Raw genomic sequence first — 72,089 nt, forward strand, 5'->3', positions numbered from 1 at the left:
AGAGTAACCCTATGTGGATATTCTAAGATGACCTTAGAATATTGACATGGTCAGTGATTAAGTGACTAGCTCTTACATTACGTTTGAAATAAATGATGAATAGAACACGGATGTGAAAGGATTATGTACACATTCTATTACGGTCGTTACGTAGTATACTCAAAGATGTAAACTTACATTTACAACACTTTGTCCAACAATCTCATACCATTAAAAAAGAAAAACAAGTACAAGCACATTTACATACAAAAATATTTTCATATTTTTCGTTATTAAAGAGACAGCTTTGTGTATTGAATTCAACCTCTTAATACGGAATAGATATTTAGTATGCATGAATGAATTCATAACGTGTCTCCACAGCCATGAATGAATCTGAGTTAGAGCCCGTGCTGAATACATGCATCTGTGACTATTGGGTGTGTGTGTGTGTGTGTGTGCGTGTGTTAAGTATTGACTTCTCGATCTTCAAAACTACGGGAAAATTGAGTGAATGTGAAACCAATATCATGCGTTGGAAAGGCTGAATTGTATTTTCGATTAAACCACGAATTAATTTTTTCGTCATTTAAATGCAAATCCTTACCGAATACATTAACAATGTCTCGCAGGCTTTTCCCTTCACATTTTTTGATTAAATAGTAAATGCAATATTGACCACAGACAGTAGAAAAAGTTCCCTGAAGCCTCTTTGTATTAAAGTTCCACTTTTCTGCAAATGTCTCCATAAATCTTTCTAGGCGATCGTCGTAAAATGAGGGCGGATTCCCATATGAACAGAAAAACTGTCCTTTGTTTCCATCAAAATACACCGCTAACCAGTGGGAACCGCTTTTGTCACTCGTGTCTGAATTCACGATGCAACAATTCTTTTCCCGCTTTAATACACGGGGAATCTCATCTAGGGCATAAACTCCCCTGAAATACGCCTTGGTAGCTTGATGACGAGTCAAAGCGTAGGTAATCTGATGGGTATCCATGACAGATAAGGTGATTTGATGTAATAGTCCTCCCCTCTCTTTCTTCACCCTTTGAAATCGTAGACGACGTTTCTGCTTCTATCGATTTGAATCAGTCCCTGAGATTCAGAGTACACGATACAGTTTACGGTGTTGGGTAGAGCTTGGTCAAATCCAGCTTCAAGTCGCACGTTTCCTTCCTTGACTAGATTCAAGTGACATCCGTCGCTTAAGTCAGGGGTGAGATCAAACGCGTACAATGTATATCCTTTAGCATACTCCTCTCTATTTATAGCAATCCCTTTGTCAGTAAATAGACGATTTGTTCCTAGAAACAGAGTATTGTACGCCTCGATGAAGTTTTGACCATTTCCCTCTCCAAAGCTAGGGCGGAGGGGTCTCATTGGTAAGGGTTCACCATCGACAGTAACTGAAATGTAACTTAGATGAAAATTTTTGAAATTAAAGGGATTTTTCATGTAACTCCCATTATAGGCGTCGTTGTCAACAAATCCAATGATAATCCGATTTGGAATTTGACCTAGAAAGAGATTATCTTTGTTCACTGACATATTTCCAGATGAAATTGTAAAAGAGCGTACATCAACTTTGTTGATAGGATACTTCGCAGGTGAAGACTCGATCATCTTGGCGTGTGAGAGCATCACTGATGGATTTACTTTTACTTTTCTAACGTAGAGGGAGGCCTTTTCAATCATAACTTTGTACTTGATCACAGCTTGTGAAGACAGTAAGCAAAAGGCATCCTTATTACGAATGAGTTTAATTTTGATATCCACTCCTGGGAGTAAAAGCCTTTCTTGAAAGAAGATATCTCCATATATCGGGCCAATTAAAGAGACCGGTTTACTCGTGCCGATGAACGTCTGTCTTTTCTTCAGTCCTAAATTAGCATCTCCTCCCGTTGCAAAAGGGTTCCCAACATCCATATGTCCAGCAGTGTCCTTGTAGAAAAGTTGTTGAGTAATCTGAGAAGACAATGCATCGGGTCCGTAGTGAGTTATCACGTCCAAGTACGCTCTGTATGCATTTGTGTTTGATGGCTGTGACACTAAAGTTTCATTCAGTTTCACGTCTACCTGACTAAACAGTGAAGGCAGGAACAGATTGACTGGTCCAACTTGCGCATCGTTCGCTAGATTGGTTCCATCTGGGTTCACTACTTTTGCTTGTACATGGAGCATGGTTTGTGACAAATCCACATATTCTTCAGCAGTACCGGCGATATTAAATTCGATGGGGCCGGAGTCGGTGATGTTGCTTACTGGGTGATATTCCACCCACGGTCCTTTCACGATGCTCATCTGCGTGAATGGTACAGAAAAAATGTCCAATTCTGACTTGCAGCAGGCGTCGCTCTTCTCGTGAAGCAGAGACATGATGATTGCTTATTACACGAAGGATATAGGCGTGGTTTAATCGAAAATATCAAGACGACGTCTTTTCGCACGGGTTCCTTTAACTCGAATGACACGTTTCCGACCTCGTTGCTTCTTTTTAACCAAAATAAATTTACCTCCTCCGCTCTGTACCTTCCTTCTTACACCATTTAGAGCCTTGTGAGCCATTCTCTTGCCTGCTTTTGAAACATTTCTTTTAGCAGCTTTTTTAAACGATTGACCGCTTAATGTGTCTTGCATTATATTCATTCCCGTTGTCATAGCTTCTCGTCCCAACGCCATTGCTCCTTTTTTTAGTAATGGGGTAGCGGAACGAAATAAGCCTTTTACTAAACTTCCCAGTCCATGACCTCGCTGTATCGCAGCTCCTTTATAGACGGGAATACCCATACCACGTTGATATGAATGGAAGGGTCTAGACAAATGATTGACACTTCTTCCAAATGATCTAACATACACCATTCTCAAGATAGATTCGAAGAGCGCTCACGAAAGTGTAGTTTCACTATGACTTTCCCGCGTTCAAATGGAACAACATTACCCGTTTCAGTAGTTAATATAATGTCAATAGTCTCAAAACTGAAAATTTTCAGAGGAACGTAGTGTGGAGAGGCGTAAGTGTTGACAATATTTTCATGCCTCTTATTGGGTACCACCGCGACTGTTCTCAAAAGGGGAACAGCTACATCACCCACATGTTGAAACTGAACAATGTCAGAGTAGACATAAAATGTATGAAAATTCATATGGACATCTACTGGTAACGGACTCATCGTTGTTTCAGTGATTCGGCATTCACGTTCAAAACCCAATATCATAGCCAGATGACATGACATCAATATTTCTAAGTGTTCTCGTATTTCGACTTTACAGCGTCTTGATTTCTTCTTGTAATGAAATTCAACATTTCTTTGAAGTCGGTCTGGCAAAACATCATTTATCGCATCACACAGCTCGTCACCAGTGAAGTAGTATCCAGTTGGTATGTTTACTCGGAACGACAGTGGGACGGCTGTGTCTGTTCCGTCACTCTCGTCGAAAGTAACAATCTCTAACCAATTGTTGTCCTCTCTCACGTTGTACCATGAATTTTGAAACTGTATTTCAGCTAACCCTACCTCGTAGTCTTCATTTAGAGTAAGTGGTCTGTGCAATTTAGTTGAATATCTGCATGTCTTGTTCTCCGGAAAATATTTCATTGAGCTATTACTCGGTAGAGTAATGTAAAATTGCGAACCCATGTCAACCTTCCTTTTTCACTCGCAATAGAGAGAATGAGGGCTGTATGCGAAACTTTTAACTTTTAACGATTTTCAATCCGATCTACCCAACTGTCAAATTCTTTGCCATACCCCTTCCACCGAACTAGGTATTGTTTCTTTCCTTTTCTCTTTCGGGTCTTTAACACTTTTTGAACGGAATATAATTCATACTTTGCTTTAGACACTTTTTCAATTTCGTCTTGGTAGAATGTGCCGTCTAACTCAATTCCATTGTAATCTTTTAGTTTGTACACTGGAATCCGCCTTGACTTTCGAGCGCTGACGGTAAATATTTCCTCAGACCAGTTTGCTTCATATCCTTTTTCGAATCGCAATTTATTTCTACTTATACGAACTTGATCCCCAATCTTGAATTGGAAAGAGTTTTTCGCTTTGGGAATAACATTTCTTCGTCTGTGACGTTTGTCCCCGTACAGAGCATCCAAGGCTTGTTGCTGATTTTCAATGTTTACTTCCAGCGGTTTCATCCGAATGCTAGTGTGAAATGTAGAATTGTACCCCTTGACCAGTTGTTGTAAAATGTTTATGTACTTGAATGAATTAGAAAAAGTGAAATACCGCCACATTCGTGCTTTTAAGGTTCTGTTAAACCTTTCCACAATACATGCCTTTGTTTCATTTTCCGTAGTGAAGAAATGGATATCTCGATTCTTAAGGAATTTTTTGACTTCTTTATTCATAAATTCACTTCCCTTGTCTGTATGTAACATCTCGGGAACGCGATCGCCACTGGTAATTTTCTGAAAAGCTTGAACAATATTCTTCCCCGTTTTATCTTTGAGTGGGACGACCCAGGCGAACTTTGACAGCACATCTATACAAGTTAACAAGTATCTGTATCCATTGTTATATTTTTTCAAGTTCTGAACATCGACTAAATCAGCCTCCCAAATTTCGTCGACCCCTCTCACCTCAACTTTGTTTCGCACAAACCTCTTTCTCGCAGGCGCATGCAGTGTGTACGTGTCTTGCTTTTCTAACCACCTTTTGATAGTTTCAAGAGGTACATTCTCAATTCCTCGTTCTCTAACCGCTCTCCACAAGTTAGTTGCTCCACAAAAACTTCCCTGGTTTGACGCCGTGTAATAGATTTTACGTAATAAGTTGTCTAACGACGCCATGCTCCTGTCTTCTCTCTCCTCTGACAAAACTCATCAATGAACAGCAAGTCACTCACCCCATTCATTTAAAAGACACTGAATATAAAAAGATGAAGAAAGCAAGTGTTTGTACATTAATGCTATGTGTTTATTGATCACCTAGTCTACATAAAAAAGTCAAGTTGTCGGAAATATACGTATAAATGTTTTACACATGCAATTAAGTTGCTATTCTGTTTACATCCACAGTATACAATTGACAGAACCCATCTAATATAACGTGCATTATCAGGTGCAATTTACTACGTTTGGGGGGTTTACAGGGCCATGGTATATCATATCGTCGCAGTTCATTCGTGAACAAGAGTAACAGTTCATCTTTACATCGTTCCTCCAGGTTAGAAAGCATATACATTTTCAAGAAATAACAAACGGCTGTCATTCCACGTTCCAGTACATTCTTTCGTGTCTCATTTCCAATACAGTTTGAAAGTATAATCTTGACGAAATCTTCGAATGAGTCGTCTGGTTCTAGCTCGACAATTTCCACGTTTTCAAATTCTTCCAATGCCATGATGCGTTGACTAGTGGAAAATATTCTTGACATATCCACATTTAAACAGGATTTTGTAGTAGTCTGTCGAATGATGATTGACAAGACATCCCTCCATGAAGTATCTAAAGCGATGATGTCTTCATGACGCTGTCTGACGGGTCGCTCTCCTCCCCCATAGCACGGTACACGACGCGCACAGCGGCGTCCAGTCCTTCGAGGTGACGAGCCAGTTTTTCCCGTCTCTCTTTCAGATCCTCCACTGTCTCGTTCCTGAGCAGATATTTCATGTACTCCGTAAACATGCATGGATCCATCAGTTTTGGATTCATCCACATCACCCTGGCTGCATGAGGATAATACTTGGCTACCTTCTGAGGGTCCAAGTACGTAGCCGCTTGTCGAACTTTCAGTTGTGGGTCGTCCGACACTAACTGGTCGATGTAGCTCGATGGGGTTTTGTTCAGTTCCTTGAACAATTCCACCAACGTAAGGTACTCTATCAGCATGAGTAGGTCTGCTTTCTCCGCAGTTTTTTGAAACTCCTTGCAACATTCACTATCAGGATCAACGTCAGACTGAGACATGATATACCTCTTATGACTAAACCAACCTTTTGCAAAGTGATAACAAGTATGGTCGACTGCGAGAATTTATACATCCTCCTGACATACACCTTCATGCAGCGTTCTATGTCATGACGTCACTTTCATGCCCCAACTCGTTCACCCTCTATTCACTATACACCTTTCTTTTTTTCTTTATTGTTTTCTCTTCTCAAAACAACCTATGACGTCATTTATGCAAATGAATAAAGCGCCTGACGTCATTATGAATATTTAAATGAGTGACGTCATTCATTTTCCAGTTCTCCTATCACGTTATTTATTTGATTAATTTTTTAATTTGATTTTATATCTTATTCATACTCATAATTTCATATTTATATATCCCATATTCATATTTCATAACTCATCGATCTATCATATTCATATTCATATTCATATTTCATATTCTATTGTCCTAAACAATAGAATTAAGTTATGGCACCCGAGACATCATAATACTACTATCATGGACACCCAAAATGCACGCACAAAAAAGACCTGCACACATACGTCGTCGTGGGGACAGTCGCTCGTCCTTGGTGCTGCAAAATCTTGATTTTTCGGCTAAAGAGCAAAACTTTTCACGTTGCAACGAATGTATTATATCTTTTCGTTCTCTGCGTTCTTTCTCTGCCTCCGACAGTGTGGCTGACTTTAATTCTATTCTTCCCTTTCTATATCCACTATGACAGGTAATCATTGCAGATTAAATGTCTGGAGCTGTGAAAGGAGAGACACACACGACGAGAAATCGGATTTTCGTATCCAGACCAGACACATCTCAGACAATAGTCAGTTATGGACGATACATGTAACAAACTATTGTCCATCAAAGCTTCATCCCCAGTAAGCATCGAATGGACGCCATCAAAATAGGAAGCTCTTGGAAAGGAGGTAAAATCCAGACTCTTTTTATAATCAGATGAAAGTGGCTCTTTCTGTTTGATAACGATTTCGATTATCACTTCCTCTGAAGGACAGTCGTCCCCGCGTGTTTGATTCAGTTCTCATCTCAAGAAATGATGAAATGCGCTCTATCCCTATGTACAGAGCACAGAAACAGCAGAGCGGACGTCAAATCACAATATGCGATGATACACAAACTCGTTCACATAGATTAGATAGATAGATAGATAGATAGATAGATAGATAGATAGATAGATAGATAGATAGAAAATGTTCGCATTTCGAATTCTCAAATAGTGTGGCTATTCTTATTTCTTACTGATATACAACACTAATGTCGTTTTACCAGAACTGCAAATCAATTTGTCTATCAGCCATAAATTGTCATCAGATAACTTATAAGCATCCTATTAATCTATATTAGTAGCGATGCCCAATTTATTTCAAATATTCATCGATCTACCAGTAATCATTTCGTGCAGTCATTGAACTTCAAGCAGTATGCTGCATAGCAAGTCAGGGCTTCCGTAAATTGAAAAGTATGTCTGCCGAATATCAGCAGAACTGAGCGGAATGTCCCTGTTAAAAGGATGGTGTATCGTGATTAAAATTGTGAATGAATAAGTCATCATCCATTCTTAGTTTGGCTATAATATTGGTGCTGGTTCACCAGAGTATACCATTCAACTGTCAGCCGCAGACTAAACAAGGCAGACAGATTATAAACAAAGTCTTTTCAGCCAATTAGGATCCAATGAAACTAGCATCAGACGTAGATCTTCCACGACAACACTATTTATCAGAATTTGTAAGCAATGCATGATGATGATGACCATGATTATTCTGTCATTGTTTAGGGAATGCATTCATCGAAATTAGTTAATGACATTTTATCAATTACGGTTAGGAAGAGACAAGAGAAAAAAAGTGACAAGCATCCGCAATTCACCATTTTATCGTGAGACATCAAGATCTTGCAATTGAATTCATATTCTATCTTTCATTGGAAAAAAATAAAGAGCAAGAGAATCTCGATTTTAAATTCAAATCTTTTACAAATAACCAATGTACGGAAAATGTTGACTACACTCAAGTCTATATAGGTACATTCTCTTTCTCGTTCATTGCGCGTTTTTATTCATCCTTTATTCTTTATTGTAGTAATACACCTGTACTTGTTGTATACACACGATTTTACTATCAAACAAAGCCATTTTTAAGTTCAGATTTACCAACCCTCTTTTTAACCTGAAAAATGATAAATAAAAAGAGCCAGACTAAATCGTGAGGGGGAAAAACAAATTAAAGAGACCCCTTGTATTGAACATTATTCTTATATCCACCAGGGAATCCTAGTTCAGGCAGGTATTCACTGGCTGATTCCAGATGAATATCATGCTGTCCCAAAATTCTTGGTCCAAAATTATTGATCAATTCAACAAACAGAAGGTTGCAAAGATATAAACTTTTCATAGCAGCCCAAATGTTCATTATTTTCTCACCCCTTGCATCACCTCTTTGTACACATCAGGAGAATACTACCTTCATACTCGGAACTCTAGCTCGTTACTTACAACTTGTACAATCTGCAATATCACATAATGCACTCAGAATTGATTTTCGTAACGTGCATACCATAATTATTATCAATGGATGAAGGGCAAGATATCGTCATCATTGACATATCTATAGTCAAAGAGAAAAGGTTTAAGAAAAGCCCCATGAGACTCCAATATCTTCTCCAACACCCTAATAGCTTTTGAAATTCAATGACTTTAGACAACAAAAGCACATTGTAATCACAACTATAAGTGTAACTGGTGTGTAATGTATGAATACACGTTATTATTATTCTGTGGGAGAGGGCGGGGATCTGAAGTGCATCTAGCTAACACGTACGGAGAACGAGGTGTATATGTAACCTTTTCTCTAACCTTGACCACTGGGTCAAGCGAGAGGGTGAGAGTTTGTTTACGTGAGGAAATGACCAGCTGACGTCACAGTGACGTGGACAGACTTGAGAAACTCACGAAAGGAAACAAAATGCCTTAAGTAATGTATGTTTGTGCGCAAAATGTACTCTCTAAAAAAGAAAGAGTGAAAATGTTCACTCTTGAACGAGTGAATAACAGAAAAGAGTGAGTTTCGAGTGAAATTGGAGTGATTTTGGAGTGAAAATGTTCATTTTCACTCATTTTGGAGTGACCTCAGGGATCACTCCAAGATTTTCGAGTGATCCCTGAGGTCACTCCAAAATGAGTGAAAATAGAGGTTTTCACTCAAAATTCACTCCAATTTCACTCAAAACTCACTCTTTTCTGTAATTCACTCCTTCAAGAGTGAACATTTTCACTCTTTCTTTTTTTAGAGAGTAATGTTGATAAGTGCTTTGTTAGCAAGTCTACAATGTTTCTTGGGAAATAAACGTCATGGCTAAGTAATACAAGAGAAAACTAGAACACTCAAGGTTTAAATCTGTACTAAAGGTATAATGTAACGAGACAAATAGCCACAAGCGGGCAGAAAAGGAGAAACAAAAAGATGAAGCATCCTTTGGAAAGGAACCCCTGGATACAGACCGTTTATCCAGATTGCCATTTATTATCCAGTCACCCTTTCCTTTGCTTAAATTTGTCTCTTTCCGATCTCAGTTTTAAAGTTCTTATAGACTGATAGATTCTCATAGACTCACAAACCGACACTGGTAGATCTTACGGATCTGATTCTTACAGACTGACAGACAGACAGACAGACAGACAGACAGACAGACAGACAGACCAAGGAGTTATCAGACAACTGATAACTCCTTGGACACACACACACACACACACACAAAAGCGCGACAGTAGCAAAGAAATCATACACTTCAAGCAAATAAAAGCAAGCTATGTGTATCTCCCTTTGAGCTTAGAGGACGGGAGAGGATGTGGTCATATTGTGACCTATAGCCATGGCCTAGAAAGACATAACAGACAGACATCATGTAGACGATCATTCAACATACATCTTCATCGTGCATTCCAGAATTCCCTGGATAACATGCAGGGAGGTTCCCACTTCCCTGGGATAACTAAATAATGTTTCAATCAGTCATCTCCCTCTCTTTAATGAAACAAGATTTTATATAGAATATGGCTGTAATCATTTTTGAATGATAGCTTCGTTACATAAAAACAAACGAAAATTCTTTTTCATTGATAAACATCCATGATTTACATTTAGTTGGAAATATCTTCCAAAGTCATCAAGGCTCAAAAGCTGGACTCATAAAGTTTCTTGTAAAGGCTTATTTTATACTTTTAATAATTGGCTTTGACTGTATGTAATTGTATTATACGCAATCTCTTCGGGCCGAGATGTCAGTTTGTTTTTGTTTTTGTTCGTTTTTCTTGGGGGGGGGGGGGGGGGGAAGGGTAGAAAACAAAAAGACCGAGAACGTACTTGTAGTCAGTTATCTTTGTCAAACTAGGCATCAGTCTATTTGTTCACTCAATTCCCGACACTTTAGCCACCTTTGGAATTGTTCGTGTTGAAAGTCTTGTACAACCTTGTATTCCTTTTTTTTTTCTTTTTTTTTTTTGCGGCGCTGTTTCTTTGCACATTCTCGCAGCCGTCTGATGACGTGCTTTCATTAGCGCCATCATGGGCGTTAAATTCATCAAACAAATCCCTCGGACCTTGGGAAGAATTAGGCAGCCCACGTGTCTTTCGATGGCAGTTTACAAGCAGACGACTGATCCAATTTTTGCTCAGACATTAGAGGGCGCTATTAGGTGAAGGTCATGATGCTAACTCCTGCTGTCCGTGTGTTTAGTTGTGATTCATTGTTAATCTATTGACTTCAAGTGCGTGTACCCTCTACAAGATTTTTCTTTCGATTCAATTTGTGAAAAACAATAAAAACAAATCAGATTCCATTGATTGAATAATTTTCACAATGGTAGTGGTATAGTCAAATCAGAGTCATGCATTTATTAATTTCTGTCAAGCACAAAGGCGTCATCAGAGCTTTACTGTCATTGATTTCTAACACACAAACAAAAAACAGGCAAAAAAAGTGTGAATCAATCACGTTACAAACCCCGGTATGAATATTTACAATCAATAATGAGAAAACTACCAATGGTGTGGCACAGAAAGAAACCAAATCAAAGATGAATCTAAAATAACCCATACTTGACTTCGAAATAAATTAAAAGAGACAGATGCTATAGAATTTGAGTTAATCAATGTAATAAATGCTAAGGGCATCATCCTGACCTTTATCTGACCACTGTGTTAAACTGAAAATCTGTGGATCTATAACCTGATGAATGTCAGAGATTAGTTGGAGTTAAAACAGAAAATGAAAAAGATAGATTCACATCATGCAAGATGACAAATTATCAATTCAAAGTTAAACCCATTTTCTTTTATGTTGAAATATAATACAGCTGAAAATATCATATAAGGTTGTATTGTTCATTCTACGTGGATCGACTGATTATTTAATGATTGGGCTCGCCAATCAGTTTGAAAATAAGCCAGGCATTATCAAAAACAGTGACTTGTCATTTCTGCCTGGGAGGCTATGTATTATATGCCTATTATTAACTTTTCTGCAGTTTTCTTCTTCAAAAACTCGTAAGCTCATCCCAATGAATGAATGAATGATAGGTAAGTTATTATACTGAATATTGCCGCGGAGTATTGTGCCATTAATCGTATTTCATGAGTGAGAAAGACAAACCTGGTTTCATTTGTTGAAAGGCGTAATTACTGACATCAAACAAGTAATAACATTTGGGTAAATCATTTCAGGTCAAGAAAATATGAAGCTGTTTTGGATGTGGGTTGTATTGGGCTTGTAACGTTTGCATATCATGTGATTTTCGTATTGATATTTACATACAAACATTTGAATGCAACTAATATGTATTGTGTAGTTAAATTTGTGGCACTCAGTACCTTGGAACTTAGTACTGTCCGTGACCATACTGTAGCGGAACAGACTGAGAGCTCTTAGTGAGTCAACCCCGCTGATGAGATTCTGGTACCTTGACATTCGCTTTCGCGCTTTGTTTCCATTTTTGTTCTGTGTGTGTGTGTGTGGGGGGGGGGGGGTGTCCTAATTCCTGGGAAGATAATAAAACACTGAATATTCCCGTAACGTTAGCAACGTCTCCACCGATTTCCCTCTCCATGGCATTTACCACAATAATTGAATGCGCCTGGAAATGATTCCTAGCAGGCTTTTGGCCGGTAAACTCGTCATACCCATGAAGAATGGAGGATGCAGTGATTAGAACGGACGTACGGTACAGAGAGAATGGTAATCGATTGCAGACTTGAGAAAAAGGCTGTTAGGACTCCTCCCTCCGTATTCGCCAGCAACAGTCGGTTTGTTGATCCTACATTGACAGAAAGTAAATATCATTGTGATAAATTTAAAAAAAAACTTTCAAAATCATGATATGCGATTAATTCAATTAATTTCCTTTCTCTAAAAATATTCTACTCGAAATAATAATAAAAAAAAAAAATCAGTAAGCTTTTGGCTTACGTTAATTTACAATATAGAACCTACCGAACCTCAAACTTTTGAAATCATGGCAGAAAAACTGTTTGCAAATTAGAACTTGTGTCTCCCTATATACACTGCCTTTACTATCCTATTTGATAGATAAAAACATCTATATAGACATGATAGATATGGATAATCTTAGAAGTGTATAAACAGACTGCAAGAAAACCAATGAGCACTTAAAAGTACTGGATTGAAGGCATGGACTAAACTTGTCAGACTTCTTCATCCTTATTTATTGTCTGCAGCGAACCTAAAAGATATGATCACAGCCTTGAAACTCATATGAGCGTCTCCATAATTTACCCAAACCACAGACCATTATGCGATTTCCCGTATGGTCGTCTCGTATAACGAGTCGCCGATCCATGCAAACTATACCAGATTTGCAGGCAAGGGTTTTATTTTGAAATAATCTTGCATCAAACAGCAACGAGTATATGAATGTATTAATAACTAATGCGCTATAATGCTCCATCAATGTACTACATATAGTAGTAGTAGTACTGTAGTAGTAGTAGTTGCAACAGCACTGCACTGTAGTAGTATAGTAGTAATAATGGTAACGATAATGATGATGATAATAATAATGCTAATAGTAACAGCCAGCAAAATCAACAATGGACTGTTCTTATATTGCCCATAACACATTCTTTAAAAAAAGAAGATTGTTCATATCAGGAAGACTATTTCATAGTTTTACTGTTGCCACTGGAAAAGCTCGTGCTCGTGCTTGGATATTCTTCTTCTCATTTTTTTTTTTGTTGCCCAAAACCTTCGTAAGCTGTACATAATGTATTGATAAAGGAATCTTTATTTCAACTCAGTAAATTGTATTCGCAGCCATGCAGTGTAATTCAAGAATCAAGATTTCGGTGATGTGCATGGTCATCTGTTGAAGCATGATATTTTACGATAACTGATGGTGAGAGAGAGAGAAAAAAAATAGTCTTGAAACGTTTTAAAAAAAATAAGAGTCATAATTTGAAAGTGACATGCTCTGAACAACTTTTCATGAGTTTAAATCAAGGTTTTCAGCATTTAAATAATATTGACGAATTTGCAATGACTGGACGATCAATAGTCTGATACAGAAACTCTATCTTGGAATTTCCGATATTCAAAATAGCTAAGAAATGACAAATCAGGAATTAGCTTAACACGTATTCCATCACAGTCATGTTCATGCGTGTTGACGTAGATTATTATTAGTATGGTATAAGTCTCTACATCCCAAATAAACGTGTCGTGATTTAGACAGATTTATGTTCGAGAAGTATTGTAACAATAATTATCGGTTGCACTATTTACAGCACACTAAACATAGATCATGTTTAGTACGCAGTTTACTGTCATCTAGCAAGTCTCTAAGCTTTATCAAGTCATTATTGTTTTGTGTCTATTGTTTTCTTACTTGTTTTGCATCAGTAAAGTTCGGAAATCGCATTCTTTTTGTAGCGAAAACCACGCCCTTCATGCCCAGCAGACGGGCTCCATGGTGTATCAAAGCTCTCGCAGATGGGTCGCGATGTCGGCCAAAAATTAATAAAACAGTCTCTCCTTTTCTTTTCTTTTTTTTTTTTTGTATGGACCTTCAAATATTTTGTAGGGGCCAAAGTTGGCCTCGGGTTGAAAGGGGGAAAAAATGAAAAGCGCGGATGTAGAGGATTCATTCAAAGGTCTATAATGCAGCCTCTTTTTGCCCGTTTTATAATGTAGTTCTTTTTCACAAACACATGGGACATAGATAAAATCAGAGAGGTAAAAACCACCTCCTTGATAAAATCTTGAAGTTTTTCCTCAATTATTGAATGGGCAAAGCACTTCTTCCACGCGCCTGAATCATGACCCGACTCTGACCCATGATATGGGACCTAATTTTTAAAGATGTTACATGAGATTATTATGACTTGCATGCGATATTCATAATTGCCAGAGAAACAGCACACAAGCTGTGCAATGTACATTTTAGCTGCTGCCGTATAATAATCTAAACTTTTGCATCCCTTGCAAAGCTCTTGATGAAAATTAGCCAACTGACCCTATACATAACTATGATTACGTACACTGGTTTGACTCACCCGAACTAACTTTAATAAGAAAATCCTCTGCTTGCTCAGTTTCTTGATCCGATATCTCACGCGCCGGGGTATATACGCGCGCTTCTGGTACACTGTAACCTAACAAGTTCTGTGTTTGATTTTTTTTTAAAGTCATTTTAAGTTCAAGAACAGTTAAGATTCATTTTAAATTATTTATCGGACAGCAAATTAAAACTTTAGGGAATTTCAAAGCTTCATTACTTTTTTCAAAGCGTCGTGATATCAGCCACAATAAACCAGCGAACAAGACAAAGGTTAGTGATGCCCTTACCACGGACTTCCCCAGTGGTTTGCACGTTCAAGATATCAAAGAGTCATTGTCTCTGACTTAGCACTATTGTTATACAAGCCATTAAAATATTTATCTCGCACGATTCAACTTATGAACATGTAAAACAAAATAGGCCAAAACTTCCTTCAAAATCTGTCACATATATTGTCACATTATGTGATTTCTCATTCTGTATTATTATTTTGTTTGATATTGTCATTTTATGTTGATAATATGTGAACATTTAACATTAGGGCCTATGTCACATTCCAATTTTCTTAGCTTTTGACAGGTTTCATACAGAATTGCACTATTTTACGTGTTGTAGTCAACCCTAATCAATACAATCAACTTGATCATGAAGTGTTCGTAGTCCCATATATGATGTTGTAGATTTAAGTCAGTTGAGTTTGAGCCAGGAGTTATCACACACACAAGGGCGGCGCAGCCGTGGGGGCCGTGGGGGCTCGGGCCCCCACACTTTTTGTGCACCATACAAAGGAATACATAAGGTGTCATGACTTTCGGCCCCCACACTTTTTTCAACCCGGAAGTACGTAAGTAGCACTATAAATGGGAAAATGGGAGGGGAGAGAATGAGCTGAGGACCTTTTTTTTTTTTTTTTGCTTGTCAGCAGAAGAAACCCGGAAGTGGACGGGGAGAGATGAGCTGAGGACCTTTTTTTTTTTTTTTTTTTTTTGCTTGTTAGCTCATGAAACCCGGAAGTTGGCCCCCACACTTTTGAAAACAGTGCACCGGCCCTGACACATACCTCTATTAAAATTGGTTTGAGACAAAAACCGCTTTATGATTAAACAGAACACCAAAGAGGAGGAGGTGGAGAGAAATCTCTTTGCAGAACACTCACTACCAACAGGCTGGAAGAAAATGACAGTTGTTCCCTACGTTTTCTGCCACCATGAGTCAATCAAAAAAGAAGCAGCAGAACGACAACGAGAAAACAGAACAGTTGTTGCAAAATGTCCTCTTTTTGCATTTTTCGGTGTACATAAACAATGATAAACTTAAACATGACTGTACCAGGAAAGACAATATTCAAATATAACGAAACGACTGGTAAATAAGCCTAGCAACGACTCATCAAGTAGTTTATGTTGTTGTTCTTGTTTGTCTTTATTTTTTCCCTTCTTTTTCTATAATGGTACTGCTGGTGAACTCGCTTCGATCGGTTGCGAAGAGGCACAAAATTCGAACGGCCGCGAGAGCGCAGGCTTTCTGAAGCAGTAGACAAGTTCAGATGTTTGTTTGGTAAGATTGCCGATTCATGTTCAAGCTCAAATGTTGCTATCCGACACTGGTCTATATCGCCGATATTACGTGATTAAGTCACGTAATTTGTATGAAACATGAATTAACAACGAGCGCTGCAGAGAGATTCCATAGTTGGGCACAGCCACAGTCCCGTGTACTGAGCATTATGTTGTGCCTGTTACTGTTATGCTTATGGTACGGTAAGAAGCAGGTCAGAATTAATTTAATTTACAGTAACGATAAGGCCTAAATAAGCCTAGATCTGCAAGTAGGATTAGAAATCCCAGTTTAGCTTTCTACGAGCTGCTGCAGGGATTACCCATTCAAGGTTCAAGGTGCAAATCTAGACTCTATCCTACTAGTATGGTAGGTGTGCAACCCACCGACCGGGTGCATAACGACCGACCGCGCATTATAATGGCATTGCGCGTACAGAAAGAAAATGTACGCATGGGACTACGCGCAACGGTGTTCGATTCTTCACTGGGCTACGCTACCGAGTAAAATGAGGCGAAAACAAATAAGTATTCCCTCTAAATTAACGAAATTTAGCAAAATCGAATAAGATTTATCGTGTAACTACTACTAGGCCGGCAGTGGCCTACCTTTGCTGACTCGTTGTTAATGTTAGATGTAGAGTATCCTTCCGTAATAAATTTGACGATTTTGACCACAAAATTGTCACCGCCGCTTGTACGATCGTGCACACACGTTATTACACAGTATATTACACATGACATAATTATTTTGTCGCCCGCTACGACCGTACGAGCTGAAGCAGAAACGAGAAATGAATGTGAAAAAACAAACCGACTCATCATCTAATTTATTTCAATTATGATGAAAAGTTTCCTAATGAAAATCACTTCAAATTCATCAAACAGTCCTTCAAAAGTAATATCGAAGGATTCAAAATATATTCAAATATTATTGGGGGAAAAAATGACGGCTAGAAATAAACAGCGGCCTGTTGAAAAAACGCATTTAAGTGCCCTTTATACGTATTGTCAGGGTGGTCGGTTGAAATGAGCAGGGCAACTGAGTGCGGAAAAAATGACACCCCACCCGTTCGAAGCCGCCATCTAGAGCGCGTACCTCAGATCAGTTCGGGAAACCCACTCACAAGGGGGGCCCCTCCTTATAAGTAACCCGTCCCCCTTATAAGTAACCCCGTCCCCCTTATAAGTAACCCCCGGGGCACCCCTTATAAGGAGTCTCCACGCTTTTTTGCAATGCAACGCGAAAATGAAAGGACTGCGGCAATTCGCTTGATTATGTCCATAAAGCTTCACAAGTTTCCTAGTTACTCACGAAATTTGAGCAAAATCGGTTCGAGGCATCATATCTAAAATCATGGATTTAAATGCGATGTCAAACGACCCATGCGAATGCTGAAATGCGAGCGACTACTGGCGTGAGTGTCGCCAGGCGCGGCGGCGCGGCAATGCTTCAGTGCAGACGTGGCGACTGAGTACGTACTCAGTTTCAGGGTTAGAGAGATTGTGTCAACACTATGGATGATGTCCTTGTCCTTTGCAAAAACAAGTTCGAACATGCATGGGTCATGACCTTTTCTACACCTGGTCAAGTGGTAGACCCATTTAATGGTTTGAGCATATAAATGATAGAGGTAGGGTTCTTCTACAAAACATGTGATTTACTAAATCACATCAATCAAAGGAAATATGGCATCCTCCTGTATTGTTTCGTCCAGTCATTTCATTTATTCTAGTTGGTTACTGCAACATATCAGTTCTGTAATCCTAGTCACAAGTAAATTACTTTTATCTTGTAAATTTCTGCTATTCTCATGGGGTTTGGTTTAGATCATGGATAGATGGGCCTGGATCGATGCAGCCTGGGAGAATACACCATAGAAGATTTATCAGATTAATCTGGACCCAAACAGAGTCATCAACTATTTGTCCAAGTTATCCATTTGTCCAAGACACAGTGAGGTTCTCCCATGATTGTTATCACATAATTAACTTGTGTTCTTAGAAACTTTCCTTTGGTTCCAACAAATTGCTTTTGCTTGCAGGAATGAACAGCATGTCAGAGACCAGCAGAGCTCCTGTTGTCAGGGACTTGTCCTCTTTGTATGGAGATCCTTCACCTTTCCCCACCAAGCATGGAACCCCGGCTGATAGGAGATGGACAGGTATAACCAGTGTTTTATTCTCAGTGGAGCACTGGCACAAAGTTTTGTTAGTGGTAGATTACCCTGAAGCTTTCACTAAAATCACAGGAGAACTCACCAGGAAACTTGTAACTTATGGAAATAAAACGAAAAACAGCTGTGGTTGATCATGGATTTGCCTTAACCAAGGTACTTTAATTCCTGGAACTTATATACATGATTAGCACCCAGTATCACTGGAACAGGACGTAACTCATAGAAAACATAGATACATGCTATATGTTCATTCATAAGGATGTAGTGCTAGCTGCTTTGCATAGCCATTTTGGATATGCTTGATTAAAATTTCCATAGAATTTAGTTACTATACCACATAATAATCATATCCTTGATCAAGGAAATGTTGAGGTACAATCTTGGTGTCCAATCCCAGTAATAAAACTGCAGAGTGCCCATCATCATTTGAGGGAAACTTTTCTGGCATTACTATAGCAGTGCAAGTGTAATACATCTCTTTACATGCTGACAACACTGCCATTATGTTCTTTAACTATCACAGAATTGTATATTCAGTGAATCCTCATATGGCACAATCTATTTGAAATCAAGCGATACTGTTGTAATTAACTGAAATGATGCTTCGAAGGATACTTTTTGAAGACATTTTTTATTTTCTTTTTTAAATGGCTGTATCCAAAATGATAATTTCATTCTCAAGACTACCAACAGCAGTGTGGATCTTTGTGACAGGCATACCTTTTGTAATTTCATATAGAATCAGATGTTCATTGATAGAAATGATAGACATTTTGGTCTTTATTAGATAATATTTCTCTGACCCCTACCAGCATGCCTGTAGTCTTCAAATATTTTCAAAGTAAAAGTAAGCTTTGCTACATGTTGCATTTTTATTTTGTTCTTTACAACAATCAATGATTGGACTGCACTTTGTAACCTGTGTGTGACCAGAGAACTTTTCGTCAGAGCCCTTCCACAGCACACCAAAGTCTTCTGATGGGATGCCTTCCTCTATCTCCTACCCTACACTGTTCTCTTGCCACGCTGGGCCTTCTCCACCTGGTTTCAGGCAGTCTGGCACCCCTTCTAAAAAGTCTCCCTTGGCTGCAGGGGCTGACATGAGTAAGGTGGGGTTGATGGGAAAGAGGAGCAGTAGTGTAACAGAGCTAGCACCAGCCTCTTCCAGTCCCCACAGACTGCACTCCTCCCCTGCATCCCTGCTGCAGGGCTCTCCATCGCCAAAGGTATGATTGATGTTATTGATCAAGCCTACTTCATTGTGCTGTGAAATAGCGCTTGCCGAGAATTTCATCACATATATTATACAATTCTGTTTAGAGAAGTCACAAGAAATTGTAGCATAGCAGAACAAATCAAATCAGAAATATGCAATGTTCACTTTTAATAGAAGCTGGCCTCCAAGTAGACCAGAATAGTTTCAGTTCTCATTCCGGGGAGAAAAATAGGAGTATGTTTTCAGAGTCACAAGACTCTTTCATCTCATTTAAAAGTTTTCGCTTCTAGAACTTGGGGATTATAGAATATAACCCAGTTTTAATGATTATGAGCTGCATGCATCATACTTATGAGGCTGGCCTACCACCTACTCTGTTTTGTTTTTGCAGAAGAGCTATGCCTCTGACCTTGAAAACACCACAATCCAGAAGCAGCGGCGTGAGCTCCAGCTTCTGATCCATGAGCTCCAGGACAGAGATCGGGAGCTGAATGAGATGGTAGCTTCCCACCAGCGCCAGCTTCTAGCCTGGGAGCAGGACCGACAGAAACTCCTGGCACTGGAGACTAAGTGTGCCCGCTATGAAGGTAACTTATTTATATAATATTGGATGCACTTGAGTGGTATATCAGATATATTGCATTCATCAACATGAATATTGCACTCGTCTTCGACTCGTGCAATATTCATGTTGATGAATGCAATATATCTGATATACCACAAAAGAAATCCAATATTATTATTATTATACATACAAACCACTTTCTACGACAACACCACATTCAATTTCAAAAAAAAAAAAAAAAAAAAAATGAAAAAGGGTTTCACTCACCATTATCCAATAGACGTCCAAATGATCTATTATCCAATGAAGTACACGTACAGTTGGAGTCCATTCCATGTAAAATAACTCGTAGCAGTAACTTGTAACAGTAACTCAGTAACAGTCACGGTTCACTTCCAACAGTAACTGGTGTAAAAGTTTCAAACACATCTCTCAACTTATTTACAGTATTTACAGGTTTGGTGTTATTTTTTATAATAGTTTATCGTAACATGGCAGTTATTCAACATGAATGGGCTTTGTTGCAACTGCATCGTACGACTGGTATGGGTTGTAGATCTTGTGCTAGATGCCTGAGTCACCGAGCCACGAGGAACAACATTATTGTCTACTGGTGCTAAGATATCAGTCTGCTCTGTTTCCTCATGAATCATGAGTTCTTGGGAGCCTGATAATGATGCGAAATCTAAGTCGAAGTTGATAGCCTCTAACAAATCTGTGTCAGAGACAGGATTTACATTCTCAACATCAATATTTGGTGCTCTGCTAACTGTTGATGGTGCAATTGACACACTTGCTGGATCAATCCGTGGAACTTTGCCGACATCGCCTTTACCAAGGGCATTTGATAAGGCATCGGAAATGTTCTGCTTTCTGTTGTCGCTAACAGTTCCAGTGTATGACGCAATAGAACCTTCGTTGGCGTGACCAGACACTTGGCAAATTTCTTGCGATGAAAATCCTCTGGAATCTAAGATGGTGATACATGTGGCACGCAAACAGTGATTGGTGTACGGTTTTGACAAGCCTGCCTGTTCAGATAAGGTTCTCATCATATTTCCGAGAGTATGTACTCCACATGGGGAATTTTTATACCATGGTCCAGATTCTGGGGCATTCATCTTAGCTGACTGGAAGAAAGCATCACAACTCGGATTGAGTTTTCCAACGTATTTCTTGAATGATTCTACCGGACATTGCTCATCGCCAGTGGCATACATTCTGCCCGCGTCTTTTCTGGACGCTGTGCTGTCTTCCCGAGTTTTCTTGGTAAGTTCATCTTTTGCTTGTGCAACAAATTCACGTCCGTTAGAATCTCTTTTCACAGTGAAGTGATTCTTTTTTAGTTCTCGGAGATTTTCCCTGCCTCTATGACATATGTATACCATCAATTCGAACCACACTTTCCGCTGGAGCCCATGTGGGCTATTTAGGTTGAAAACTCCGAATTTATAGAGTTTGTCTATGTCGTTTACGTCTATTGAGGGATGATGCTCCACATCGCCCTTCCCTGCCTTTTTCAACTGGACTGTTGCTGCCCTGAACGACTGGTTTGCATCAGAAAATTCACTGTCTTTGATTATGTCTATTTGACCATCATAACAATCCTTCAAATGACGATTTAGTCCGGCACGGATGGAAACTAAAGACGATCATTTGTAATACTCACCATCGGTTTTTCTCACCTTGACGTAAAATTTGGCAAGTATTTCCGAAAGTCCGTTCTTATCGAGCTGCTCGAAGTTGAATGGTAATTCCTTCTCTGTCAAATATGCTCTAAAAACATCTAGAGCACTTTTTGTTGCCTTTCGTGTGTTCAACGCATCCTTTTCTTTCAGAATATTTTTGAATTCGTCAGAGTCTTAGAGTCGCGAACCGTTTTGTGGAGGCAACCATTGTTGTTTACAAATTCTAACCTTTCAACTTGTATATGGACGTCGATATCTACGCACAGCAAAGCACAGTACAGAGCATATCAGCGAGCAAATGCCGCAGACAGCACAGACGATTTACGCGTACTCCTATGGCATTTCTCAACCTCTTCGCGTATTTCTCAACCTCATCGCGCAATGCCACTACACTTTGCTTTCTTTGCAAGCGATACAGCGCATGCATATAAAGAAACATTTGAGTGCGTTATTGACAGCAGAGTACAATATTGGAAACAATATTGTACTCTTTTTCTCCATTGATACGGATAATGTAAAATGCATAGGACAGGTATTATGCTAACAATATTGCATGTCATCAAGCAAACCCCTTGCAGGAATATTGATACATGGTTTTATTGTATCGAAAAAGTGGCTTGTATGTATAATAATATACAATATAATTCACATTACAGAAGGCATTAGTGAGAATTATCCACCTGATACTAGTAACTATGGAACAGTCTGAAACATATGAGGTGAAGCCAGGTATGTTTCTGACAGTTTCAAAGTTCTACTGGGGTGGATAATTTTATACTAATGCCTGATAGTCTGAGAGCTGGCTGCTGGTCAATTTACCCCATCAAGCCCATAAGGTTTGACCCCTCAGAGTTGCTGGGGCCACCCTCCTCATTAAAAAAATGCCCGTCAGCCTGGTCCCTGAGGGCGGGTTCGGCCCCCAGGGACCCCCCGAAAAGGCCCTCCGGCGGGTGTAATTTACCCCATGGAGCCCATGGACCAAACTTGGCCTATATGAATGTCCTATGGGTGTACATAATCAAAATATAAAAACTGACAAAATATCTGGTCGGGAAAGGGGTTGCCAGACCGCTTGTTTGCAGGCATAAAACCTTGTTTTTGGTCAAGGAGTCTGCGCCAAGACTACACTGTCCCATAGGCCCTGTACTGTAACGTCTCCCAACAGGCTGACGGACAGTGCCAGTTAGTGCATGTAGTAGTCTTGGCGCAGACTCCTTTACGCCCAACAAGGGTTTGTGCCTGCAAACTACCCGTTATACCCTGGGACCCAGGGTAGTTTGCATGCACAAATTGACCACGCACACACCCACACCCACACACACCCACACCCACACACACACGCACACACACACACACACACACACACACACATTCACACATGACTCTATGTATACTAAGAATACCGTAACACAAAACATGACCAGTGGTTTCTCCATACAGCCATGATACCTTGCACATACCTATAATTATTATGTTCATAACTTTTGAATGTTTTACATCGATACTATCAGTGAACCTTCAAGCAGGAACACTGAAGAGATTTTGAAATTTGTGTGAAATTGTATTCTGTTTTACTGGCCACACAACCTGCTTACCCTTTATTATGTATCCACCATATAAGACAAATATATATATATACATATATATATTTGGAAAATGCTGAAATAAACCCTTTGTTGTGAGTAGACGTCAGTTTCTCAAATCATGCATTATACTGTATGATAGACTAAAATGTGAAATTATGTTTTATATTATATGAAATAAATTCATGCCAAATACTGGTCAGTTCAGGAATCATAAGACTGCAACTGAAACATGTGCAATGCTTATCATAGGCCTACATTATACGTAATTTATGTAAGCTTTAGTCTTCCATAGAGTGTGATGCATGGTTTGATGTGTAATTGCCATGGTTTTGAATGGCAACTAAATCATAAATATGAACTAGGACCTGCATTGTAACTGTATATAGAATGGTATGTGACACCCTGGAAGTATTATCTTTTTTTTTTTTGGGGGGGGGGGGGGAGGGGGATAGACAAATTATCTCAATGAGGAGTTGACAAAAATTCTAATATAAAAGAGAACACAACATGTAAATGCTCTCAACGTGCATGCTATTGTTAAAGAAAAGAAATTAAGCTAACATTTCATTTAGCTGGTAATTTTATGTTTCACGTTGTGTGTATATGTCCCGGGTTAACGGCAGTCATATACTATGATGCGCTCTTTGCAGTGTGTGACACCGTAGGTTGAGTTTTGTTTGTGTGGGGCTGGGGAACTGAAGATGAAGTACAGTGTATCTCCAGAAATAAGGAGTTGACAAAACTGCTGATATAAAGAGACCACAAGACCAAGTTAATACTTTCAGCCTATATGCTATATAAAAAGAGAGCTATTATGTTTCAACTTGGTGTGTACTGGTCACGGTCATTGGCAGTGTTTGCAGTATGTGACACCATTTGTGTGGGGCTGGGAACTATTATAAATAAAATGTATCTCCAGAAATAAGAAGATGACCAAAAAAAAAAAGTGCTGAAGAGATGAAGAGAACACAAGATCAAAGTAAATGCTCTTGGCCTGTTTATTTCCATTACAGAAAGTTAGCATTCTATTGTGAAGCTTGTTATTTGAGGTTCCAAGGAAGAAACCCTTAGAACACCGTAATTACATGTTCATTAGTATTATAGATATGCAGATATTTGTCCGAAACTATGAGGTGACATGCACTACTGAGTATGAAAATTGATCAATATCATTTCCAAAACCATTAAGCTCCTTCCTTATGTTATGCAGTTTATTCTGATTTGGAATTTATTAGAGTCAAATAAAGGAAATGTTGGCATGGATGCTGTAATCCTTGCCTATTTTATACATCAAAGGGTGGTTTTTATCAGCCAAAAACACAAAAAGTTATTAGTTTGAGGTTTTCAAAGGAATCTTATATTAGGATTGAGACTTGTTATTTGTATCTAAAAGAGGATATCAAGCAGGAGAAAAAGAAGTAATCCAAGCTACATCCCACTTGTTGACATAAACTTTATTAGAGTTATGTTTAATGCACGGTTGATGAACATGTTTACTTAAATGTGTTATACAACTGGCCTTTAGCGCTGTTGTGGTTGGTCTTAAACTGAAGTTTACTCACAACAAAGGTTTTTCAGCATTTTCTGAAAAGCTCTATTTGAGTCTCATAAGGTGAATACATCATACAGAAAGAGTAGGCTGTGTGGCCAATAAAACCTAATACAACTTCACACAAATTTCAAATTTCTTCAGTGTTCCTTAAAGGTGTATCAATTGATAGTATCCATGTAAAACATTCAAAAGGTATGAACATCTTATAGGTTTGACATTTATTATGTGCAAGGTATTATGGCTGCATTAATGAAAAACCTATTAATTGTAACATGTTTAGTGTTATGGTATATACAGTTGTACATAGCGTCATGTGTAAACATAATTGTGTGTGTGTGTATGTGTGTGTGTGTGTGTGTGTGTGTGTGTGTGTGTGTGTGTGTGTGTATGTGTGTGTGTGTGTGGGGGGGGGGTGGGTGGGTGTGTGTGTGGTCAATTTATGCATGCAAACTACCCTGGGTCCCAGGGTATAACGGGTAGTTTGCAGGCACAAACCCTTGTTGCGCGTAAAGGAGTCTGCGCCAAGACTACCACATGCACTAACTGGCACTGTCTGTCAGCCTGTTGGGGGACGCTACAGTACAGGGCCTATGGGACAGTGTAGTCTTGGCGCAGACTCCTTGACCAAAAACAAGGTTTTATGCCTGCAAACAAGCGGTCTGGCAACCCCTTTCCCGACCAGATATTTTGTCAGTTTTTATATTTTGATTATGTACACCCATAGGACATTCATATAGGCCAAATTTGGTCCATGGGCTCCATGGGGTAAATTACACCCGCCGGAGGGCCTTTTCGGGGGGTCCCTGGGGGCCGAACCCGCCCTCAGGGACCAGGCTGACGGGCATTTTTTTAATGAGGAGGGTGGCCCCAGCAACTCTGAGGGGCCAAACCTTTTGGGCTTGATGGGGTAAATTGACCAGCAGCCAGCTCTCAGACTATGACTAAGTAATATGCATTATCTGTTTTATAAAATGATGACATGGATCCTTGTCACTTGATAATGTAACTTAATTACACCCATGCATTCATGCATATCAGGGCAATTACAGAGACTCCAACTCTCCCGTTTTCGACGGGAGATCTCCTGCCGAAAACCCATTTTTGCAAAAGCTCCCGTTCTCCCGTTTGAGATTTAATTTCTCCCGCCCTGGCTCTTTGTCTCCCGTTGGAAAGGATTTCTTACATAATTTCTATCGTATGTTGAAAAAAATAAGCCTTAGATAGCACCAGAGAGCATCTAGAACCCTGGGAATTTCGCGCTTCGCACACATCAACTTTGAGTCTCCCGTTTGCTAGGGGTTTCAGGCGGGAGAATCTCCAGATCAGAAGGTACTTTGGGTTGGAGTCTCTGCAATTATTCCTCCCCCCCCCCCCCCCTCGGCTAAATACTGGTTAGTGATAAGGTTAGAGTGAAGATTAAGTTTAGAGTTAGGTTTAGGGTTAGAGTTTGGGTTAGGGATAGGATTAGGTTCAGGATTAGGATTAGGGTCAAGGACAGGGGAAAGGTCAGGGGTAATTGCCCTATACCCATTGAGCTATATAGAAATGGGCCTAATATGAGAAATTAAGTACTTAATAGCACTAACCTTTTTTAATGAAACCTGAATGTCAAGCCTTGTGAATGTCAACTTGAAAATATGTCAAATTGTAAGGATCTTTAAAACCTCTAATTCTAGGGTCAGGGTAAGGGTCAGGGATAATTGCCCTATACCCATTGAGCTATATAGAAATGGGCCTAACATGAGAAATTAAGTACTTAATAGCACTAACCTTTTTTAATGAAACCTGAATGTCAAGCCTTGTGAATGTCAACTTGAAAATATGTCAAATTGTAAGGATCGTTAAAACCTCTAATTCAAATACAGTACAGAGATCTATGGTCATAGATCTTTATGTCTACTTCTTGTCCAGGATAGTGTAGATGTTCACCATGCAATCACAGATTTGGAAGGCTTTTGTACTAGAAGAATTTCCTGATGTACTTCCTCCTGTGACATGCTGACGTGTAAATTAACATGAACTGAACATCTACAATTTGGGGGCTATCTGGAGTAGGCGCTGAAACTGGAAACTACTTTTGAGAAGCATTTCTTTCCATTGTGACTTGCCTTTTCAGTCGTGGGCTCAAGTAAGTTGAGCTGGAACTTGTTGAACTCAAAGGTTTGCCCAGCCTCGGATTTTCAGCTGGTCCTGCTGGCGCTTGTGCCATAGGACATGGAGCTTCACACCAAGATGGCTATCAAGAGAGGCAGCCTCCTTTCATGACTTGTCTTGCTATAGAGTCTAAGAGTGCTTTCTATGGTGGCCACTCACAGAAAGAATGTCTCTGGACTCAAAACCTGCACTATCCAGTGCTGTAATACAGGTAGTTCATAAGCAGTGATTGTTGTAAAGCTTAGTAGTGCATCCTGTTTTCTGAGAAATTTCCTACATCATGTTTCCTGATGAATTTTTGTTGAGTGGAGCATTGCAATACCAGGACTGCAGGAGCTGTCACTGTTGTCGTTTGTCTTTGTGGGAGATTTCAGTTTTTGCCACAGACAGGACCACTTCTTATTAAGTTTTGAAACATATTTGGTGAGTAAATTCAATTGGACACTTTGCACTTTGTGGAATATCGGACATGACACCACTGTTGGAATCTCATCAACATCTTCACAGTTATTTTTGGTCAGTTGATCTTTCTTGACAACAAATTGAAGGCCACCTTCATCATTGTGAACTTCAAAATCATCTGGCTTCATTTCTCTAAGATTTTCACAGCCCCATTGCAGAAGTACATCATCGCATCAATAAAAACCTTATTCTGCAAACTAGCAGGGGTATCAAAATCTAGCAATGGCAAGTTCTGAAATATTTGTATGTCACCAACATTGCAGGGTTATGCTTGAGTTATTCCTTTCCGTCTTTCTTTAACTTGATCAGGACTGCTTTGAACATCTTCAAGCTTTTTGAAAACATTTCGATATTGCAAATGTCAATGTTGTGTTTGTCCAAAAAGTGTCTTTGCCCACCATACCTGATTGCCTGCATGGATTTCTTACTATGCTAGGCTCAAGTAGAATTCCTGCAATACACCGTCCAGCCGAGGCCCATCTTCTGTAATCTCGGGAAGCTCCAGTTGTTTCCGACAGAGATATGTCTCATAGTTGTTCAGTCCAAACTTGATACTCCTCTTGGTACTGCCAGTGTCAGTTCCATGTGTCATTTCCTGCATTTCATATTCCTTAAGTTATTGGAAGTTGGAACGATTATATTCTTTGGAAAATCCCAGGCCAGCTACAGCAACACTAGCTCCAAGCTGAGTAAGAATGTGACTATGAAGCCACAGGCACGCACACAACAATGCAATATGAACTACTGTACGTGATGCATCTGAGAGGAGATGGTCATCATTACCTTGTAAATTAATAGGTAATGAAACAACACGGCCAAAGATATTTTCTGCTGAAAATTAAGTTTCTGCCAATACTACGCATATTATCCATGTTTGGCACTTTGTTGGCCAAATCCTCCTGTATGATGGACTTGTCAAGGCTTTTGTAGATTACAGCAAGCCAACTGTGGTGTTACAAAGTTACATATTTGAGCAATTATATCTGAAGAGTTGTTGTTACTGGTCGTAAGTACTTGTCATTAGTACTGGTCACTAGCAAAAATTTATGTCTGCTGGGCATATTAAGCAAAGTGAAAGACTGGCTACTTGATTGCTCTCAGGCAATCATTTGATTAGGATCAATATCACCATCTTATAGGAGTACACTTGTACAATATATGAATCCACGTTTCAGTCAATGCATAGATTATGTGGTGGTGGCTGGCAAGTGTTCCTGGGTTGATTCTCATTGATACATTTCTTTTAGATCAATAAACTTTCTGCCCTTCTTCCACATAATTTCTCTCTTTAGAGCCAGCATAAACATTTGGACATCACCTTCAAAACCATTTCAAAGTTTTCCTGGTAGTTCACTGTGATTAAAAGCTTCATTTTTTTCAATTTTTTTTTTTTGGATGGTAAACAATTATACTGAATTTTTTGCCTCTTATCTTGCTCAGTATTTTTCTCTGCCAAGTACCTTTGTGTTGTTTATTTGTTTGGTTTTTTTTTTTGCAGCGTAACACAGTGTGGTTTGTTTCAAATTTTGCCTATAGGGGAGTTGAAAAATCGCGGTGAATACATAAAGAGTCTGAAGACAAGGCTAAAGGTGGTGTCTTCTCAGGACCAATCAAAGGCCTGTGCTCTTGAGACTATGCAACAGCAGCTCCGTCAGCTGTCTGATGGGGCCACAGCTGCCAAGCAACAAGCAAAGGAGGCACAGGTACATGTCTTCTCACCAGGTCATTCCTTTCAATTTTTTTTTTCTTTTCGCTCACTCTTTTGATATATATAAAGAATGAGTATGGCTGATTGATGGCCTTCTGCATTGATGATGACTAATGGAGGAGGGAACATACAGTGCATGTCATTTGAAGAGTTTAAAGTGCTACAGGGGGAGACTATAAAAAAAAAAACCCTCCCCAAATTTGAAATAGCATTTCAATCCTAGAGATTGTAGCTTCCTGTATATTCCTAACAGAATCATCATTTCTTATATGATCCGGGTTTGTCAAAATTCTCTAAGAGCACCCACTTTGAAATTTCTTGGCATGATATAGACTATAAAAAAACAATATTCTTTTCTAAAGATGTGATGGGACTACACAATGCATTACTGACCTCTGGTTTGTCTTGTCTTCTCATAGGAGGATAATGCCCACCTGAAAGCTACCATGCACAATTTGTCAGAGAAACTGAGCCACTTTGAGGCCAGGGAGCAAGAGTTATCAGCAGTTATCAAACTGAAGGTATGTTTGTTAGTTTGTTATCCATTCAGTAACAAATGAGGGAGACATTTGACCCAGGATACTGTGGGAAAAATGTTGTTTTTGATGCTGGTAATTGAATTTCAGGTGGGGACAGATCCAATGTATGAAACTTCAAACACTTTTGAAACAATTCTGATGTCGCATCTGTGTTTCTTCCAGGATATGACAAAGATTTTGGATGAAGAAAAACTAGAACCTTTCATCGAACAGTACCTACTTGTAAATTCTGAATTCACAGATTCTTGTAAACCAGCAAATGTAGACAAATGACATCAAAGTTAATGTAGTTACTGAATTGCTTATTCAGCACATTGCTATTAATGCAGACATAAGCATGCCAGTACTGTGCACTGTTTCAAGATTAATTTATCATTTGTTCTAAATTTCTGTCGCGTTACTGTCATGTAGTTTCTTTCACATTTTTCAAAAACGAAATAGAATATATTGCTGTTTTGAACAATTGCATCCTTTTGTGGGTTTACTGAGAAAAGACTGTGTTAAGGGCTCATTCAGAAAGTCTCCCTTTTTTTCACAAGCGCATGTTTATTATGATTTGCTTTCCATTTAGAAATTTCAAGTGCATTGGCAAACCACCATAGGTCCCTGGCCACTTACATACCATATCTTGCTGGAGTTTTAGTTTTGCTTTTCAAGTCCTCTTCGCAAAATATGTTTGCAAAAAAATAATGTATACGGGATGATTTGAATACTGAAGATACAAGCTATCTTTCTATCTGTTTGTTGATTGATTCGGAAGGTGATGTCTCTCTTTATATAAATCTTTGAGTGAGATTTCAGATATTCCTTCATGTAAATAAAAATCCCAAGTCAGCATGTGCTAGGAATCCAACTGCTGCCTGTGAGTGATGTTGAGATGTTTGCACTGCCTCTCTTCCTTATAGGAAAAGGATCTCCTTGATGCCTCGTCCCACATATCAGACCTCACAGGGAGCCTTAAGAAACTGGACCTTGCCCATAAGGTAAGGAGACTTGACGTGAATACTGTTCATTAACAGTCTAGTTTGGAAACCTACCAGTTATGTCTCTTCTGTGTATTAGCCCTAAGTTTGTCTATAATATTGATTTTTTTAATCCCCTTTTAATGAAATATGCACAACCAAGAGTGTATGACATTTGTTTAAAAGAAAAGAAAACGAAATTACCAGACTTAGCTTTTTTCTTCTTTTTTTTTTGAAAGGTGAAACAAAACTTTAAAGTCTGATGCATCATATTAGTCCTATGCCTACGTGTAAATCTCAAAAGATGAATATTGGAGGAATGTCTTGGAATAGAGAGTCATGTTCATCCCATGTTTTTGTTTGTTTTACTTTTATTGTGTTCAAATCAGGAAGCCAGACAGCACGGAGAGAGTGAAAAGAAGCAAGTGACCACACTGAAGAGACAACTCAATGAGAGCCAGTCTGAGATGGAAAGACTGAAATGTGAGATTCCCCTTGTTTCAAGTCGGCAGATTAATGGGGTCCTTATGATGAGTGTGATGATGACTGAGGAGAAGGAGATAATAATAATATCAAGATGGCACTGATGCTGTTGTCTGTCACTTAGAGTCACTGATTACGTAGGTGGTGTAATAGCTGAATCTAATCGTTTGGTTCTCTGCTGACTTACCTTGGAATTAATTGCTGTAAAACATATATTCACGGCATGAAATTTCCGCGAATTGGAGCTGATGGCCTTTTTCGCGGCTTGAAATCTTCGCAAAGCGCCGCTGGCATTCAATGCATATAGTGTAGACAAGAACTTTTGTGTGCATTTTAATTTCGTGAATCTTGGCTCTCGCGAAATTCGCGAAATCAAAATGCAAGTGAACATTCCTCGTTTTACAGTAAGTTGTCAATACACCTTTCACTGTGTTCTCTTATTTTGTAATATTTCTGTCAAACAAAACTTAACTTGTATCACCCAGCTAAACATTGGTAGTTCTGTCATTGTGGCAATACAAGGATAGAATGGCAATTGTGCCACCCTGGTCATCTGTTGTTTGTGTCTGGTATCATATACCCAGCTGATTTATCAGATCGTGTCAACAACAGCACACAGCAGAGGATAGAGGTTGGTAAACTAAAGGAGGAGCTGAAGGCACTGCAGTCAGAGCTGGAGCTGGCAGGTGAGACAGCCTATAGATACTTATACTGCATACACCATATATTTCATGGAGTTTTTATTTTCTCGAATTTTGTGAGTTGTGTGCTATTCATGGATTTTAAAATGCGTGGTAATATTACCTATGATATCAACATGAATGTGACATGCATGCATACATTTTTCCATGCACTGCTGTACTCCACAATTGCTAATTTAATCGCTCGATTCTTGAAAAATTAAACTCGGTAAATATGTGGCATATACAGTATGAATGAAGGTACAACTCTAAGCTTCTTTACACACTTCTGAAACTCAATCTGTTGTTAGCACCCTCAATGTATGAATGAAGTAACCTCATGATCTTATGTAGGTGATGATTGGTCAGGGGAGGGAACATACAGAATGTTGCACCTTGAGGAATTGAGATAGCATCACGGAACATGATTAATTTGCCAATCATATTTACAGCTGTAATCTTCCTCTCTTTCAAGGTCCTGTCTCTGAAAATAAAGTTTGTGTTACTTGCAGTTCCAAAAATCAGGCATACCTTGGCCATCATCATGTTGCCCACATCCCCCCCCAAAAAAAACAATACAAAACAAAAACAAAAACACTGCTTCTAATTATAATTTTGAAGGTAGATTTGACAACACATTTCCCCTTCCTGTACACACATAGACCATTTGAAGGAAAAGCATTGAATATATAAGTACATTGCACATAATAGCATTGCAGCTTGGTAGGTTGAGTGGTGCATGGTTCACTATTTATTTATTGTTTATTTATTTTTTAGGGGGGGGGTAGGGAGGCAGTCTGAGGATGGTAATAAGAGATTGGGCATCAGAAGTGCATAAAGAAGCTTTCAATTGTGCCTTTGTTGCTAGCATTTCTACCGAGGTGTAGGGTGCAATATCATGTCCAGTTTTATTTATGCGTGTTTGCTTTTGAAGCAAGCAAAGCAAAACCATTTAAAAAACAAACAACAAACATGCTTGTGCTCCCCCTTCCCATGTCTCCAAGTCACATATGAACTCTAAACAGCACCTTCATATTAGAAAGAGAGTCTGCTGGATATTCACACTTGAGTATGGCCACTGGTGCCATGGAGTTCCCATATTGAGTATTGCAGTGAAAATGTGCTGCTGGTGTCACTGGTATAGGACAGTTAGTTCGTCAGCTTTTGAATGATAAAACTGGAAACTTCTTTGAAGTGGAGGGGGAATCAATACTATAGATTTCCACTTAATTCATTCGGACCCCGAAAGAAAACCCAACTGTTATTCTCAGTACAAAGAGGGAGCATATTCTCTAGTGACATAGAGTTAGTTCATTTCTTTTTAAAAACTCTGAGGTGTATTAGCATAAGATTTCATACAAGATGTTAGGGGACATTATTCTTCATCTATGCAAAATTTTGTGATGTTTGCAAGAGCAATATATGGCCTTTTAATCCCCTCATTATTCACCAATGAGAAAGTGATGAAGAATTGGTTAAATCATGACTCTTCTAGAGTCAGTTAGAGATGGAAAGTTTACTGTGATCTCTTTTCAATAAGCATATGGCATACATGTTCAGTTGATGATTTGCATAATGGTGGCTGAATCAACACTTGTATATGGGAGCATGCAGATATGATAAAGTTTTGTATTTTGCAGCAAAGTCACTTGAGTTATTGTATGTGTTTGTGCTAATTAAAGGACAAGTCCACCTTCATATACATAAGGATTGAGAGACTGCAGCAATATTAGTAGAACACATCAGTGAAAGTTTGAGGAAAATTGGACAATCTGTTCAAAAGTTACGAATATTTTAAGTATCTGCGCAGTCACTGCTGGAAGAGAAGACTACTACAGTGTATGATGTCACATGCGTACAACTATATAAGGAAAATAAAAAGAGAATTTCACAAAACTTTACTTTTTGAATAAAGTGCACATTTCTTCGACATAATACTTACGTATGTTAAGGGTAATATTATTCCCCCTGCCTTCTGAAAGAGAGAAGTCGAGTGTTCTTTTGTTATGCGAGAAAAATTGAAATATGTTGAATTTTCTTTATTCTTTCTTTATATCGTTGTACTCATGTGACATCACAAGCTATAGTAGTCTTTTCATCCAGCCGTGACTGAGCAGAAACTTCAAAAATTCATAACTTTTTAATGGATTGTCCGATTTTGCTAAAACATCACTGATGTGTTCTACTAATATTGCTGCATTCACTCAACCCACATGTCTATGAAGGTGAACTTGTCCTTTAAAGATGATTCTGATCTTCCCCCTCCCCTGCCTCCAATGAACACAGGTGAGAGAGAGAAGCGTAAGGACCAGCTCTTAGACCTCCAGCGCTCCAAACAGGAGCGCACCGATGCCGAGCTCACCTCCCTCAGGCAGGCCTATGAGCGCCAACAGAGGGAGCTCTCCCTACTCCAGCTGAGTGCCGAGAGCCAGAGAGAACGAAGCAAGACCAGCGAGTCACTCAAAGTTTCTGTGTAAGTTGAACTACAGTAGCTGAGCACTATAACATACTTGACACTGTAGTCTGATTTGTAAGTATTATCACAAAATTTGATGGATTACATTTAAATGTCAATATCATGCTGTAGATTATCCTATATGTATTTTTTTCTCAAATCCTTGTCAGTGATTGACAGAGTAACTGGTTACTGGTCAGGTCATGTGACCGTAATGTCAGTTTCATTCTTACCCTTTTGTCTGTATGCTGAGTGTACTTCTGCAAATTTCTTAGTGGAATAGTGATTTTGTTTTGTGTGAGGTGTGTTAGTGACACTCTAGTAATATGTGTCCGCCCATGCAAAGTGAGTAATTTTCTTCAAACAACATCAATGAGATGTTGTATAATACGTTAATGTGATTGTAGAATAGTGGGAATTGTTTGCAAGTGATGAACTAATCACACATAACCAAAGACACAAGGGTGGAATATGAATAAGGTGCCATGTTTGCCTCAAGTAGCAAATCTTTAAATACGTAAAATATTAACTTAAAAAGTATCAATAAGTATCAATTTGGTTCTGATATTCATTCAACATTTTTTTTTTGTATCATCTGTCCACATCATGAAACATCACACAAACAGAGAGAATAGTTCCTTCTTTGACTCCAAGCCCACCACACCAGTGAAAGGTCACCTGTCATCTTCCATCAGTCCTGTCAATGGAGGGAGCCCTCTAGTGAGCAGTGCTGGAGAAGGAGTCATGGCCAACCATAGCAGTGTAGATACCGAGGAACTGCTGGACGCTAACCACACAGAACAGGTGAGTGCTGGGTTTAGGCCAAGTACATGGCTTCATATATAGCAAAGGCCACTGTTACCCCTCTCCCTGCCAGAATGTCAGCTCTATATAGACTTTTTATGGGACCTTCCTGTTTCGCAAAGATAAATGGGTTAACTTGGGTGATGGAGATTATGACGCCAAATAGGAAGTTACAATGAATGAAGCCAGTATGAAAGCATAGGAGAAAACTAGTGAGAATTGGAGTGAAGTCAGACATACATTAATCTCATGACAATTTGGATGAAATCTCTTTGATTTTGTGACATATTCAAGATGATGCCTTATTCACAATGTAATATCACTTTCATAGCATATTTCATGAGAGTCTTACACAAAATGTTACTCATATTACTGTTTCTCGAAATATGGAGCAGAAAATACATAATATCATTCTAATATCCAGTCATATGAAGGAGAACCCCACCACCCTCCAAAAAAAAAAAAGACAGAACAAACAAAACAAGAGAAAGAGGAGCATTGTGTGGAAAAAAAGTCCAAGATGCCAAGTGTCTAAAACAAACTAGCAAACTAATTTCCTTCAAAGGTAGGGCCAAGTGAGTGGACATGTAAAAACTACCTATCTTTACTTAACAATTATTCAAAGAACTGGCCTTTACCTTTTGTAATAAGTGATAGAAAAGGGATGGATGTATTATATAAGAAGCAATCTTTTCATTCTACTCAAATGTCATTATGTTCTTCTGTCAATTTTCACAATACTAGCTGGGACTGTCCCCTACCAGCAAGCTACATAGGCTGTTGACAGAGTCCAGACAGATGGTTGAAAACTTGGAGCAATCAACTCTACCTCCCTATGTGGTCAACGCTACAAATCCTCGAAGTGACCAGGTGATGTGGCCTCGATGACAGGGAAGTGGGAGGGGCAGTGGGTGGGAGGGGCAGTGGGAGGGCCAATGGGTGGGACAGTGGGAGGGGCGGTGGGAGGGCAGTGAGTGGGAGCTAATTTGAGTGACATGTTTATTACCCATTACAGATGGGATATATGTGCATGATTGCACCCATGTGTCTAATGTTTTCCTGCATTAGAAGTGTTTATAACTCTATTATGGTGTTTTTGAATGGTTGATGCCACCACTTTACTGCAAGCCTATATGACTATAGTCACTGAGCATCAACATCACTGGTGAAAAAAAACATTTGATCAATGCACTACTGAAGCAACCAAATTTGTAAACATATTGTCATTTCTGTATCCCTCAGCCCTGGGACATCTTTATGTATGTGGCTGGTGAATCTGATTTATTTCTTTGTATATTTTGGACTTTATGAGTCCTGTTCATACTTTTCACTTTGGTGTTTTTATGCTCCAGAGTTCTGGAGAGATTTAAAATGCTTCATAGTGAACATGATCCGAGCAATATTTAGATACTCTACAGTGTCCAGTCTTTGTATTGATATTTTATTGTACAAGCCAAGTCTTTTAACGTTACTGTATTTGCAGTTGCTAAATTCTGAAGAACACTCACTACAGTGTCCAATTCAATGTAGGCTCATGTTTATATTGGAGGCTTAACTTATATTCATAGATTTACATTTGATGAATAATTAGTAGATAAAAGAGCTCTTTGTAAATTCTATAGAATATAGCAGGTGTATTCACGGTCCCTCCCAACTTTTCAGATTTGTTTTATTTTCTTTTTTTCACAAGTGATACTGGGAGAGGGAGAAAGAGAGATGTGGTAAATGTTCTTCAATCCTCCTTAATTATGAATGGAATGCACATGTCAATGAGTTTCTGCACAGGAAAGAGATAGTCGAGTACTGCTGATGAAATTATGGTCTTAGCCAAACAGTTGATACCCTTGTAACATGCCGTGGTGTCAGTCTGTTACAATCATCCACTGACTTTCCTGCCAGGATGATTTCAGCATGCCTTGCTGGTGAGTATTGAAAAATGTGTGCATATTTATCATTTGTAGGAGAAAGCAAAATCTGTGTCCCCGCCAAAGTCAGCCAGCTATGCGTAGGAAGTGGACCAACAGTAAATTATCTACTGTAGCTATCAAGGGAAAACAGTGTGTGACTTGGAGAAGACTTTGTGTACCAAACTGCTGAGACTCATTGAGTCAGACTGATGTAAAGCAGGTGGTATGCTTGATGCATGATCAGCATTCCTGGGTTCTGTGCAGCATGTTTCTGCTGAATTTAGTTTTTTTCCTATTGTTTTGAGAAGTTGAATATTGTATTTCTTTTCTGAATTTTTAAAGTATGTTTTCATCAGCATGTTTGATACGCAGGACAAAAATGATCCACCTTGATGAACTGTTGATAAGTGAGATAGCATAATAATACCATGCTATGTCTAAAGGTGCATTTGAGATGACACTTCATCACTTCCTTGCCATTAATTTGAATGAAATAATTAGATGCTTTTACAAAAAGGTGTCATGTGAATTTAATTTATTAGACCATTATCGACTTACATATGTATTTGTAAAAGTATGTGATTATAATTATTACACGATTTGTGATACAGTTGTTGATTGAGAATGAGCCATTGATATTTGATTGTGTTCTTGCATTTTTAGATTTTTTATGTACATTTATCAGTTCTATTGTTCAACTATGGGATTATTATCTATGACTGTTCTTCTACAGCTCACTTTTGCTTTATCAAGTACTTATCAGGTTGTTGTTAACATGTATTTCAATCTAATCTTTAAGTTGTTTTATCCACTAATCCTGCTCTTCCATGTTGTTTTTGCTACTGTGAAGCAATCACAATACTCAAGTTGCTTCCTATTTGCATGAGTCAAGGTTTGCCTGAGTAAAAAAGAGATCTGGAGGCCTGCATCCATCTTGAGACTTAGTATCATGAGAATTTCACTTCCCTGATGCCAGTAAAAGAAAGCAAACACTAAAACAAACCTTGACAGATGCCGCCTGAATGTCGAGTAACATATCTCTTTAAATTTGTTTTTGTTTGTATTATTTTTGTTTTGTTTTGTTTGATTTTTCAGAATTTCCTATCATTCTGTACTGTTTGCCAATTGTATTTATATGTGTGAGAAATCTATTTCAAAAACTGGATGGAAAGAGTGTTTTGTATGTAGAAATCTAAACATTTGTTAAATCTGATTTCTATAGATGCAACTAATAGTAACTACATGACGTAAAGGTATTCAGATTACACTTGGGATTGCTCATGCTGAAGCTGAAACTCCCAGTTTTCCTATGATGACTAGTTACCTCCATCTGAATCCTGCTGTTATCCTTCTGTAGTCAGGGTCTGTGAAATTTGCTTATAGCTCTATAATTGCAGCTTATATGTCCAGTATGTTTAACACCCCCATTGTCTACTACAGTTGCTCACAATTGAAACCAATTTGTGAACTTTTCTATCATGCTTTCCCTCTCGAAAGACATGCACCAAAACTCAATTATCCTTTTGTGAATGATATTGTTGTACCAGCCACTTAATACTTTCAGAGACCTTTGCCTTGGAATAGGCAGAGCTGGTCTCGATTCAATTTTGTTTTGAAAGGTGTTTTTTTTTTTCTTTTTGTGAGGTACAAGATGTGAAATATACATTGAGGCTGAAGGAGAATTTTTTTTTTTCTGTTAAAGATTCCATAGCTTTGTCCAATTTGATTTTTGTTGTTGTTGCTATTGATGTGTTTATTAAAAAATGTAGTTGTGGCTTCCTTCTCCACATAATATTGATGACATGTTTGTGTATAGGTTAGTAAAATGTCCTAAAACTCGATCCACTGAGTAACTTTTTTCAGGACAGAAAAATCTCTTCCCACGCGGTGCACAGTGGTCAACGTTGAGAGTTAAAATCTGCAGTGTAATTTTGCCTTTAAAACAGTCTTAGGGCCCTCGCATTCATGCTCACAACTCATCCTATTGCAAACAGTACTTTCAGCAGTCATCCAAATGTAGTTGCCACATGATTGTAATTGAAATGTACAAAAGTAATTCATGTAAATTCAGATGAAAGTATTTATTGGTATATTATGCTTGTAAATAGAACATGAAAAGAACATTCCTATTGTGTAGAAGTGCACTGCATAGCCAAATACTTCGAAGGCTGAGCTTCCTGTGTGAAAATGATATACTGGTAGTTATTTGTTGTTGCAAATATTAGCTCACATTGTTGTCACTGTCTTGATGGATTTTTTTTGTTAACATGTATTTTGAAGTCAGAAAAGTAATTGAACATGCTTTTTCATACTGTACACAGTACTGAAGAGTTTAATCTAAAAAAAAAATGAGAATGCTTCCAAGAAACTGATGACAAATGCCAATTGTATATTTGCCAAATTCCAGAATTTGTCAAGAGAAAATCCTTCATCTGATTGGCAATGACCTAGAAAATTGTCCTCATACTGTAAAGAAATAGTTTTGTCATTTTTGTTCACTGAACTAAGTCCTGCTCAAGATCTATTCAGTTTACTTCAGATGGATGCCGTAATTAAAAAAAAAAATTATTTTGTTACTTTATCATTTTTTTATATGGATATTGTCTCATCCCTATCTATGACTAAGTCACATTGCAATGAGTCTCTCAAACTTGTAGACTTTATGCTAAAAAATAGAGTGAAACTCCTGTTGGCATTCCTCCTCCTCTGGACATGATTTCTTCACTGCAACTCAATGTGACTGAAGTGGATTTTTCAGCCATATAGTAAAATTGTAACATTTAGACTGATTTAATGCTGTGGATATAAAAGCTGATCATGAAATGACTCAGGAAGGTTGTCACTCTATATTTAGCAGTGATTTCATTACCAAAGCTCTGAACATTCATTTTTTTTTTTCTGGCTCAGGCATTGATCTGAAATTTCACATTGACCATATCATCTTTATTCTAAATACCTGTAGTTTCTGATTTGCTTCATAAAAGTGCACTAACACAAAAATGCAGATCTTCCACAGTGCACTCCCATTATAAGGAACTCGGTTATAACGAAATCCTGGTTACAATGAAGTAAAAATTCCGGGGCAGCATTATCTGCTGTATGTTTTTATTGTTTTTTTATTGTTAACAAAATTTCGATATAATGAAAGAAAACTGCCAGTCCCAAGGACTTTGTTGTAACGGGAGTCCACTGTATTTGGATGATGTTTGGTTTTACAAAGTGCAGATGGGAAATGGCACAGTGTGAACCAACCAGTGAGAAGTATACCACGATTGATCCTGGCCACATACATGTACTGAGGCAACGCCAGATCATTTCCACCATAACCTGGGCCACAAGAGTGTTAGACACAGATTCATTCACAGATTCCTAGCTATTGGGATGATTGACTGGCTCACTCAGGGGTGAGAGTGGAGATACAAAAAGAAATAACAAATACAGTGCACTCCTGTTATAATAGACATGGCTACAATGAAATTCCGGTTACAACAAATAAAAATTTAGTCCCCAACAATATCAGCTCTCTCTCTTTTTTTTTTTTTAATTTGTTCGCTTATAGTGAAATTTCGATACAACGAAATTAATCAATGAATTTGAAGTCAGTACATGTACAAAATTGCTTGTTTCTTTCTACTCATTGAGGATATAGTGGATATGGTCATGTTTAGTTTCACTCTTTTTTTTTTCTTTTAATAGTACCCACCTGCAGTATCAATGTACTCTTTTGATACTTGTCTTTTTATCCTTGTTTGTGCAGATGTCATTCATTCACATTGAATGTTACCACAGTGATTATACATACTGCAGAAATAAACCTCTGGGTGCCCGAAGGTCAGATATGTTGTCTGATTCTTGACCGCCACACACATGATTCGTCATAAGGCAAAGTACATTGTATATTCGTACATGTACATGAAGAGTTTCATTGCAAAAGGAGTTGATCCATTCCTGTTAATTTAAGATATTTGTGATTAAACCTGCAAAAGAACAAAGAAAGGATATCTGATTTTTTTTTTCTTTCCTATAACTTCAAGAATATTCCTTGTTTTGTAACAAGTGAGTTATCATTGGAAAGGCTTTATTTTGCTCTGTCTGATGGTGGACTTACTTTAAACTGCCTAAAAATGACACTTAAATTATTTTTGCAATCAAACTCTTCTTATAACCCTGTCCTCCTGGTACTCCATGGTACAATAGACAAAGAGTACTTTAATCTCATTAACAGTGCAGAGATCCGAGTACTAACTAACAAAAGTCCTGTAGAGAAAAGAGGAGTCTTATAGCCTTGTGGGGATTTTACACAGAACTCAAATATTATCAGTGTGTATGTTGAAAATTATTGTTTCTGCATCCTTGGCCCAGGTACTGCTTTATTGTATTTCTTTTTAAACTGAAAGAACTCCTACTCAACCTACTTGTCTGATTGTCACGATTGTGAGCTCTCTCAGATTAGTTTCATGAGGAAGTGTTCTGTCTTGTGAATGTCGTGTGTTCATCTTTCACACGACACAGTGTCTATAGTATTTAAAGTGAAAATATAGATTGATTGCAATACACATATCCACATGTATTTCACAATGAATCAATTTGTTTCATTTGTGAAATAGGCACACCTTGGCATGAGTCTGAAAATTACCCCATAACACAGGTAAATCGTGAGAATCATCGAATGAATTCCTAGTGATTTACACGGGTGAATTTGAGAACTAGAAATTAATGCATACACGAGGTTAATAATCTCAGTTACATATCTATCTCAGTCCAAAATGAGAAAGCAGGATCTTTAGAATGGTAGAAATTTTGTTCTTCCTTTCAGGGCTCTTTTGCATGAAAGTTGAAATTGAACATAAGTCAGAATATCAAACATTAATCTCTGAATACTCGCTTCTGATTGGCCGAGACGTGATGTATGTTTGATACTGTGACTTCTGTGTGATTGGATGTTTTTATGCAACAGGGCCCAGGTCTTTTGATACAGATGTATAAACCTGGAACCCTAACTGATTAGTTACAGAGAACGTTCCACTGGGACCAAGAAAAGAGCTTGTCATATCAGGTGCAATGTGTTTTAGTACAATTGTTTATCAGACTTTTTTTTATAAAGAAAAAATTTCCCAACGAAATGCGATGTCATAGGAAAACTTTGGAATTGTAGTTTGCATGAAATGCCAAACAATTCAGATTTTCTCTTTTCTGTCTGTAACATTCTCCGCATGACTGTCTAAAATAAAATGTCACGTTTCTGAAATTTGCTGCTTTGTTTGGTGTTCATGTTATTCAAGTAATTTCCGTGTTTTGATAATTTTCCTCTTGATCTACGTGTTGAGTTATTGCATTGTGATAGAGAGAAGGTAGAAAATAGAAGACACAATGTGTACTTTGTGTAGACTGGGAATACAATTGTACTTGAGGAGAGGGAGAGAGCTTGAGCTATAAAGCAAAAAGGAAGAAAAGAAATTGAGTGACAACTACAACTACTTGAGACACGTCACCACTCTAACTAAACAAGTATTCATCACAGTGATCACTGTGTGGCTATTCAGTCTCACAACTCGCCGATTGCCAATACTAGTACATATGTATTATTCTTTTGATGGAGAAATACAATGGTGATATGGCGGAGGAGAAAATGGTGTGTTTAGAAATAATTACCAATGTTTGATCGCTCTTCTGATACGAAATTTACTCTTGAGCAAAAAAATGGCTGGCTCTTGCGCACTTATTAACAATCGCGAGCGCTAATGTCAATGCGATGAACTCTTTGAACAAGTGAACAAAGACATTCGAAAGTGTCAACTAGAATGGTTGCTGTTTACTCTAGACCAACGTACGTTTGTACATGTATGTGTGTGGGTGTGTTTGTATGTGTGTATGATAGAGAAAGTACTGATAAGGTCGGTTGATAAAAAAGGAGAAAGGAAAGTATGTACAGTTTTTAGTGAGAAGAAAGAGAGAAAGGGGGAGGGATGGGTCGATAGAGAGGAGCACTGAAGAAAGACGAACTGATGTGACTTCTTTAGTTACTGACAATTTGACAATCCGATATTCATCTTTGCAGTCACAACGATCTTCGTTTCAACACGATGTGGCGAGATTCCATTCCACTTTCTTTCATACAGTAGCTTCAAACCGACAAAATTTTAGCTCTGACACATATAGTGGTCAGGGTCATTGTCCACTAACGCCTCAACCCCCCCCCCCCCCGACTTACTTTTATTTTGTGAATTGGACCAAAATTCATGATATTCAACCACAATTCGATCAAACTACTAGGACATTTTGTGATTTCTGCAAGATCTATACAGCGCGTATTCTGGCAGCGGTACATCAGAATAGCAACTACACATGTATGGGTACACTTTATTTTAATCCCTCGACAGCGAGTGGTAACAAGGTTTACTGTTTGACTTCTTTTACTGGTGGGTGCCAAGACTACGCTGCTCCGAGTCCTCTACTCATTTGACATTCAATAACATCTCCATTTTCACAAAGATTGTCTTGTGTGTGTATGTTTGTGTGTGTGTGTGTGTGTGTGTGTGTGTGTGTGTGCGAGTATATATGTGTGTTTAAAAAAAAGCGGATTTCATTTCCCTTGCACAAAAGAGTTACAATGTAAGTTTGACATTATTTTGCGCAATGTTTGTGTTACTGCATTTTGTCTTTATATAGTGTAAGATTGACATTATTTTGTACAATGTTTGTGTATAATGCAGTTGGTCTTTGTATAATGCTTTGTTTTTGTTTCTGTAAACGTTTTTGTTTCTGTGATATGAAATTGAACGAAATTCGAATAAAGAATTATCAAACGAAAAGTGTTCATTCTTGTTCGCTCGTGCCTTCTTGTTTTATCTGAAATCTTAAAAAAAAATTAAAAGTGTATGCAATGTGTCGGAATGAAAAAGAAGTGCCGCAGAATTCATAATGCGGAGTGTCTACCCGCCCCACTTCACGAAAAAAAAATAAAGACCGAGAGGAATATCGAATATATTTAGGCCTACCATCCATCAAACAGAATGGTAACAGCATCACGTTCACACAGTTCTTCGCTACCACTGATCTCTATACACTTGTAGAAGAATATGTAAGTAGGAGAATATTTCTGCCGAGAGGTCAGTGTCCCAATACTGCAGCATGTTTGTGTGAGTACTTGTCGTGAGGGCGCTGTAACACAACGTGAAAGACAGCGACAGAAAAATCGGGGGTCAGTGACGTTGATGTTTGCCATTCAAGATGATTTTTTTTTTTTTTTCATTTTTGGTATCTCTAAATACAGGCCACAGTTCATTTATCTTTGCAATGGCAGCGTAATTTGCAAAGACGAAAAACCATGCATAAGGAACGTTAGATAGTGTACTGCATGAAGGATGTGAGATTTTGATTGGACACTTGCCTGCATGGGCACGAAAGTGTGTGTTGAGTAAAATGGAGGACGGTGGAACGCTGTGCCATTCTTGTGTGCTCCAATGGAATGAATAGACCTGGAAAGCACAAAATGAATAAGTAAACGGATAACCTGCGTGAATGAATGAATTAATGTATGAGTAAACAGCAAAATAAATGGATCGTATTAGATATAGGGATCCTTATTTTTAGCTTCACTTCATAAAGGGGTATTTTAATTGAGCGGCGAATGTTTGCAAATTTTAGGTTTCGTCAGAGTTACATTAAACAGTTGCAATCAAATTCGTAATCAGTTGCGATGAAATTCACAAACAGTTTTTATTGTTGCAAACAGTTTTTCTTGTCGCATAGAAAATGTAAACATGTCCTATTTCTTCTTTACTCTATATCTCCCAAAGGAATGCCGACTTTTTACAGCCAATATACCGCTTATACCGCCAATTTAGCAACAGTACAATAAATTCGTTCACGTACTGCTAAACATCTAGAATTCCAGGTTGATACAGCAGCAATCCAACATCCAAATCTCCGAGAGACCTTTGCCTGCGATTGTAAAGCAGGAAGATTCACCGCGGTTCAGTTTTTGGCGGGTGGCTGCACGATACAAGAATTCGGCAACTTTGGCGCGTTGTGAACTTTCCGCCGACGACCTGAGCCGGTTTAGTGAGATATGACCGTTAAAGCCCCAATATGACTTTAGTCAGGTTATTATTATTATCATTATCATCATTATTATTACTATCGTTATTATTGTTATCATTACTATAATAATAATAATAATAATAATAATAATAATAATAATAATAATAATAATAATAATAATAATAATAATGATTATAATGATAATAACAATAATAATGATAATTAATAATAATAATAATTATTATTATTATTATCATTATTATTATCATTATCATAATACTATAATTCTCGTGTTTTGAACGGAAGAATAAGTGAGAAAAAAATAATTGTTGTAGATGAAAACCGACACAAGGGGAGTCACTTTTTTTTTTAAATTCAAGTATGGAATTAATGGGAAATTGTGATGTGTGTAGGCAATGTAATGTTAGTGCTGTAACATTATAGCTATGGCTTTAAACACATGCCACCATTCAGTAGAAATCTAGAAACCTAGTATGGAATTACTGGTAGCTGATTGTAGTCTGGAAATAAGACGAGAAGATCCTCAAGTTAGTGGTGTTAGATGAAAAAGGTGCAATTTGATTACATTATGTGACTTTGCATTGGCGTTAAAAAAAAATGCAGCATGAAGGAATCTGAGAAGTTCGGTATTGACCAAGTAACACTTTTGCAAGGGATCTCTCAGCATTTATGTTGTCCACTGTGAAATATTTGATCCTATACTGTTGACTGCATTATTTCTCCAACGAAAAAAGGAAGAAAACTGTTTCGGTACCAGAGCCGATAGTGTACACAAAAGGGGTATATTTTGAAAAGACCCTGAACGCACATGGATATGACAAATCTGGAAGTGGAAATTAAACCTCATTTATATTTCATTAACTTTCCTTTGATATAATCATAAAACGAAAGAAAAGATTGCCTTTTATATTTTATTTACCCAAGATCAGGCTTCAATCAAACCTAGTCTTTCGTCACCCTTTTACTCATATTGTAGCCTGTCTAAGAATTTTCTTGGCATGCAGCCACGATCGGGAACTGTACTTGTATTATCGTGCTCACTATGGTTGGCTTTCAAACCACTTGTAATGCGTCGACAATTCCTATTACTTCATCACTATTACAGCAAAGAGACCTCGGAAAGAGAGGAAAGGGGGGGGGGGACAAAGAGAGGAGATATGCAGCGGGCACTGATGGGCGAAAAACCGCCATCTAGATGTGTATCCTGCCCAGCGTTGCATTATTCATGCGCAGCAAATAAGTTGCTGAACAAACTCCTCCAGTTCGTGCACACATACTCTAATCGTCCCTCTCATCTTGTTTGGCTTCCTTCTTCCCGCTTGTTCTAGTGGTCGCCTGTTGAATGTATTCCATGTTGGTGGATAACACAAGTCGACTGAATTAAGCCCCTCGAGGTACGGAAGTAACGTTTACCGAATGACAAATGAAGCATCATGGGAAGGCGCAATATTTGTGTTCACCCTGGTCCAAAAATAAGCAAGGTATAGGAACCACTAAAACGTGGCATCGAACTTGAAAGTTGTACTGAGGGTCACAAACGGCAGACATCTCACACAATGTCACAGTGTTCACGAATTTGACGTTTTATCCCACATCAGATGCTCTCAATATAAAAGCTCTTCATGTCGCCTTAAGGAAGAAATGACTGATTAACAAGGAGCTCGTGGCAGTGTTACGGGCCTTCTGTTGTCTTTCATGTGGACGGTTATGTTGTCATGGATATTGAGCCAGTAAATACTTCACTTACAAACAATATCGTTTACTATTTCCCAGATATTTTGACAAAGTTAAAATATTCTGGGCTCATCTTAAACGCGATTTCATGAATTTCAGATAATATGAGGAGTATGCCTTTCACTTCTCCCTATATCACGATTATCATTATTGGAAATGCAAAAACAAACAAACAACATAACGGTCGCGATGTTTTATGATATCACTGTTTCTTTCACACCGGCAAGATATTCTTTTTTTTTTCATTCCCAGAGGAGGAGGAGGAGGAGGAGTAGGTTGAAGTAAACACGTACCAGAAGCTCAGTGAAATGCCACACATTATAATCAGTGAAGGAACCCTAGATTTTATCTTAGATGCAAGTTATTAAAGTATTACAATTCCCTGACAAGCTAATTTGAATCTGATTTTAATTAAACCTGATCCATGAATTTGAGAAAAGAGAGTGATGGAGTGGAAAAATACATTACCCTACTCATTGAGCATGATGAGTGATCGTAATCTTATAGTACTTTGCCAAAGAATATATTTGTCTGACTTTCATGCTGATCTACAGATTCTGCAAGTCTGTGCTTTATATGAAAGCAAGAGCTCCACCTTTTTGGCAAAAGTGTACTCGCAATGAAGTGAAAACTTTCCCAGAATACGTGTCGTTGATAAATGTTGCATCATAACCAAAAACTGCCATTTCCCTCTGTCTTATATCCAAATGGCACTTGTCGTTGTCGTTGTCGTCGTTGTCGTCGTCGTCGTCGTTGTTGTTGTTGTTTAAAATGGTCAAATACCCACCTCCACAAGTCTAACATCGTCAGTTTTGCAACACAGAAGAGATGTCGTGCAAGACATTTTCTGAATAGAATTGCGGCAGTATCGGGGAATGCACAGCATGCACTGCAGCTTGATACCCGATAGTGATTCGCTCGGCTTGCTTTCTATTTCTGGACTCTTTGCTGTGATGTTATCCGCTTCGTCCATGAGAGAAAAAAAGCGGCTTCTGTAATTCGAGTATGGCAGTGCCCCATCGTAGATAGCTAATTGATCTCTTTACAAATCCGTCGGAATTACCAGAATTCATGCGATCCATTGCTCTCCCTCCCCAATCACTCATTCCTTCTCTTTGTTTCCCCCTTTATACTCTTTGCGGCTGAGAGAGAAATTTCTTACATTTTACTATTTCTTTTTGTTCATGAAGGTATGGTTTCGTTCAAAAGTTCCATCTCGTGTGAGGCGGATCGAGACTTACCGTTTATTCAAAATCTAGTCGGATCGAGACTCGTATCTCTGTAATCCACACAATTTACTTATTTACTTTTCTTTTTACTTGCATACAAGCCGAAGATAATGCGCGCATTAATGCCAACTCACTCAGATTTCCATGGTAATAGCATAGTTTTAACTACGGTCTTGTCACATTTGTCAACAGCTGTAATTGTAGAATATACACACGGGGCAGGATCAACGAGCGACATACAGGTTGGCCCTAATAGGTTGGCAAAGGAGATAAGTCAGTGACCAAGTCTACAATGTATAGGCAGCTAGGGCTCGACATTAGCGGTGGCTCGAAACTACTACCAGTTCATGTCGGGCCACCAAACTTTAAAAAAAAAAGTTATCTTTTGATGGCGCGATTGGGCATCTAAAATCAAAGATGTATTATAGTTCCTTTTATATCAGGCGAGTGCATTTCTTTTGCGGGCCATCAAAATTTCAAATTTAGAATTTTAGTGGCCCGAACGGGACACCAGAGGAAAAAAAAAAGGTTAGCGTCGAGACCTGTTATAGGCCTCACTAAACTTTGACTGCAAGGATAACAGCTGCAGTGAAATTAACGCACCGACATTGGGGTAATAACCCCACACAATAGATTATGCGGATCACGACTATTCTCTTTCAGCAATGTCTGATAATAAAACAGACCGGTGAGGAGGGCAAAGATAGTCGAGATGAATTGATGCGAATACCGGTAAATCTTGCCTACTGATCTGATGTTCCTCTACACTCCAAGTGAGGTGAATATAAGGAGTAGCAATCGATTTCAGTCACCCGAAGGATGTCAATCAGACCCAGATCTAGTGGGCATTGCATGTATGAAATCAACATCAACTAACCACGTGACGTCGAAGTTAGACGAAATCCGATAAAAGGTCGACTAAGGCCAACTTTAAAGGAAACTCCGCTGGAAGGCGTATCGTTAACCCATCGTGAATATTTCATTCCCAGAATTATGCATTAGAGCTGAGACCTGAAACTTTGACATGGTGAAAATTGACACATTCACCTTACAAAGTTAATGATGGTGTGCTTTATGCTGTCATCAGTACCTAAACAAATATTTGATGGTTTTCTTTATAAAAAAATGAAACGAAGAGGTTCTCTGGAGACGAACACTCCTGCTTACATCATACTAAGCCAGGATTGGATTCCTCTCGAGTCACCATCTGGAAGTCTCCCATTGACATCAATGGCTTGTTCTACAGATGTCTAATATCAAGCATTTAAACATTGATCTTTCTTTACTGAAAACCGAGTCGTACTGAATACTATCAAATCGATTAAATCACTTGCAGCATGTCAATCATATATCTTTGTCAACTTTGATCTGTTCCTGTGAACCACACATTAACCATTATAGAGTCATTCTTCAAATTTCCTATAGGGGCTATCTCCTTCATTGCGTACTGATAGTGAGGGCATGACAGGTGTCTATTGATCCACGTTTTATTAACTTTGATTATCTGTTTTTAAAATCAATTTATTCCTGTAATACACGTACAGGTGGAGAAGAGACCAGCTCTGCTGGAAGAAGACTTGTCAATGACTTTGTTAGCGAATGTGAACTTTCTAACATCCAGCCTACTACATCAATTCTCAGCCTGTAGCGAGTGACACTGTATTTTCCCTCTCCGTTGTGCGTCTAAAATGACATTTTGCTAAGAAAAAAAAAATAGTATAAAAGCATTTAGAATACAACTACAAATCACTATTGATTTCGGTCTACACTCTCTCTGAAAGCGGTTGAGGTGTGATGGGCGTACGTCTTATGTGGCAATCTATTGCGCAATAAAAATGACACCTACAAGTGTGTCAGTAGTTTTGTATGGACGTTATGATACTTTATTCAGGCATCAGACTATTATCATGTCTTGTGCAATCATGATTAAACTTGTTTGTGGCTTGGCCTTTCTTATCATTACATGTGTCCACTGTTATTCTAACTGTTGAGTAGAAATATCTTATTAGATTTAGATATCGACTATGGCAGTTTAGTCTTTTACAGGTACCACTCCGTACACGCGACATTATAGTTTATTAGTTATGCTTTTGAAGACCGGGTATGTTGAAGGGCAAAAGCTTTATATTGTGTTCATTGCTCGCCATGAACGCACCAACGACATTAAACTTCTACTCGATGCTCATCATTATTGGATTCGTTCATGCAAATTTTGCTCCTGACCTGACGATATTCTTCAGACTACTTGGCCGCCATGATACCTGGATGTTTCCGGGACGGAGGACTCACGTACTAAAGTGGTAGTGTCTGGCGACATCGGAGAAGCGTCCTCGGGGAGGGCCCGGTGCGGCGTCGCGACGAAAGGACGGCTGGTCCTCCCCCCTGGAGGGGGAATGTTTTCGGGAAAGGGAAAGGGGTGGGCGGAGGAAATGAGATTACAGCGGAATGTCTCTGACGGTAATCATATAGCAATACAGATTTGTGAAATATCGATGTTATAAAATGAAAGCAAACTGCACGTGGCGTTCTGTACCCGCGAGGTTTCAATAGTACATGAACACCGCGTCTGATGCTCCGAGGGAATATAGACTTATTACTGTCCAAATGAGAGCAACCAAAAACTAGGCCATACAGCATTACCGTTTATTGTCATGCCGTCCTATGGTTATCAAAACTTTAGGACTGTTTGACGCAGATTGCACCATAAAGGACGGATGGTGATAAAAAGAAAAAACAAACAAACTAACAGGAGCAAACACAGACAAAGTCTGGATACCACGTACACATGCACACTATGAGATAAATTAGATGAGAAATAGTGAAAATGTCATACAGGATGGCGATATCATTTTCAGCCAGAGAATGTACAGACTATGTTATATATTTTGGGGCAAGATGTTATCTCCTTGACTAAAATGACCACTTTCTAATCGTGACTGAACAAATATATGAAGTGACGCAAGGCTGCATCTGTCATACTATGACATTCCATATTCATCTTGAAGTCATATGAGGAGTAACGTTCTGCACTAAGTGCTACAGTTCGTGTGGGTAAAATGGCTCTTGAAAGGACGCTATTGATCATGAAACATGCCCCGTGGGCAGGAATGCAAGCCTAATATGAACGGGTTATATGAGGCCAGGTGTACAAGAATCCGGAGAGTGCTCGATAGAGGACGATGACTTCGGAATTTAAAACAGTCGTACTTTGAGGTATGGCGATGTTGCCATGTAATGTGAGTTGTGCCGTTACTTGCCTTCTGACAAACGCGTGATCATGCAAGTGGTAACACAACTCGTCACGTACATCGCTGCTCCGTAGAGTGTGACTCTTATGGCGGTACTATTTTATCTTGTTTAAGGATAATTATGACATTAACGGTGCGAAATAGCACCGTAACAAGGCATTCCATGCGCACTACATTGGTCAAGGTAACTTGGCTGATAACATGATTATTCGAACACTTAAAAGCGAGGCTGTAAGCCCAATCCTACCAAGATAAGGAGAAGGAAAACATGACGTGAGACCTTGCAATCATTGTCTCACATAAACATTCCAAAGTGTCATTCCTGTATTAAAAGGTCACAAACCTGGGATTCTAGAGGGCGTTGTTGGAGGGCGTGATTGATCGCCGCCATTTTCATTGCGAAGATCGAATATATAAAGTTCATTTATATAAAGTTACACAGAGAGATCACTGGTAAAGCTAGTCAACTGTCAGTCAAAGTACATCGCGGGCGCGTATTGCGTGCTCTCTATTGTACAGGTTCAATAGTGGTTCAAGATTCGCTGTACACAACTATCTTAAGTACATTGTATACGGCACGTATATGTAGGCCCTACTGATCGTATCGATCTAATGAAGATCGAAATCTACTCTTACACTTTGATACACGACTATCGGTCGACTGCTAGTACGAACCTATTACATGTATTTACACTGACGTTTCCGTGGCTAGCTGGCAGGTAAACTCTACCGTATTACTAGATAGTAAGTGGAACCAGCCAGAAACAACTGCCAAATCAAGATACGAACTGAGATTCACTTTATTTCGACCATTTTTGACATACCCCTCTACGAAATAGTTCATTCGCAGATGCGTTAGCGTTAGTCAACGCAATAGCGCACTCTCAAGTTAATCCCGGGTCCGTTTCCCTTTAAAGTCTAGAGTACCCGAGTCACAGATATAAACGATTGTATTTGTCGTAGCTACAAACTAAATTCTTCAAGACGGGGTCACATTTGAAACATGTATGTAGGGTGACAAGAGGCAAACGTGTTTTGCAAAAATGTGATTGCATTTTGCACACAGATTTTTTTTTTTTTATAAAGCGTTCCCGAAAGATGAAAGAAGTGATCGAGCGAGGTGTCAAAATGGCAGAAGAAATCCTCTCAGATTAGTTAGCAATGACAAACAAAATTAGGTGGCTGACTTTCTCATTTTTTTTTAACAAGATGGGGTATAATGTATTGATGAGATATGGAGATGGAATGCAACTTAATATCCCGCACAAATCTGTATAGATGAGTTATAATGATGCGGCATAAGTGAGCATGCTTTTGATTGCCGCCAAACGCTGGAGTTTCCGCTAATCAATCAGGCAGATTTATGAAAACGAATTCGGATTGCGGCACTTTAAGACCGAAAGTAGACTTTGATGTAAACGTCATGTATAACATTGTAAATACATAAGAGGTAAGGAAAGATGAAGTAGAATTATTGTAAACACACACACACACACACACACACACACACACACACACACACACACACACACACACACACACGATGTAAGATGTCTAGAAGAAAACCAATAGCCTCTATTAGGTTTGAAATCACATTATATGAGTATATTCTACAATGGAACGTTTCATTCATACAGACTAGCATGCATACATACTTCACATATATATACATACATACATAACCATTTCTTGTAACAGCGTTATGATAAAGTGTATTTGATGCAAAAAAAAAAAAATTCTTGTCCACCTGTGAGAAATTTGTACCAGGAAACATGTTCACCGAATACAGAGGGGGATAGGAATGAATGTGCAAGACGCTGTTCTATAGAAGACCATTCTGTTAAACATGACAGCACTTTGGTCTCATTATAGAGTTTCTCAGTGCAACAGTTTGTAAGACACCTGACAGTGTGTAACGAGTCAAAGCTGGGCAAACAACTAGCTCCTCACAGTGACTCTCCATCTGCGATCAATGTTCAATTTCCTCCCTGAACATTACCACGATGTCACCAAGGCATACATACACCTACGCTGAACACGGGCCCGCGAGTCTCCGAGGTGAATTTGCATCCAATATGGTATCTCCTAACACGCTGATCAAATTGCAGTGAACCATTGGTAAGCTAATCACGACCATGTTCTTTCTTCTACTCCTGCTCACTAACCCTCAGTATAATCTTCCGTCGGCTCTCTGGATAAAAAGTGAGGTTTCTGAACAGTTCCTTCGATTTGAATAAAAAAAACACAGTCCGTTGGATGTAATGAAACATTGTTACAATCAACATTAAACGCAAACGTAAACATTGACGCATACACGATCTAAATCAATAATGACGTAAGAGAAAAGGGCAGTTAAGAATTTTCTTTCTTAAGAAGTTTTCAAGCCAGTTGATTTTTTTTTTGATGACAGGAAGATATAATTGGAATTGTATATGAATCATAAAGAGAGAGAGAGGGAGAGAGAGAGATAGGGAGAGGTGACATCAACTACTTATCAGACAAAGATGATAATCATTCATATTTTATCCTCTACGCACAAGATAAAAAGTAATAGTGCCTCTTTTAAACCCGTGGGTGTCCAGCACAACATAGATAAAGTACTGGCTGAAATGATGATAACGCATGAGATACCCATGTTCGTATCTACCGCAATCAGATCATCACACAATTCACGGAATTTGTTTCATTGCCAGATATGATACCTTTAAAGGCATGTTAAGAGAATAAGAATGATATTATGCTTAATCTTCATCTCCAAATAAAGAATTAAAGTCGACATAAAACTGCATTCCCGGTTAGCCATAAGAAGATGTCAAAATATGTATACAAGTAGAATGAAATGAGAAGATTATCGGACATTGTCGGAAATATAAGTGTAATAGCATTAATGTGTGTCTTGTCCTCAAGTACAGTATTCAACTTATGCATGCTGCATCGTAACAGATTATTTTGTCTTTCGTGGTAACTTGGTATTTTTTTCAGAGGTTAGATTTACCGACGTGTAAGAACGCTGTGTATTTTTCACTCGAACGTAATGTAAAATAGGATACTTTTGTATATAGAGAGGGTTTGTAACCAATCGGCAATACCCTATCTTACACGCATGAAACGTACTATTGTGTATTCGGTAGGGGAGGGGGAGCTGTTTTTTGGTTCGGCATCTACAATGTAGGCCTACATGTATAATTGAATAAACAACCTAATGTACATTTCAAGCAATGCCATTCAGTATACAGCTATAGATAAAAACGCCTTCTATTCTTTGATTTCACAATGCATTGACGCACGTTAGAGCTATTGTTACCCGCTGATTGGTCTGAGAGAGATGGAATTATTTTTCACAGCCTCAAATGCAAAGTAAAAGTGCAGCAGAACAATCCATATGCAGTAAAAGATGTATTGACCAACTCTCTCCCTCTCTCTGCGGAGTGTGCAGAGTACATTAAGTCTGAAAAAGTGTTGTATAGTTGAATTGATATACCTTATCTACTCATGATTACTGATGACGCATTGCTTGCAGTTTCTGGACAACAGCGCTCGCGAGTGAAATGGAAATCATTGCGTCCCTCGGGTCATTTTAAAAGGCTTGTAATTGTCTGGCTTTCAAAAGAATTTCCGGTGGCGGGAGTGGGGAATACAATAAATTAAAAATAGAACATAATCACCTCAGTTCACAAATATGAGCTGTTGTGACGCATTGTGCCACATTTGAAAGCAAAGTGCAAATAGATAAACAAACAAGCACAGACATGCATACACAGACAGACAGACAGATGGATGTGCTTCAGATAGAACATCCTCTCTCTGCATGTATATCCCTCCCTCCCCTTTTTTCAGTCATTTGCTTTTTTCTCTCTTTCATTCTCATAATGATGATTTTTTATTTTTGAATATTGCAGCGGTTCTCCTTTTGTGTATGTGTGTAGTCTTAATTATGTATTTTGAGTTGTATGACAAGCCGTGTTGGGTAAAGCTGGTAGGATGGGGTCATCCCATGAAACCGACACCCAAGAGTCCTACGGCCCACTAGTTCGACAGTGAAAAAAATGTCCATGAGTCATACAGCACACAAGTCATACATCTCATGAGATCGACACTGGGCAAATAAGGCCCATGAGTCAGGCGCTAGGCAAAAAAGACCTACGAGACCGGTATTGCATCACTAGGTTTGATGTACTGGGTCTCGTGGGCCTTTTTCAGTGTCGGACTGGTGGGGCCTTAATTGTTTGCCTAGTGTTGGACTCATGGGCCTTTTTTGCCTATATTGTCGAGCTCATGGGCTGTATGACCCCATTGTCTGTATGACTCGTGGGTGTCGAACTCGTGACGTGCACCCTGTATGATTACCTCTTTTTTTTTCTTTATTTCTGTTCCCTCTTTTTTTTAAGCTCTTCCCGTCCCTTTGAACAATATTGTAGCAGTGGAATATATCAAGATATATGATAGTGATTTATATTCAAATGTAATATGTTCCACTGTTAGTCAGATTTATTCTACTACCAGCCATGGTCGTCTAAATAAGCTTTAGTTCTAAGAAATAATCTCATACCAATTTGGAATAGATTGTCCGTACTTTAGCAACATCATTACATGTTTTTCCCGACAGTTTTTTAAGTGCGTTAATCTTTCAGTTTGTTATTCAGTATGAATAGTGGCTCCGTTGTCACTTTTGAATTTTTTTTTATTTTGATTTACCTTAATTCCAATTCATTTATGCAACTTTTTCTTTTAATGATTAAATGTTTGTTTGTTAGTTTAATTTTCCATCTAAGAAGATGGATGGATAGCACATATTCAGCTGCAATAATTTGTCTTCTATGGGGTCCAGTTAGATGTACAAACGAAGATAAGACAATAACACAGAGATTTTGGTAAAATTTGAAGGTTTCCACGAAAGATATAATTTTTACCAAAAAAAATATCAATAATTTAACTGCAAAATACAGAAAATTGTTGCAATTTCCATATCATTTTCCATGTTGCAGGGGCCGTCAGACCAAACATACATAATGATGCTTGATGTTGTCTCCTCCTTTTAACAAGACCAATTTACACACCATAGAAGTAGGAAAAAGTGCATGGATACTGGATATGAAAAAGAAAATGAATGAGTGAATGATTCTCAGAATTGGACACATGCATAAACACACACACACACACACACACACACACACACACACACACACACACACACACACACACACACACGCATACAACACATGCAAATACACAAGGAGGTATAGGTCTCTCTCCTACCTCCCTGTTTATACATTCTCGTCCCCAAAACGGCACATAATCATGAAAACGCAGGTATATATACGTTAATATAATTTTTTCACTTTTCATTATTCATCGAGAGGCAATATCTCTAAGTCAGAAAATTTCATCACTTTTATATCGTTAATGTACAGTGAATTGTGGTGTCGTGACTGTATGATTTTGAACTGTATTGATATATTATACGGTTTTGTTATATTTCTATACATATATGTATGCATGCTACAATACTTTGATGTAAAATTCTGAGCAATTTAGCAGTTGCTAGAAGTCGTGATTGTAATAAACAAAAGAATAATAATAATGACAATCACGACGATCGCCGCGTTCATTGAGATATGCACGTTAAATGAGATTAAGTGCTGGCTTTGAGGTAGTAAAGTATTATGTTCCATATAGTGGATCATCCGTATAACAGTAAACTGTTCATGAGAAGGCCGGAGGATAACTCCTCCAAAAGGCTGCTTGTTATTTCGACATGCTCCTGCATTTGCATTTACATGTAATCTATTACCTTCGCCTGGAAACTATATGGAGATGAGGTCAATGGCGATAAATATGTCTTTTTCTGTATCGGATCTTGCACTACTGTTTTTGCAATACTGTTAAAAGAAAGTATAGTGATATGCAGCGATAATTGATCCTCTAGCCGTCCCGTGAGTAGTCCCTTCGATCTTTAATTTGATATATGAACTGTCAACACTCCCTCATGATACCAGCAACTTAAACTAAAGAATCATTACACGTTCCAGCCACTGAATAGAGAGACGATCATTGGCAGACAGACTCATGTTCCTATACTATGGGAACAATTAAACCAAAGCAAGTATAGAGGAGGGAGACTGGCCTTCATGTGGCCTTACTCTCCAGATGTCCATATTACACATCTGAAGGGATATAACATGGAGACCGGGCATTGTCCTCTACAGCTCCTCGCCTATGGAACACCCTCCCATCTTTTCTCTGTAAAATTGACAAAGTGGATCACTTCAAAGCCTCACTCAAGACTCACATTTTTCACCAGGCATTCAATTGCTAACTCTCTTGGAGGAGTCTGCGCCTTTGCATGTTTTGTTTGTTTGTTTGTTTTTTAAGCAGACACATGGCGCTATACAAATGCTGTGGATCATCATCATCATCATCATCATCAACACGATTCGTCTGTATTGGATTGCTGCCACACGGTCAGGCAAACCATAAGAAAGTAAATATCTTGGAATGCGTCTATGTCCAGTGGTCAATAAGGGTCATTTCATGTGAAATTGGAAGTACAATATCACACATTGTACCTCGTATTTAATGGTAATCAGCTTCCTATTCTTTTTGTGCGAAAATACGACCAATTACAATCTTCAGCAGATAACTTTGCCTTCGCATAGTTTGTTCTGTGAGGAATGAGTAAGGATCCGTTACAGTATCACCCGAAGCAAACAAAATCAGTGCAGAACTTAGCAGTGCGGTGCCCAGTTAGGCGCTTTTTCTTTGAAACTCTAGACAAATCAACTTTCTTGCAGCCCTTCTCCGAAATGGCGTTAGAGCAGCGAATTGCAGACATTTAACGAGATCTCGGCGGAATGAAAACAGGATGTCGGTGTAGCGTTCCTCTTCGAAGACGAAGGGGCCGATTTTCGAAGCGTTTGGTGAGGTTAATGAAGGTAGACACTTAAAGGTCAAACTTTGCTATCTCTTCTTTGATCAATCAGTGGCGAGGTAATGCAAGACGACAATTATGCCTCGCGCGCTACAGCAGGGATAATATTTACATTTATTCTCAGATGAACCCAAAATTATACCAGCGGTAAGTTCTCACAGAGAATCACCGACTTCCCTCATCGGCTCCTGCGATCTATGCAATTTAGACCTGTTTAAGCCAGTTATTTATATTCCATCGACATTTTGGGGGGTAATGAGATTAGCATAATGCTATTATCGTGTTTTCTCCGAATGGTTTGAACGTCCATTCATAATTTTTCTTAATGTCCTTCAATGCATACACGGCTATATAAAAAAAAATATCATTGTATAAGAATAACTGAATATCAACCATCTCACTTAATATTTCTTGACTTCTGATCCTTCTGATACGAGAATCTTATCCAATATGGCTAATATCACACCCCTGGAATCCTTCGAGTCCTCGTCACGTGACAGCAATGTCACGTGTATGATAATCATTCATGCGCGTGACATTCCACCCACCCTACACAGATATATTTTCCTCTTTTTTGTGTGATAAGTGTACTCACAAATACATCATAGCCTATGATATTGTTTTGTTGTTGTTTTCACTTCTTCGGAGATATTATGAAAAAATTCCCCGAGGCAAATGCAACGAAAGTAATACTAATCTCTTAAAGTCCCTCACAACTTGCCCAAAAGTCCTAGCGGTTCGGCAACAATACGGATGGCGATGGTAAAGAAATTACGACAGTAGCGGCTACCGTATGGTAGTTGTCGGTAGAAGCAGAAAGGAAGCATCGCGGTTATACAGAAACAATTAGTAGTATGGTAGTGGGAAAATGGTTAATATTTTTTGCTACTTTTTCTTCGATTGATATAGACAACGTTTTCCAATGGTCACTTTGTATTGCTCTGCTCTATCAGTTGCTTTCCTGATCGAGTCAACTTGAACATAAATAATCAGACTTTCTCTTAGAATCATCTGTGCGCTTGGACTGAAACTGTGACGTCATATTAAAAAAAGAGCCAGAGGGTAACAGTCTGGATGAGATCGATGATACTGTAATATTTATGACAAGACGAAAATAGGAATTGTGGATATTCATTTTAAAACTGGTGAGATGAAATTTCATCTCTAGGCTGCAGCACATTCGAATGGCACCAGAGACATAAACTATAGCACTGATTTAGTGCACGGATATTCGTAGACTTATGTGCCTTATTCTATGACATCAAATAACAATTTAGCTGACGATTCTTTACCATACTTGCACTTGCAAACCAATTTGTATTCAAAGTGTAGAAAAAAAATAACTGTCAAAGTCAAGAAATGTTGATAGATTCTAATATATAGTGATATTTCGAGGAGTCTAATAGTCAACGAGAATATCCAGTATCATTTATAGTTTTAATTGCTGTTGTTAGCACTCCAGCTGAAATGTTTTCAATCAAATTTTTGCGGTGCCTTTACACATAATGGCATGGCATTATTCTACAAATTTTCACTTACCCAATTTCCATAACTCTGACATGCAGTTAATTTTCACATTTGCACAAGGATATGCTTGTAATATGAATTATCATGAACTTTATTTTTTGATGAGTAAAGGCCTGCAGTGGAGTCATGACAGGAAGCATAACAAGACGTAATATTTAGATACACAGATGGAACTACCTCAGTCGTCAGCGAAACCGACGGACAGCCGTACAGGTGTATTCTATTTGTAAAATTTATAAACTATGTATTTCATTTTATACAACAGTATAGTGTACATTATTGAAGGAGAAAATCTATCAGAAAGGGGAAAAACAGTATCATGAATTTCAATATACCAATTTTATTGTATATCTCTTAAATTGAGGATGTGGAAACTTTATATTATTGCAATCTGATATTTTCATCATATTAAAACAAAAAAGTTTTTATGCTATTGTAGCGCGTCATGAAATTGAAACCACTTTCGACATTCAAAATCATAACCCCCCCCCCCAAAAAAAAAAACAACAACAACAACATTAACAAGCATATAGTGTTCCCCCTCATCTATCCGTAAAAGTGAAAGAGAAATATAACACCTAGAGGTGTAATAGTGATACGCAAGTTTAAAATCTACACGTTTCAAAGAAATGATGAAAATCACTGGTGTCCCAAACTAATGACATAATCTCTTACTTCCCAGGTCTTGAATTTTTCAACAAGATGTGCTCTCTCGTCTATTTTCGCGACTGAAGACATCCCGTCCAACATGATTTCTTTTTATTCACCTGCATCCATGTCTGTCATTATGGCGTTCCTCTTTCTTGAAGAACGTGCCCAATCATCAGCAGACATCATTAAACGTCGCGAAATGTTCGTCGACGCCCAAGTCCCAATCGCGCCATCTCGGCGAACAGCGATAGAGGGCGCCATCTATGCTTGAGTTTCGAGTTTTATCTGTTTTGGAAATCGGCGCGTCTCGTTTGTTTAGGGAACGTCTGAATTGCATGAAGAAGTCGTAGTAGATTGTTGTGAGCGTGAATTTACTGTACGGCACGGGTCCTGACTCAACAAGTTCGCGAAAAGGAAGAAAATGTGGGTCACTTCGAAAGGCTAATGGGTTGGATCTTATGCGAGGACGCGAAGTAAAGTGTAATGCCAGAACTTTTCGTACTGTAATAATAAAAAAGAATTTACACCATTAGGAACAATATTGTCCGTCGAAGTCACTAGCGGACAACAGGTTTTTGAACCGGGAATTAGGCACGAAGATTACATTTAAGCCGCCATGTCGCCAGCTGTTTGCCTTGAGTCAATACGCAAGAAATGAAAGCATCTCAAGATTGACAATCATGTAACAATGTTTAAAGGGGGAAGTACATCCTGCGAGTTTACTTTGTGTGAATAGAAGCAGAAAATGACAGGAACAGAACAGAAAATTTGAGCAAATTCTGATCAAAACGAAGAAAGTTATGATTTTTTTAAAGTTGTGATCAATCAAGCACAAATTGCCAACTTCGTGGTGTAGCATGTGAGTGCACCTTCCGTTTGCCTTGTGCATAAAAATCCACAAAATCTCTCTGCTTTTGTTATTAATGAGGGATATATATATTCATGCAGTGGTTGAGTGCATTATCCGATTGGAAATTTACTTGATGGGAAAATGAATTTTTTAGTTTATGGTCCAGAACAAATGCAACCTTTATGCTACCATTCAGTGAAAAGTAGATGTCATTTATCAACGAAACAGGATAGACTAATGAGTAGCACAAAGTTATTAAAATTAATATGTGAATATATGAATTTGTTTTTATTGTATTTATAGGCTCAAAGCTTTCCATAATTTATATCCAAACTCGAGTGATCTTGCTCACTTGACTTTCGTTCGTTGGGTACGTGATCCCCAAGTGTCGAGCTAAAACTCGGTCACGTCCTACTTTCTCTCCATCAGAGATGCTTGCTACATCCGGGATGCCTGGTACTAGACAAGACTGAGACTTTGGGAAGAATGAAACTAATTCTCTCTTTTCTCCTACGAGTGTCGCGCCTGAACCTCTCGGCGATGAAGATGACTTCCCGTCGGATATAAGGTTCTGGTATCACACTGAAGTGGCGTGGAAAACTGCAAGCTACACAACATGCGAATAATACATGACGTTTTTGGTACCTTCTAATTTTAGTCAATCACAATGACATGTCTTGAGGAATCACGTAGTTGAAATAATAATATCAACAACGATGATGGAGTCTTTTAATGCAAAGTGTCTGTCGGACAGGTTAAAATTCCTGGCGCAGCGGGATGAGACCTCTTTTTAAGATGGCATCATTTAAATAGAGTCATACATTACAAGAAAGAGTGAGAGTTACAGAAAGAAAATAAGCTTAGAGCTCATTCTTGGATAGGAGGAAGAAGATTCTCCATTCTCAGTTTGACAGGCCATGAGTTCTAGAGAGAAGAGTCAGACTGGGATGAATGTTACCATACGAGACTTTCTTTCCGATCAGATAAAGCAGCAAACTGTGTACATGTTATCACATCTTGATTTCACCAACTATATAGACAAAAGTCATATGAATGGTTCGGTTTGTAACCGTCTTATATCATTGTTTTGATAATTTTGCTTACTAGTTCCAACTACATACTAAATCAAACAACACAGACACTCTTATTCACACTTATTTGAGAATCCCAATTAGTTTGCCTACAGTAATGATCTGTAAGTCGTGACCATTCTTTAATGGCTCTCCATTTTGCACTATGTAGTAAGACACGTAAGTTGGAAGAATCTGATTCTGCGGGAGGGTTTTGTGCCAAACGATTAGATGAGGAATATAAATCCAGACTGTTTATACAGTCTTTCAGATAATGCTTTAATATGGGAATCGTATCTCATCCATACCCAGCTAAAAAGGTGACATTTCGGTGGCTTGCAAGAAGAGCTAAGTTTCCTTCTTTGTGATTTAAGCCTTTTTGACATCGTATCCCTTCGCAGGAATGAAAATGAGATTTTGACACATTTTCATTTACTATTACTTGTATACTAGTAATTCACTCATATTTTGATCTGTTTAAAAAAACGAAAAACAATGTGGGATGCCATATCTTCTCCATTGTGTGTGTGTGTGTGTGTGTGTGTGAGTGTGAGTGTTTTTTTGTTGTTTTTTTTAGCTATAAGGGATTCGACATTTTCCATAATAGCCAACTCTGTTAATTAGCAAACTCCATCACCTATAGTAGGCCCTATATTTTGGACGAAAACTACAGCCTTGAAAAAGTTTTATACAATAGCTTCCGATTAGACTTCTCCATTTGAACATGTCGCGTAAAACAATGAATCCCTATATCTCTATTCACAAATCAACTTTCATCTAGAAATCTGAACATATCTACTAGATATGTTTAGATTTCAAAATAGGCCTATTCCAAAGGTCGCTTTAGCTATGTCCCTGTTGTACCAACCAGACCGCTCCATCTCCTCTCTATATAGGCTATTTGGCGGTAGCTCGATGCCTCGTACACCGTTCCTTTGTGTGGATACCGCCTTTAGCAATCTCAAATATCGATATATGGTACAAAGTCAGGAACTTCCTCCCCCACATTGCAATTATACTGCCCGGTTATACTGTTCTCTTTAGGGGAGCAAACAGTGCTTATGTTCCCGACTACTGAAGTAACAGGTAACGTCCAGACGTCTACCAAAATTAATAATGATTAATTCATACATTCATTCATTCATTCATTCATTCATTCATTCATTCATTCATTCGTTCATTCGTTCATTCGTTCATTCGTTCATTCGTTCATTCATTCATTCATTCATTCATTCATTCATTCATTCATGCATTCGTTTATTCATTCACTCGTTCGTTCGTTCGTTCGTTCATTCATTCGTTCGTTCATTCATTCATACACACATTCATTCATGAGAAACACTGTTAACTGCATTTCAAGATTACGGGCCATCTGAAATACTTTCGAGTGTACAAAACGGTAGTCAAGTTATTAATCAGGAAGTTATCGCACAGCACGCAAACGCAGAGCTTGATAAAATTTCTTAGTTCGGAGAGTGACGAATCCCATGCTGTGGCCTACAGACGCAGTGGCCAAAAGGAGCCTTATCACGTGATCCAAGAGGTCCGGACAGCTTGGAGTGACTGTCGGAGAGAGAAGGCCATGCACGTATTAATTTTCTGTGATTTATTGTCTTCTTTGGTGAATCCACGAAAGGTCACGCAGTGTTCGAGATCAAGGAGTGGCAAGTATCGCTACAGTATACGACATGAGCAACTAAATGACAAAAAGAATTACTACGGGTAACTTCGAGAAATATTCGACATTTTCGTTAAACACGTACACATTCAAAAAAAAAAGGAATGTTTCTCCTCAGGAACCATGGCAAATGAATGCAAGTATGTTCAGGAATACAAAGTTGTATCTGTGTGTGTGTGTGTGTGTGTGTGGGTGTGTGTGTGTGTGTGTGTGTGTGTGTATGTGTGTGTGTGCTTTAGAAGGGGGATTGAGGAAGAGAGAGGATGCCATGTGTATAGGCTGGCATGATAATGTCGGTGCAAATGGCTGTATTCTAGCAGTCATCGATGTCCAACTCGAGATATTATTACCTAAAACCTTTGATGTTCCCCGCAGCATTTTAGTCATTCTCATTCTGCTAGAAAGTAAGTGCAATCTCATTTCTCCCAAGAGATGTCACATGCTCCGAATATTAGTGTCAGCCGACCGTTTAGGAAGAAAGCGGTATGATAGCGTAATAATGTACGATTTATTGTTGAATCCCCGGTGTGCTTTTAGTGACGGACATCTCTATAAAGCGAGAGTGGCGGAATATTTGCCCGAGTAGATGGATGTGCGAATCCGCAAATATTCTTAAACTTCAAACGTAAACCAGTCAGACCAAACTTGAATACCAGGTAGGTGCTTTGTATCTATATTAAAAAAGCCTTATGTAAGTGTCAACTTATGTGTATATATATATATATATATATATATATATATATATATATATAGTTAACGAATCAGTAGAAGAAGAACGCCGTAAAAAGATAATAAATCCTAGATCCTGAAGATCTTAAAAACGGAGCATAGCTCTCGAATACTGAAAGGCAAGGTCACACTCTTCATCAGTGCCCATGGTGTGACAAAAGATCTTAATCAAACCCGTTTCTGAAACAGACATGAAAACACGTCTGATCATGGGCAGACGGATTTTGAAACTCACCTTTCAAAGAAGTCACCGCGCTAAACAGATGGAGGTATAGCGCACAGTGTCCATGGTGTATATATATATATATATATATATATATATATATACACCATGGGCACCATGGGCACTGATGAAAGGCGTGACCTTGCCTTTCAGTATTTGAGAGCTATGCTCCGTTTTTAAGATCTTCAAGATCTAGGATTTATTATAATTTTTTTTACGGCGTTCTTCTTCTACTGATTCGTTTACTATATATATATATATATATATATATATATATATATATATATATATATATATATAATATTATATATCAAGCTGATATTTACATAACGCCTTGTCACTGGATACATCATTATGTATATTATATATATATTATATATATATATATATATATATATGAATAAAAAGCAATATTACAAAGGTTTGTTGGTACGTACCTTTTTGGCATTTTCGGATTAACGAACCTTTGGAATAACGAATACACTCACATATGACACACACATAGACATACATACAAGCTCAAAATCATGAACAAACTGTAAAATACGTGCGAGTTAGATATTATGTATTGATAGTAATCATAGATAATAGTGGAGATAATTGCAGTACACCATGAATATTGAGACAGGGATATGGACAGAACTGTTTTGACTGCTGGTATATAGCGATCTTTGCGGAGTAGAGAATCCTCTTGAAATGGTCCTTAAAACATGAGTTGTGTGTGTGTTTGCAATTTTCACCACTCATTTTTGATTTTAGAGAAAAGTTTGCATGAAGTGTAAGAAATTAGGTGATATACCGAACCGAATACCAATCTGTTGATACCTTCGCCTTGTATTCCAGTAAATTATTCATTAGATCGATGATCACCACAGGCTGCATTTTTAGTCTCACAAGCGTTGCACCCTTCTACTGTAGATTGAAAAAAAAAAAGAAATGATCTATGAGTTGTAGGTTATTTATTGAAAGTTCTTTCATAACTTTCGACTCGTACGTAAGACAGACCCTTTAAGGCAACGTGATGTATGTCATAGGCAAAATGCATTAAAAGATTTAACATCAGATCCCTAATATCCCTTTGATCCGCACGATCAATTTTGAACTAGTTCAGTGTTCTTAATATTCCCCTTTTGACATCTCATCACATTTGTTTTGATGTCATGCATGGGATATTGTAACTTCCAGATCTCCTTTATTCACGTAATACATGTTACCTGACTGTCTTCAGTTCGTCTCATCAACACACTCTCAGCACTATAACTCTCTCTGATCGATGTGCATGACTGTCGGCATGTTCAATTCACATACCTGTAGAATGAAATTTCCTCCCTTTTTCATCTTACAAAGTAGCTGGCCAAATTCATCTTGGGTTACCCGTCATATAAACAAGCCGGGATCATACAGCATTTTTTGTTTATATTACACTCGAAGTCAGTTCGATATATACCTCTTGCGTTCATATCAGATGAGGCTGGCGCTCCAGTGATATTCCGGGGCAGCATGTAGAGCATAACAAGGGTATCTAGAACAGATGCAATCAGTTCATCCGCGGAGCAAAGCGGCAAGATTGATGCACAGCACATGGTGCACGTGGGAAACGGTGAGGGGATGCCAACGCTTTCTGGAGTCGAGGAATTGAACGAATTAAGGCGTAAGAGAATAGATCGTTCTTCTTCCCTTTGAAGTCCTACGAACTGACCTGCATGTGATTTATCACGTGCTATCTTTCAGAGCTGCGGTAGCTCGCAACACGATTACAGTGTATTTGATTCTTCACTGCATTCATGTGCTTTGATCTTTCTACTTCCCGTTTATGTGAGGTGTATATTTTTGTAATGCTTTCCAGTTCGTGCTTTCACATCTTTCTTTAATATTTTTCTTCTTCAATGCGTATATAGGTAAAGCTCATTCGAAACGAATATGAGTCCACCATCTCAAGTTATGATACTACAGATTCCGGTCTCATGAGCCCTCACGGCAGACTCATCGTCATTTCTGTAAGCGTCTTGTTTTTAAAACTTAAGTTTCTTTGAAATTGAATGAACCAACCCAGAAATGAAATCAGAATTAATTTATGTGTAAAATCGGCCTTTGTTCATCTCTATAAGCAAGGGATTCTTAACTCTTTGGTACAGGTTCTTGTTTACAAAGTATATTTCTTGTACATTTTTGATCACTGTTAAGATATTAAGTGAACGCCACTTCTAATGCTTTTAACCATTAAGATTAACTTCGCAAATATTTTTTTTCTCTTTATGATAATATCTATCATGTCTATTGTAGTTTGAGACTGCAAAGGAAGGCAGTGGTAATGCCTTTCATATAATCTTCAGGGTAAATGGAAAGATCTGATCAAAATTTTAAAAGTGCGTTGACTCCGGATGATGCCAAAAACGGATAAATGGACAGGGACGACGGAGTGGATGTCAGCGTGCTGTCAATGGCAAGGAACGAGATTTATTTTTGAACTAAGTCTCAGTGGCCGTGACACGAACTCCTGGCTCTCGCGAGATCCTGGACATTCTGCGACGAACGTTGGAGCACGTTTTACGCTGCGTTGGTAAACACTTTTATCCAAGGAATCGTCTCTTCACGTCTACTGTGAAATGTTTGGCGTGCAGGACTATCACAAACGCTATCCACTTACCTCTCGAGAAAGACGCTTGATAGAGGAAAGGATAGTGAATGGCGACTTGGCATGAAGACAGAGTGTACGTGACACCACCCGCTTGAACTTACTCAAACCGTGGGATGCACATCTTTCGAGGCGGCGACAATACATGAATGGAACAGGTACCTCTATACCCAGCTCATGATACAAAACCATCTTCTCTCCAAGGTTTTTCTTCATTGACATGCATAAAATCAAGCAAGAGCACAAGCAGGCACAGGATTTCAAGCCCAATTAGTATGATTTCTCTAGATGATACCACTATACAATGCTGCACAGATGCAAGGAACTTGGGTGTCATATTTGATCACAATCTGTCTTTGAAAACTCATGTGAACAATGTGTGCAGATCAGCCTCATTTGCCCTACACAAAATTGGCAGCATCCGCCAATTTCTGACGAAAAAGACAACCCAGAGACTCGCTCAGGCACTAGTTATGTCTCGCATTGACTTTTGCAACAGTCTCTTGTATGGTTTGCCTGATGCGCAAATCAACAAACTGCAGAGAGTTCAAAATTCAGCTGCCAGGCTTATTGCTAAACGTCGTTCACGTGAGTCGGTTACCCCACTACTGAGAGAACTCCATATGTTAAGAATCCGCGAACGAATTAACTTCAAGATTCTTTTGTTAACTTTTAAATGTTTGCGAAATATTGCACCGGTTTATCTTCAACAGTTGATAACTGAATACCTACCCTCCCGGAACTTGCGGTCTAACAACAAATCACAAAAACAAACAGACTCAGTAGACAAATTTAAATCCATGTTAAAAACGTATTTGTTTATTGAGTAGTATTATGACTGTGTTTCATGTCTTATACCATTACTGAAACTGTACCTTCTTCTTCTTTCTTTCTTTCTTTACTTTCCTCTTCTTCCCTTTCTATTGTTTTCTTTTTCCCATAGCGCTTAGAGACATTTTATGTAATAACGCGCTATATAAATGTTGTGAATTATTATTATTATAAAGAGCGTCCAGTGTAGTGAAACCATACGCGACAAAGCGGTCGGGAGCGAATTCCACAATATTAACCTCCATGACTGTAGCACAATCACAGCAAAATGGCTGTGTGTTTTTTTCTATAGGCCTATATTATTATAGCCCTATATGGATATTCGATTGAAGAAGCTTTCATGAATAACGTTCCGGACGAATGACTTTTATGTTAACACATATTCAAGCCATTCAGAACTCCCGGTTTTGAAAACGAATTGAGTAAGAGTTTTGTGAGTTTTCTCTGATTTGGAGACAATGTCTTTAGATGAGTAGGAGTCACAATACACAGTGTGCGTCATTTACGATAGGCAAGTCCATCATAAAGTTCATGACATAAATGTAAAAATTATTACTTAAATTGCCATTTCAATTATTCATATCAAGATTGCCCATGTGTTTTAGAAACGAAGGTATTTCTCATTCTCAAGAAGTGGGTGTGTTGTGTGAAATTCGTTCTGCGTTGTTAAGCAATAACTTGTTCTATAACAAAATTAAATCTGTGATTATATCAAGACCTGCTACGAGTTGATATAACAAACTGTGAATCAATGTCAAAGGGGATTGCCAGAGGGCTGTGAGAAAATCTCTGAGATTGGTTTACCACTGCCTCAATTCCACCTCCGTTATATACTGGTACGTGACAGACCCTTCATCGGCAGCTAAAACCACCTCGGCGTTCAGGAATATATGAATACATTGAATCTTAACTGTAATAGATACTCCTACACAAAGACATTTGGATGCCTGAAGGAGATGTCTTCAAGACATTGACATTCTCGGATCTATTGAAAACGTCAGCCAAAGGAGGAAATGGCGTCTAGAATGAGAGAATTCCAACATCCTCTGAAACAACCGAGAGCCAGGTCACGTGACCTACAATTCAAACTCGACTGCAGAGAGAAAGCAATCTGTCACCGGGAAAAGAAGAAAGGGAATAGAATTAAAACGCGACTCAGTAAGAATTACAGAAGAGCAACAAAAATCATCTCCGGCAACTTCTTGATCTTTTAACTGCCACGGAAAACGAAGAGGCAGGCGATGAGACATCCAATTCGCAACCTGGTGATTAACCTGGATCTCCCTTTGCCCTCCTTTACAGTCATATAAGTTGCACGCGTGTATCGTTTAATGTATGTTCATTGGCGTATCTGAATGTATAATTATACACTCTCGGTATTATAGTAAAAATTGTCACTTTTCAATTGAATACAAAACAGCTTTGCACATCATCTCAGAAAAGGCTGTCTTTTTGTGCTGAGGAAAATAAGAAATCAAGTTTCCTGACTATGCCCTCTCGTTTCATTAATTATATATATATATATTTTTTTTTTTTTTGGGGGGGGTATTATTCCGTGTGCGAGCATCTACAGCATCAGAGCAAACTTCTGCATCAATTAAAGCTTCATTTTACTAGGAATAACGGAAATGTGTATCCATGGATGAGGAATACTTTGAAGTCATCATCTCAGACACACACAAGTCATCTTTGCCAGGAAAACTACTTTGCGGAAAATGAATTCCAGGCCCCACAACTACGATTAAAACACCCGACAAATTAGTCGCAACATCATATTAGCCCGATGGAAAATTACCCGAGACGTAATTGTTCCCCCGGGACAATTTCTATGGGGCAATTATCTGAGATGATTGTCACTGGGACAATTATCACTGGCGAGGATCCATGAGCAATATAAGGGTCACTGACCACATCAGGACTGAGCAGATGCTCAATGTTTCTGTGGGTAAAATGTCATGTGCAGACTCATTCCTGTGAGTCATCGTCTTGGAATCTACATGACATTTTTATATTTTCTCTACTCCACTGAAGCTGCAAAAGAATCAACACAGTAGCAGGGCAAAATGTTATCCATAATATCAATAGATATGTGCATTACATGTATGCATTCAAACGTGTCCGATTAATTGATTCATCCATTATCCCCATGAGTCTTAAGCACGTCTATTAAGATATATCTGTAAACATCCATAAATCCATCTAATAAGAAAGGAACGTTTCTTCCCCGCCATGGAGAGCAACGTTTGGGTGTGGACCATTATCAGGGAATATACCATTAGTTATGGTTGGTTGATGATTTGGAATATAATTAAGTCGGGTAGGATGGGGAGAGGGAATGAAATAGAATTGTTTATTGAGCTTGCTCGATAAGCACTATCATTTCGACTAACAGACTAAATGTCTCTAAAAGGTGCTCTGTAGCTAGTCATCAGCGACAGGTTGCGATTAGATCATTTCTCCGAGGAAGGAAAGAGAGGAGTGGAAAATATAGTTGGGGTTTCTTTGGCTCAGATACATATTATCAAAAAATATTAGAAAAGTTAAAAGTGTCCCTATTAGTTAAAAAAAAAGATTCTAACATTGATGTGTGATGTGTAATCACACCTTCCCCTCTAGTAAGAGGCAAAACACTCTAGTCCCTCGGATAGGACATAAAATAAAGGTTCCGTGTTTGGGAGAGACAACTCATGCACGTTAAAGATCCAGCTTCATTCATTTATTTCAAGGTAGCGAATAACCCGGTGAAGTGGTCTCGCCTTACATCCATTTGAACCCCATGGAAGACCAGCTATTGCAGCTGAATATAAAATATGGCTATCCAACCATCTTCTCAGATGGAAAATGAAACAAACAAAATCCACACGATTATGATTATGTTACACGTTAGGGTCTCAGAAGACTTGGGTTAATGACGTTGTAATGAAAATCACTCTGGAAGATCAAGCGCCCCCCCCCCCCCATGTGTATTTTGCCAAGGCAAACACACGTGGATTATACTCTATACCCATACACATACATAAGCCTACACTCGTACACGTGACGACGCACTCACGGAATAAGTCACGCAGCTAACTTAAAACCTGGAGTGTGGATTTAAGTGCAGAATTAATAAAGAATGGCGGGTCTTTCGCAAATCGAAAGAGTGAATGAGAGAAAAACACACAGAGGTAAAGGACGGAGACACACGGGGGAAGAGACACAAATAAAAGTTCGAATGAAAGTGACTCAGGTGTAAAGCAAAATCACGCTCGGACGTGAAATAGGAAACGGAAAGTAAGGGAGAAAAAGATCTGAGGAAAGGGAATAATTATGTTTGGAATGTAGAGAACGGGAAAAAGAGAGAATAGAAGAAGAAGAGAGAGAGGGAGAGATGGAGAAGAAGGAGAGAGAGGGGTTGAGAGAAGCCTATACCAGTGTGCTACATACCGACACTAAGTCCGCAACAGATGTGGCAGACTTGAAATATCTCTTCCGAGCCATTTTCCGCATACGATTTTCCTAAAGAACATTTCATCTGTTGGGCTTCAAGGAGAACGAATCACCCATCAAGCCTCTGTGTTGTTTGAAGGAGATACCCAGATTATTAGGTAGCATGGGTCTCTTTACACCACTAAACGTGTCTTGCCGTCCCGAGATCAAAGTGTGACGTCATTGACGTGAATAATGATCCCTAACTATGTCAATTCTTGAGAGCAGCTGTAATCACAGCGGCGGTT

General features: G+C 38.6%; 1 protein-coding gene across 1 annotated transcript; it reads left to right on the forward strand.

Moving 5' to 3' along the window:
* Positions 1–15,974: 15,974 nt before the first annotated feature.
* On the forward strand, positions 15,975–35,957 carry LOC139718200 (uncharacterized). Its single transcript, XM_071629683.1, has 12 exons — positions 15,975–16,036; positions 18,081–18,200; positions 19,149–19,441; positions 19,823–20,018; positions 28,975–29,141; positions 29,566–29,667; positions 30,591–30,668; positions 31,037–31,130; positions 31,715–31,816; positions 34,097–34,283; positions 34,892–35,069; positions 35,814–35,957. The coding sequence occupies exons 2-12, from the start codon at positions 18,083–18,085 to the stop codon at positions 35,955–35,957; spliced, it is 1,659 nt and encodes a 552-aa protein (XP_071485784.1). The 5' UTR covers positions 15,975–16,036; positions 18,081–18,082.
* The last annotated feature ends 36,132 nt before the right edge of the window (positions 35,958–72,089 follow it).

The sequence above is a fragment of the Diadema antillarum genome, unplaced genomic scaffold (assembly GCF_040938485.1).
Source record: "Diadema antillarum isolate AM-2024a unplaced genomic scaffold, OU_Dant_1.0 scf00000008, whole genome shotgun sequence".
Lineage (NCBI taxonomy): Eukaryota > Metazoa > Echinodermata > Echinoidea > Diadematoida > Diadematidae > Diadema > Diadema antillarum.

Bases quoted from the DNA above. Each gene is read 5' to 3' on its own strand.
- LOC139718200 (XM_071629683.1), top strand. From the start codon at position 18,083: ATGAACAGCATGTCAGAGACCAGCAGAGCTCCTGTTGTCAGGGACTTG. The intron at 31,131-31,714 runs GTGAGATTCCCC...TCATATACCCAG, and splicing joins TGAGATGGAAAGACTGAAAT to CTGATTTATCAGATCGTGTC. The intron at 34,284-34,891 runs GTAAGTTGAACT...TCACACAAACAG, and splicing joins GAGTCACTCAAAGTTTCTGT to AGAGAATAGTTCCTTCTTTG.